This window comes from Ipomoea nil, unplaced genomic scaffold (assembly GCF_001879475.1).
Source record: "Ipomoea nil cultivar Tokyo-kokei standard unplaced genomic scaffold, Asagao_1.1 scaffold1286, whole genome shotgun sequence".
In the NCBI taxonomy this organism is placed as follows: Eukaryota; Viridiplantae; Streptophyta; class Magnoliopsida; order Solanales; family Convolvulaceae; genus Ipomoea; species Ipomoea nil.
The window spans coordinates 2,665,212-2,737,300 of NW_017617714.1; the positions used below are offsets into that span (position 1 = coordinate 2,665,212).

At 36.0% G+C, this 72,089-nt stretch overlaps 1 protein-coding gene and 1 long non-coding RNA gene across 2 annotated transcripts in view; one reads left to right on the top strand and one right to left on the bottom strand.

The window, feature by feature from the left end:
* LOC109184753 (protein FAR1-RELATED SEQUENCE 5-like) overlaps positions 1 to 765 on the bottom strand; it is a 2,277-nt gene extending 1,512 nt beyond the window's left edge. Inside the window, exons 1-3 of the mRNA XM_019334790.1 lie at positions 753 to 765; positions 289 to 360; positions 1 to 50 (exon numbers count right to left, since the gene is read on the bottom strand). The exon at positions 1 to 50 is cut by the window's left edge and continues 773 nt beyond it. Of these exons, the coding sequence (XP_019190335.1) occupies positions 1 to 50; positions 289 to 360; positions 753 to 765 (135 nt within the window). The remainder of the gene's footprint in view (positions 51 to 288; positions 361 to 752) is intronic.
* Positions 766 to 22,147: 21,382 nt separating this feature from the next.
* LOC109184765 lies at positions 22,148 to 37,464 on the top strand. The gene is made up of 3 exons (XR_002054862.1): positions 22,148 to 22,275; positions 23,468 to 23,470; positions 37,454 to 37,464. It is a non-coding gene; the product is annotated as an uncharacterized LOC109184765 (long non-coding RNA).
* Positions 37,465 to 72,089: the final 34,625 nt, after the last annotated feature.

Here is a 72,089-nt window from a genome sequence, read left to right on the forward strand (position 1 = left end):
CCCATCGGGGGACACGTCCATAACACACCCGTGCTGCGATTCCGACCGTGCTGCACAAACATCAAACAGAAATATACACACAAACACAAAACCGGTCAAAATAAAACGGCATGCATATCATTCCAATTAAAAATAAAAAAACAAGCTGCTTGCACATATCAAATAACACAAAATGCACTTTACGAAGAAAACCCCTACCCCCTACAAACCAAAACCCTTCAAAACCAATATAAAATGCAAATGCCATGTACACCGGAATGCACAGAACTAACAACATAATATACTAACAGCGAACCAAATCCAGAAACACACAAGCAATGTTGTCATCCCACCACCGAAATCCATAAATTAGCAGACAATCTATAACGAAATGCAACAACCATTTACACCGAAAAACACAAACTACCACGACAACATCCTACAATCGAACACAAACCCAGCACACATAAGCCATAATGTCAAACAAATACCGAAAAACATAATTTACCAAAACAAATTAAAACGAAAAACATAAGGCAATTGCAGTTATTAAAAAATGAAAATAACAAATACAACTACGACATAAAACCAGACCAACTACCCAATCAATAATCCAAGACCCCAGACTTATATATAAAAATTAAAACTCGATAACCAACATCAAACCACGGCACCTAGAACGCATGTCATACAAATAGACACATACTTATACACAAACCAACCACTACCCGATGCTCAGAAAAAATATACAAGAAACAAACGGAAAAACTAACCTGGAGAATCCATACGCCTTCACGCAGAGAAAGACAAAAAAATTGAAAAACTATGAAACGATGAAAGGAAAAATCACAATCACTACAAACTGTATAAAGTGGATTACTACATCAGAATATAAACGCTAAAAATCTTTATTTACCATGTATAACACTCCTAAAAATGAGAAACTCACCCGACAAAGACACCAAATAAATAGGAAATAAAAATACAAATACAAAAATGTCCTTACACACTCACGCGGAAACAGAAAAAAAAAATGACAAAATAAAAACCCAAATCAACAACAACCATAGATCACCACATAATCAACGGCCAGATTTTGACCTTAGACCTCATGTGGGAACATGACCTCATATGATCCTCTATATATATATATATATATATATATATATATATATATATATATATATATATATATTATGTGTTTGTATTTATTTTATTTATTTATATGTATGAATGTATATCAATGTTCAAATATTAAAAAACTAAATATATAAATATACACATGTATATTTTATAGTATAATAATAATAATAATAATAATAATAATAATAATAATAATAATAATAATAATAATAATAATAATAATAATAATAATAATAATAATAATATTATTATTATTATTATTATTATTATTATTATTATTATTATTATTATTATTATTATTATTATTATTATTATTATAAGGATAAGGATTAGTTAACAAGGGCAAAGTTGGAATAATTCAAGGTAATCTAAGATTACCTAAAAAAAAATGAGGGTAATCACATTACCTTGAAACATTACCGCCACATCAGCTTTCAGGTAATATAACATTACCAGGTAATCTCATAACTTAAACCAAACAAGGTAATATAACATTACCAGACTCAGATTACCTAGGTAATCAAAGATGACCTGAACCAAACGCCCCCTTAGGGCGTTTGGTTCAGGTTATATAACATAACCAAGGGAATGTAACATTCCAAAGCTCACATTCCGGTGTTTGGTTCATATTATCTTAGGGAATCTAACATTCCCAAGGAATGTCACATTCCCAAGGAATGTCACATTCCCTCTACATAGGATTTTGAAAGGAATGTGATTCCCTTCAAAATCTTAAGTAATGTAAGATAACCTTGGTTATGTTAGTTTATTATATATATATATATATATATATATATATATATATATATATATATATATATATATAATTATTTTTGTAATTATATATATTTTTTATTTTTTTTTATGTTATGTTAGCATATAAAATAATTTTGTTTCTCAAGTTCAAGATTTTAGTTAATATTTTAAAATCATGTAATTATATATGATACCGTTATCTTATTTATTTATTTTAATTTTTAAATTTATTAGAATATATGAAAATATGTTAAGGATATTATAGTGCGTATAAAAGATAACCTTAAACCAAACATGATTATATTACATACCCAATTTTAACCAAGCCCAGGAATCTAACATTCCCAGGAATCTAACATTCCCTAAGGTAATCTGATATTCCGTGAAGAGCATTTGGTTCAAGGTATATTACATAACCAAGGGAATATAACATTCCAAAGCTTATATTCCTATGTTTGGTTCATATTATCTGAGGGAATATAACATTCCCAGGGAATGAAACATTCCTAACTCCACATAGAATTTTGAAGGGAATGTGATTCCCTTCATTTTCTTAAGTTATGTAAGATAACCTTAGATATTTATAAATTTTGTCATTTTAATTTTAACTATTTAAAAGTATATATTTTATGTTAGCTTATTTTATATATATATATATATATATATATATATATATATATATATATATATATATATATATATATATATATATATATATAATCATTTTTGTAATTATATATTTTTTATTTTTATTACGTTATGCTAGCATATAAAATAATCTTGAACTTGAAAAATAAAATTATTTTATATGCTAGCATAACGTAATAAAAATAAAAAATATATAATTACAAAAATGATTATATATATATATATATATATATATATATATATATATATATATATATGTAAATAAACTGAAGACATAGTATGTTAACTGCAGATATACTATAATGGTATATTATGTACTTTCAATTTATTTATATACACATAATTTATTACCTGCAAATACATAATATATTAACTTCAAGTGTATAATCTAAATGTCATTTTGGACCGAGTTCGAAATGTGAAGTGAACTTGTCATTGTATAATTTGCCATTAGTAGCGGCATAATTTGAAATGTTTGGAACTAGAGTTCAATTAAGGATTGTATTCGATAGACTTTTTGAAACTTCCAAAGATATTTAAAGTAATATATTTTAAATTACTTTAATATAATCTTCTAAAATTTCATAAATATCCTGTGTGGTAAAATAGTTAGTTTATAGGTCAATTTAGACTTATTCGACCACTATTAACTTTTTGATTTGGTAAAAAATTCCTGTTTGGTAAAAAATTGGCCTATAGGCCAATTTTGGCTTATTTGATCACTATTAATTGTTTGGTTTAGTTAAAATATCAATAGAAATGTTTGGTTAATTAGCTTTTTGCAACTTCAAAAGGCTAAACTTCAAAAAGCTACTCCAAGCAACTTTTTCAATTAGCTTTTTGAGAAAAAAAATTATACCAAACAGCTATCAGCTAACATCTAATTTACCAAACACTTTTCTACAATCATCTAATGTTATCAACTATTTATACCCTTTAATTAACACAATCAGCTAACAGCAAACAACTATCAGCTAACAGCCATTTTACCAAACAGGGCCAATATAAGTGTTGGTTAATTAGCTTTTTGTAACTCCAAAATGCTAAAATTCAAAAAGTTGCTTAAAACAACTTTTTCAATTAGCTTTTTGAGAAAGAAAATTATACCAAACAGCTATCAGCTAACAGCTAATTTACCAAACACATTTCTACAATCAGCTAATGTTATCAACTAGTTATACCCTCTAATTTACCCAATCAACTAACAGCTAACGACTATCAGCTAGCAGTCATCTACCAAACAGGGCCAGAATCTTCAAGACTTTAATAAACTATGTACAAGCCTATAAAAGTTTGTGTGGACAAACATTTATAAACTTTAAAAAACTTTTTCAGATTAAAAAGTTTACAAAAGTCATTAAAACTCTAAATTGAATATACCCTCACAAGCATTTCATAACTTCTAATAGTACATTTTTATAATACAACTCATCCTTTCATAACTTCTAGTAATCAAGTCATTGTGGAACAAATCAAAGACTGCTAGAAGCAAAATTTGACAAAGTTCAGTCTGCGAGAGATCTAGTACTAAGTCTAGGATTCATTAGTGAAAAGTCTAGTTGGTGGAGGTCTAGTATAGAGTCTAGGAGTCGTTAGTCTGGTTGGTCTAGTACAGAATCAGTTATTAAAGTAGAATACTGGATGGTTATCGGAGTAATGGGTGATTAACGGAGTAATGGATGGTTAACAGAGTATTGAATGGTTAATCGGGTACTGGATAGCTAATGGAGTATCAAATGGCTAATGGAATATTGATGACTGATGGAGCACTGGATAGGTAATGGAGTATTGGATGGTTAAGGGAGTACTAGATAGCTAATGGAGTACTGGGTGGACGGTCAGGTAGACTGGTCGGACTGACTGGTTAGAGGGATTGGTCAGACAGACTAGTTAGGTGGATTGGTTAGCCGAACTGAAAGGATAGACCAAGAAAAATGAATGTGGATGAGACACCAAGGACTGGATGCTCTCAAAAATTTTTGGTGTGGAGTGAAGGCATATTGATCGGTCAAAGGTATTGAGAACTTGACGTTCTCAAAAATTGAACATAGTTTAAGAGAGGAGTAAACGGATGGAACAAAGATTGTGCATTAAGCATGAAGTTATAGAGATGAGTAAAATGATGAAAAATTGATTGACCTTCCTACTACTTGAGGGTCGACTGGTCTTCCCACCACTCGGTGGTCGGCTAACCCCCCATCTCGGTGGTCGACAGACCCCATCTGCTGGTTTATTGTTGGTTCATATGCTATTACTGCTTCTCGTGCGGTTATGCGGCTTTGCACCACTATGTATGTCCAAATACACTATCATCTGTTCACTAATGCATCAAGGTGTGGTGCATTTTGCAAACTGAGTGGCTTGATATCGCACTATATTACACTTAAACATATACAGTACAAGTGTTTTAGATAACGAAAGATACATAAAAGTTTTGTCGGTAAAAAATACAAAATATATTTATTACGGACCAAATAATCTTGCATAAGTTCATAATTAATCATTGGCAAATTTTTATGTGGACCATGGTCCATATAGTGTTATGTGGACCATAAAAAAACGTTTTTAATATACATAAAGTACATTATTTGTATACTGAATGTAAATTATACAAAATAATATATTTTCAGTAATAAAATTGATAGGGATATAGCCACCTGTACATGTAGGTCATACGATCGGGCGCCGATTGTCGTCTGAGCCCCAAACCACTCCAGACTCAGACCGACCGGCCCGACCGCCTGCCAGGCTCACGATCAGCTTTCCTGGAATGGTTGTGCCAAGAACCCAACCGTCAGCACTAAACGATCTCCCTGTGCATCTCTTTCAGGCCCTGGTCTGGTGACGTTGCGCCGCGTGTCGCAAAGTCCCCCGGCCCCAGCCGGAGCCGGTGCATGCCGCCCACGTGCCCTCCATGCCGGAGGCTCGGAATGTGTCCCCTCCGATTTTGACTTTGTTTACTATTTAAAATTTTGTTAATTATATATTGATATCTTACGTTTTAATTTTTGTACGATTAATTTTAAAATTTAAAACTATTATGGCTTTGTTTGGCATGCGAAATTGAAAAATTAGCTAAAAGTTAAAAATTAATTGAAAGTTGAATAATATTTATTTTGTTATGTTGTTAAACTAGCTTAATGAACGTAGAAGTGTGAATCTTCAATAGTGGGGATTTTAGTGTGATTTTTGAGAAGTTTTTGTAAGTGTGATTAGGAAAGAGAAAATGAGAGGAAATAAAAAATAAAGAAAACAAAACAAAATAAAGCTAAATTGGAAAAAAGAAAAAAAGAAAAAACAATGTAATTAACACGCCCAGCTGGCGCGTGCCGAGGCTGGGCGCGAATTGTGCTTCACACAAATGGCGTGCAACTGTTCTTTTCCTGAGTTGGGCTCCATAAGCGGACAAAATCTCCAAATTAACAGAACAACCCCAATTAAGCATTCTCTCACTTATTTCTCTTTCATCCATGTAGATCATTTTTCCTACAAAAACGTGAACAATCCCCTTATTGGGGATGCTCTAAGAATCAAATGAGAACACCTTCACAGGAGAACGTGAGAACTAATCTTGTGTGTTCATTATATTTATTTGAATGGCTTAGATTTGATTTTCTAAGATGACAAATATTGATTTTTTTAATATAGGGATAGTAGTATCTGCATCGAAAATATATTAAAGTAAAATTAGAATTAAAATTATTATTATTATTAAAATAAAATAAAATAAAAATATTAAAAGTGAGAGTCATTATTACTCTCTAGTCAACTTTTCCAGGCTCGTATCCTGGGAGTAGGAGGACTGGTGACGGGATATATATTCAATGAGTTGAGTTTGTACTTTTATTACCCCCAACTCCCAAGCTAACCTTGTTGCACTTGTAGTTAAGGAGTATGAGGGCCGGTGAGAGGATTATTGGACAAGGAACTAGACTCGACCCGACGCTCTTGGTCTAACATGAAGGAGTCAAGTAATTAACACAGTTAGTAACGGTTAAGTAGATAGGAGATAGAACAGTCACTCAACCCAAATTCCAATGCATTTATTAGAATCATCAAAGAACAGGAGTTATGGATGAGAGCACACAATTATTAAGGAGCTACGACACTTACTGATGGGAGCTGCATGTTGCACTTATTAGGAGGCCGTTGTGCACTTGTGCCATTACTATAACCGTTACCAATGTATAGTATAAAAGTCGAGCCCATGTAAAAATAAGGGGGACAGACTCACAATCTTGTACTAAACATTCCTGGCAATACTACTTGATATTATTTGCATAGAACACTCTCTGGTAACATTATTACCATTATTTTTCCATCTTCATTTTCCAACTCAAATTGATCTACTTTTAGAATCAATTACGGTATATGCTTAGATTTTCCTATTATCATGTACTCCATATTTTCCCATGATCATGTACTTCGTATTACGTATTTTATCTCTTTTTTTTTTAGTACTACTGACTCTGTTACAATGTATAGTAAATACTGCCTCCTGACGTTCGAACCCACAACCTCTCATATGGAGGAGCAACTTGGTGACAGTAAATACTGCCTCCACTGACGTTTGAATCCACAACCTCTCATATGGGGGAACAACTTGGTATCACTAAGTCCGTGACAGAAAATTACTCGTTATTCATTCCTATTTAAAAAACTTAATCCTTTTTAATTATTTTTATTTTCCCATATTATTACCTCTATATATATATATATATATATATATATATATATATATATATATATATATATATATATATATATTTCTGTACTTAGATTATTCGCTTCCATATTATTCTGATACATTTCTAACAATATCAATATCAATCGTTTTGAGGAGCACGGTTTGACGGTTTGAAATTGGAAGCATCGGCCCGCACATTCCTCAAATGAAGAAGAAAGCTTAACATAATTTCAATTCTTATTCCAAAAGGCTGAACCCCAACCCTAAGGGCCCCCCACACCTCGGCCCGACAGAACATAATTTCAATTCTTACCTAACAGAGCAGCAGTCATCCAACTTGAGATTATATATATTTAAGAATAAGGGTCGAATAGGCCATCGAAGTGCACCCAATAATGCAATTACACCACCGAATTTTTTTTAAAAAAACTACAATTGAGTTTCTAAACTAACCAATTCTATTCAATTAGTCCAATTTGTAGATTTTTCAAGCGATTAGCAGGTCACCCCTAATTTAAAATATTTTTAAAAGATTATTATTTAAAATTAAAAAAAAAAAAAAAAAAAAAAAAATCGTCTCCGCCGGAGACGAAGAAGCCTTCTTCGTCTCCGGCCGTGGAGACGGAGATAACTTCTTCGTCTCCAGCCAGAGACGAAGAAGGTTTCTTCGTCTCCGGCTGAGTCGATTTGTTTTTTGTTTTTTTTTTTTTTTTTGGTTTTTTGTTTTTAATTTTAAATAATAATTTAAAAAAAAAATATTTTAAAAGGGGTGACCTGCTAACAACTTGAAAAACCTACAAATAGGACTATTTTTATAAAGTTGATTAGTTCAGGGATCTAAATGTAAGTTTTTTAAGTTCAATGTCCTAATTGCATTATTGTCCTTATTCCTATATATTTTAAAAAAAAAAAAAAAAAACCACATGTTTATGATCATAAGAGGTCATTGTCGACCATATATATACCTAAAAGTTCCGAATAGGTTAGTTTTGCAAATGGCAGCATTTGGGGCTTCGACGTGGACGAAATTTATGACAAGGTTGACAATGTTGTTGGGATAGAACGAACAGACAAGTTGACTAATTGGGGTGTTCTTCTCTCGATTGCCTTCTCCCATAGTCAAAATTATTGCTTTGAAGTAAACATTCTTAACAAGCTTTCACATGTACACAAAATTATTGTAGTTTAGTATTAATTATGATAGAATGGTGGCAAAATTCCTATGATTATTTTATAGAGAATGATGACAAAATTGATTCAATCAAGTATATAGGTTTTCTTGAGAGAGTGTGTGGGGAGATCAGGTTCAATTGAGAACACATGACCTATGTAAAAAGTGCGGATTAATTTCATTTATCTATCTAGCTTGATCAAATGCTAGAAGTTAGCTAGAGAAAAAACACGCAGTTGTATTTCTATAATTACGATGGTGCATTGGAAAACACTTGACAATGCATTTGCAGATAACTAATAGTGCACACTTGAATGCAATACTATAGATCGTGAATGAACCGTCAGCTATTTGTGGATGCATTATCAAATATTTTCAAATACACCATTGTAAATACAAAAATGTAAGTATGTTTGTTCCTTAATTTCCATCCCTTACTCAATATAGATGGTGTAATGAAATAACCCTACGAAAAGATTATTTCTGGAAAAATACAAGCAATGAAAGATTAGGGGTTTAGTATAAGTCGAGAGAAACACTCTTTCCTTAAAATCTTATTTGGTACATTCCAAAGGTGCTAAGAGCGTTGTAGCCTAGGTTTCCCAAGATAAAACATACTACGTCTCAATAATGTTTGAGCACTTGAACAAGTGATCGAACCTGACGAACTAGAACACGGGTAGAACACAAAAATTTGTGAAGGAAGTTGAGCAGAGTTTTGTGAGAGCAAAAACGTAAGCAAAAGTTTATGTGTAAAATATGCTCCTCAACCATGGTGTAAATATGATAAAAGAGGATAAATAGCATTTATCATGTCATTAAAATTGATAATAAAATCAGTATGTGTAACCTTCATAACAGATACCATTACTCTGGAAATTAATTCTAAATTTAAAATTGGAATTAATTTGTAATTAATTCCATAACATCAGAATTAATACCCAGAAGAGTACTACGAAGAGTGGTTCAAATCGTGAGCAGTTCGAAAGGTAACTACTCCGAATGGTACCTTCGAAAGGTTACGAAACGAGGAGTCAAAATCTACCATTTGGTCAAAACTAGTTCCGGCCACTTTTCTGAATTAATTCCGTAACATCAGAATTAATACCCAGAACAGTACTGCGAAGAGTCGTTCGAAAGATAACTACTCCGAATGGTACCTTCGAAAGGTTATGAAATGAGGAACCTAGTTCTTCGAAACGAGGAGTCAAAATCTTTTCCGAATGGTACCTTCGAAAGGTTATGAAATGAGGAACCTAGTTCTTCGAAACGAGGAGTCAAAATCTTTTCTGACATAAGCTCCTTCTGGGATTTGATTTGCAATCACCCACCCCACGCGCGCGCGAGAGAGAGAACATCTATGCTATACAATTCAACCACCTTCTAATTGGCTCTTTTATATATAGTGGTGCAAATCCCCTTGCTTTTTCAATGTGAGACAAGTTCTTGTTTGAAGCATTTCCACATTTATTTTTCAACTTAAATGGGTCTAATTTGCAAATCAATTTCCTATTCATCCATTATCCGTTTTGAGCGTACAATATATCAATCTCTTCGTCTCAATACGAAGAACATGAATACACTTAGACCCGACCCAAATTAGAAGTGAACCGCACATATATTTGTACCACAAAATAACCACTTACAATGCCATTTTTACTATTTTTCCAACAGATGGATGGATGAGATTAATTCACATTTTTTACATGGGTATGTGCTCTCTCATATGATCCATCCTTCCTATATATAGTGCACTCAAGTTTGTTGAAATAATATATTGGCTTTGAATATGATAAAATCACCGGGAATACAATACGGTGTGTTTGATTGTGGACTTTTTCACCCTACTATCGATTTAGATACCTATTACTATGTTTGTTTGCATACTTTTGTTATCCCACAATTAGAATCCATCCTTTAGTAATTGCAAAATCCATTTGCCTTTTACCCTTTTCAAGAAAGAAATAAAAAATAAGGGAGAAAAAAAAAGTTATGCATTAAATATGAAATTTTTATATATATACACACATATGTATGTCTATATATATGTATTATTATATACTCTTGTATATTTATTTATTTATTTTTATTTATTTGTTTATTTTGATTCAAATTTCTATTTTTTATTAGATAAAGTAACTCTTTCTATTTAAATTCACTAGTAAAACAAATATATATATTTAAATATACTAAAATGATATTCAATTCAAAGATTCAAGTATTTATATAATAAATTTTTTTTTTTTCATTTTCATCTCAATCGCTCTGAAGAGCACGGATGACGGTTTGAAAATGATATTCAATTCAAAGATTCAAAATTTTGTTGCATGACACTGTTTCACGGATCTATGTTACTGGCTCTATTACAACGTAGTATCTGTTCATATATATTCTCAACCTACTGAAACACAAAGAACCAATAACGTCACCACTAAGGCTTGAACTCATAACATTCCAAATGAAAATCTAACCCGAATACCATTAGACCACATAGTCTTGGTAGGAAATGTAATACTTGAAAAATGTAATATTAATTAGGAATAAATTATTTATTACTTTTTTGAAAATGTATAATAATTAAGGTTGCAATAGGGGGCGCCTAGGCGCCGATTTATTTATTTATTTTTAATTTTTTAAAAAAAATTAAAATTAAAAATTGTGAAATTCACTAATAAAACATAAAAAGGTTCCTCTAGTTTTTTCTTACAAATTATTCACATAAGTGGTTGTAAAATCGTTTTGAATATTGTTAAAACCATCTAAATACATAAAAAATTAAAATTAAGAACAAAAAAAAGCATTTTTTGGAGAAATTAGAAGACCAAACCGCCTTTGGCGAAAAAATATGCTATTTGAAAAAAAAAATTGTCCAAAACGGACAATCGAGTCAAAAGTTATGCCTTACCGAACTTTCTACACTTTTCAACAAAAAAAAAAAAAAAAAAAAAAAAAAAAAAAACCGATTTGGCCGGGCGGTTAGGCGCCCGGTTCGGCCAATTAATCGCCACCTAGCCGCCCGGCCGCGGATGAGGCCGATTCCGGCCGAATCGTCGGCGGCCGGGCGGCGCCTAGGCGCGATTTTTGCAACATTGATAATAATTTTGAAAAAGAACGTAATACTTTTACATTTTAATTTAAAAGTATTACATTTTTTTATGAGTTAATTCCACCAGATGTCCATTGTCTTTGGTGGCAACTCCAAACTTAGTCCTAGACTATCATTTTTGCTATTTAACATTCCAGACTATTATTTTTTAGACACTTTTAGTCCTTCTCATGACTTTTCATATTTGTAGTAAGGGCATTTTTATCTTTTCACATTTTTCTTTCGTTATTTTTCGGGTTTTAACTAATTTAATTGATTTAGAACTTAGGTAACCTCTTATTTTTAGTAACTATATTTTCAATCGATTTTTAGTAAAGTTCTAAACAAATTAAACCGATTGAAACCGAAAAAAATAACAAATGAAAAATATGAAGAGACAAAAATACTCTTACTAAAAATAGAAAAAATCATGAGAAGCACTAAAAGTATCCAAAAATAATAGTCTAGGAATCTGGGATGTTAAATGACAAAACGATAGTCTGGGATTAAATTTGAAATTGTCACCAAAGACAAGGGACCTTTGGTGGAATTAACCCTCATAAGTATTCCATTTTCTTTTATAAATAACAAAACTTGTCAACATTGCTTATAAGGAAAAAAGTAATATTTTTGTTGAAAAATGTAAATACTTTTACATCAAAATGTAAAATTATTACTTTTTCCTAAAAAATATTACATTTTCTCTTATAAATATAACAAACACTTTATTCCTTATTAGTATTACATTTTTCATTATAAGTATTACATTTTTATTTTGACCCAACTCAATTTGTAAGACGGTCTCACACAAGTGTGACCCACATTCTTATGAGAAACTTTACTTAATTTCAATTCTTACCTAACAAAGGAGCAGTCATCCGACTTGAGACTTGGCCAAAACCACAAGTTTATGATCATAAGATGACATTGTCGACCATATCTAAAGTCGACATGGCAACATTTGGGGCTTCGACGTCGACGAAATTTATGATAAGGTTGACAATTTAATGTTGTTGGGATAGAATGAACAACCAACAAGCTAAGTTCACTAATTGGGGTGTTCTTTTCTCAATTACTTTCTCCCATAGTCGATATTTATAGATTTGTATTATACAATATATTACATACTTGACCGACTTTCAAAGATAAAACATAATAATTATAGTAGTTTAGTATTTTTTTTTTTATGGGTGATAAGAAAATCCCAACCATTACACAATGGTGGATTGGATAATCGCACAAGAAAGGTAAATCATACTAAAAAAATCATGTATAATAGACTTGACCAAGAAGGTATTAACAAGAATCGAACTAGCGATCTTCACGTATAAAAATCATGTTCTATCTAATTGACCAATCAAAATTATATATGGAGGCAAAATTGATTCAATCAAGCACTAATTAGTAGATGCATGTTTTCTAAATTTAGTTTTACGAAATTTAAGAATTCAATTAATTAAAAATCTGGTAAGGAAACAATTAGCCTTATAAGAAAGAGGTAGCAATGATGGTAAAATAGAGATTGAATTAAGTGATTGATTTAAAGTTGTCACTCTAATCCTTCAATTAACAGTTCAACTATTCTTCCAAAAGGCTGAACCCCAACCCTAAGGGTCCCCACACCCCGACCCGATAGAGCATTTGGGAGGATGTAAAATGATTGGAGTTAATACCTTCAATGGTCCTTCGAATATTGTGCTTTTACCGGCATACCTTCTGAGTATAAAATGATTAGCAAATGTCCTTCGAGTATAAAATGACTAGCAAACGTCTTTCGAGTATCAAAAAATGACCAACACTGTTGGAAATTATGGAATTTCCGACCACCTGAAAGTGATCTTAAATCAAGTCGAAAGTCTTGTTCCGACCACTTTTGGTATCCGAAAAAACCTTTATTGCTATTTCCGACCACTTTTTGCTTTCAAATTGATTTAAGATCACTTTCAGGTGGTCGAAAATTTTATAATTTCCAGTAGTGCAATAACGGGTTCTTAACAGATTTAACGAGTTGACATGTTAAGACACGAAACATAACGGGTCCTTAACGGGTCAACCCGTTAACAACCCGGGACACGTTAAAGCTAAACACTAATCTGTTATTTTTGTGTCGTGTTAACGGTTCGTGTCCATAATTACCAGGTCTAAATTTGTACTGATTTTGCATATTAGCTCGCACACAAAACAAGATAGGTAAAGTAGATTATAATTTTTTTATTTTTTTTTTTTGAAAACCTACTACCAATTAATTAATTGGTCGGTTTAAGTTGAAATGTGATCTTAATTAGGGTAGCTGCGTATCACCGCCTATAGCCACATGTAAATGATATAAATAGAGATTTTATAATGTGCAGTTGATGATTAAGTTAAATAGTCAATTAAAGCTTTTAAATGTCAATTTGTTAAACAATGAACCACTCTGATCTGGCACTTCACATGCATGTGATTCAGCAATTAGTCTTATTCGATACAATTTTGATCAGAGTACTAAAGTAATTGTTTTTAAATACATTGATTGATATCGAAGATATCACAATCAACTTAATATACTTGAGAAGTGATGAGCATATATTAATTATAATTTAAATATATAAGAAATGAGATATCACTATAGTGATTTTTTCGATTTAGTCTTCAATTATATGCAATTTAGTCATTGATTATAGTAATTTTTTTCGAGTTAGTCATAAACGACTTTTTGTGTTTAATTAAGTCATCAACTTTGATGGTTCTCTCAATTTTGTCATCTGTTAAAATAACTTGGTAATTTCATATCTATTAATACATAATTTAGTCCTCACCTATAGTAGTTATCCAAATTACTCTTCGACTATACATAGTAATTTTATTTAATTTAAACCTCGATTATACCCAAAAAAAAATTAATTTAGTTCTTGATTCTAACAGCTAAGGACTCAATTGGGTAAAATCATCAAATTTGAAGATCTAATTAAACACAAAAAAAAAGTCATTTAGAACTAAATCGAGAAAAATCAATATAGTCGAGGACTAAATTACAAATTGGGTATTAACTCTATATATATGTGTGTGTATAATTCTTTTAAAGAGAGCCACCACTAGATTTTAATCCTGTAATCTTCCCCAAAGAGAGTCATAAAAAATGTCAACTGAACATAAAGCGTCAATTGAACACAAATTGCTTGGGTTATCCTTTAATTACTCCGTACTTTGCTATTCTTCTTGGATTCATTTTCCTTCCTTTTCTCCTAATTTCTTTCACTATTTTTTTAAATAGTTGACCTCTAAAGAATCTAGATATGAGGATTTTGTCCCCTTTTATTTATTGTTCTTTGTTTGCTTTTTTTTTCTTTTTTTTTTTTTTTTGGTTTTTGTTTTTGTTTTTGTTTTTCTATTTGTAATATATATATATATATATATATATATATATATATATATATATGTATGTATGTATGTATATATTAAAAGTAGTAATTGTTAATTTTATAAGTACATAGATAATTCTAATTATAATGAGCAAAAATTTTTGTGAGACCATGAGACAGGTCGGATCAAGATGAAAATTTAATACTTATACTACAAAATGTAATACTAATAAGGAATAAAGTATATGTTATTTATAAGAGAAAGGGTAATATTTTTAAAAAAAAAATATAATACTTTTATATTTTGATTTAAGAGAATTTTATTTTTCTAAAAAATATTATTGCATTTTCCGTTGTAAGTAAGAAATATTTGTTTCCTTATTAGTATTACATGTTTTAGTATAAGTATTACTTGTCTATTTTGATCCGTCTCGTTTCATGAATCATGTCTCATAGTGACTCTCATTGTAATGTATTCTTCATTACTTAATATCATAATTAAACTATTTAGTCTACTTGTTATTTTTCAAAAGAAATAAAATTGATCAATTTCCCAAAGTCATGCTTGCATTGCTTTATTTGAAGAATAGCTAACTGTACAAGTGGTGTCAAAAAAAAAAAAAAACAAAAAAAAAAAAAAAAAAAAAAAAACAAAACTGTACAAGTCAATCAGCTAGCTTCTCCTTCATGTGAGAGGATGCTGACAAAATAAATTATAATATATATTTGAAAAAGCTTTCTTTGGATACGACAATTATAATAATATTATTTTTTACTAAAAGAACTAACAATATATAATTTCTTTATATCTATCAAAATATTTTGATAATTAAAAATCATACCCCAATTTAAATATTGGTTTTAGTGAGACTTAACTTTTTATCTTTATATGCGTTTACTAGCTAACTGGTATTTCTAAAAAAAATGTTTTTTAAGAAATGGATACTAGAAAAATGAAATTAGTTTATACATTTGGAGAACAAACAAAAAATTAAAGAAATAAAAAATTGAATAACGAGATTAGAAAATAATAAATAAAACATTAGGAAACGCAATCTAATTATATTTAAAGATAACATTCAATACACTTAATAGGGCAGCAGTTGCATGTTTCACACAGTCTTGATGACCTTTTATTTTATATTTTATATTTTTTATTTTTTAAAACTAAGATGATCACAATATCGCAGTACTATTCCTAAGCCCACGGGACCCTGCTCCTAAGTCACTGCGGAGGTAAATCGCGAGTTGCGCAATTAGCTGATCGATCAGTTCCTAGTTTTCATGTGCATACAAGGAATCCAATAGTTGTTATACCATGGGCGAGGGTCCACCTTGCAAGGTGGACCATGGTTCTAAATTATGTATTTTTAGTATTGGAATTGTGAATTTTTAGAATATAAATTGTTTTTCTAAGTTTTGAAAATTTGTTAATACAATACATAGTCTTCACAAATTGTGAATTTTTAAAAGGTAAATTGTGAACAAATTAGACCCGGATCCACAGAATAATTTGCTAGGATCCAATCCAAACTTTCTAACATAATTGGACATTTTTCTCATACATGCTTTAAGTAAAATTCGAACCACCACATTATCGTTTCTAGTCATAAGTCATAACTTTTAAATCAGACGATGAACCAACTTAGCTAAGTCGTTAGGGGGCTTGATGAGCTCTTTTGTATTAAGGGGTAAATGGATAAATTATGAAACTAGAGGGACTCATTTGTTGCCGACTAAAAATTGAGAGAGTTGGTGAAAGAAATTTTTTCTTTTATTTAAAGACCATTTTTCCACTGCGCTGTTGGATACAGAAAACTTCCAGCATGTCACAAAACAACATTGCTTTAGACCAACTTTTCGACATGGACATGGCTTTAACGTTGCTGTGGTCGCCGCCGCCGGAGAATTCGACTAGTGAGGTGGAAAAACCGGCGAAATCTTCGCCGGAGGTTTACTCCGGCCACCGGATTCAAGAGTCGTTGCCCACCGTCAACGCCGGAGACGGTGTTTGCACGGTTTGCATGGAGGGATTTGAGGTCGGAGTGGGCGGAAAGAAACTTCCATGTGATCATATTTTCCATCAGAATTGCCTCACAAAGTGGCTCTCTCTCCACAAATCTTGCCCTCTTTGCCGGTTCAAAGTCTCCGGCGTCTCTTCCGCCGCCGCCGGCCGGCCAGACCTTCCCGCTTCTCCGGCTAAAGATTAGGTGGTCCGTTGGAGGTTCACACCTTTTGTTTAATCCGCGTTTGTTTCATTCATTAGAAGTTTTTATCTTTTTTTTTTAATACTAAATCTTTATGTTACAAATTTTTATATTATTAGTTAGACGTTAATTGTATAATGACGTCACGAATTAATAGTACGATGCAATATTAAACAATCATACAAAATTGGTTATCTATGATCATCTTCAATTTTCTATTTTATTCTACCTCTTGTTTTTTTGTTTTCTTTTAATTTTCATTTTTCCGGGCGCATAGTATTTTTCGTTTGATTTCTCTCTCTATATGAATTTGCAGTCTCACTCGTAACCCCATTTTCTGTTTTGGACTTCAATTATACTACATTTTCAACTGCGAACATATAATTATTGCTTTGAACTTTTTTTTAATTTTAAGATTGCATGGATTCTTTATATGATAGCTCAATATTTAATTAACTTATAATTGAATTAACCAATTTATAAATAATCAACAACAAAAAAAATTCATAAACTTCACAGATAATGCCACATATGATGTGAACATAAAAGATAATTTTAGAAGATGAAAATAGTATTTTTCTTTAATTTGGTCTGCTATCACTTGGCATTATGTCATGATTCTCAGTCCAAAGGGAACACCCTCTCAAATTGAGGGGGAATCGTAATTGTGCGAAGTGAGTAAATGTCTAATTTCTGTGTTCAGCTGAGTTAAATTACCATAATTTGCATTATTCTAGATGTACTGTCGGACCGGGACGTAATGGGTCCATAAGGTTAGCCCGATTCAACCTTTTGGAAACAATGATTCTCACTCCAATTATATCATTAGCTTCTTGTATTAAAAATAAATAAATATATAATTGTTCTTATTAATTTTTTTATAATTAAGAGTTAATTACCGAAATGGTCCCTTGACTATAGCGAAATTACCAATTTGGTTCTTGACTATTTTTTTGACCAATTAAGTCCCTCAATTTTAAAAATCTTAACCAATTTGGTCTTCCGTTTGTTTGACCACTAGTCAACCGTTAACTTAGGACCAAATTGGTAATTTGTTATAGTCAAAGGACCATTTTGGTAAATAACTTTAAGGGTGGGCAATTCGGTTTAGTTTTCTCGATCCGAGCCGTACCAAACTAGTTAGATTCGGTAACATATCGAACAACCGAACGGTAATAGATTCTTGTATACCGAACCGTTCGGTAAAAACTCGAACCGAACTGAATTGTTCGAAAAAAAATCGAACCGAACCGAATACCGTTTGAACTTTGGATTGCTATTTTGTTATATATTAAACTTTGGATATGGACTATGTAAACACCATAACACATAATATAGAACTTTTGATAACAAACTATAAAGAAATCAAATAAAACATTTACGAGATATACCCGTGAGAATATGAGCTGAATAGCAGAGCAAGCACCAAGGGAATTGGATTTACTTTTTATTTATTTATTTATTTATTATTATTATTATATTTTTTAAAAAAATCAAACGGTATTCGGTTCAGTTCAATTTTTTACCGAACAATTCGGATCAATTTTTTATCGAACCGTTCAGTACACAAGAATCCAATACCGTTCGGTTGTTCGGTATATTACCGAATCAATTGGGTCGGTACGGTTCGATTCAAGAAAACTAAATCAAATTGCCCACCCCTAAAATTAATTACCAAAATGGTCCCTTGACTATAGCGAAATTACCAATTTGATCGCAAGTTAATAGTTGACTAACGGTCAAACAAACGGAGGACCAAATTGGTTAAAAATTTTAAAGTTGAGGGACTTAATTGGTTAAGAAAATAATCAAGGACCAAATTGATAATTTCGCTATAGTCAATGGACCATTTTGGTAATTAACTCTATAATTAATATTGTGTTGAATGATGTGACTTATAAATTTTTTTACAAATCTTTATGTTTGATAATTATGTCTATACATGTAAATTATACCATCGCACCACAAATTAATAAGATGATGGATATTAAATTGGGAAATCACCATTTAAGGCCTCTTAATTGTTTTCCAATTATTAATGTAGTTCCTAATTTTCAATTTAAACTAATTTGACCCTCGAATTGTTTAAAATTTCGTCAATTAAACCCTTCGATGATTAAATTGACAAAATTTTAAACTATTCGGAAATCAAATTAGTTGAAATTGAAAATTAAGGATTACACAATTGAGAATTAATTGACAGACTAAAATGATGATTTTCTCAAAATTTAATACAAAGATTAGGATGGTTTGAGGGGATAATATTTGTTTAGGGAAAGAAAGTTAGTTATCTATAACAGAATTTCACTATATGTCTATATATATATGGTTTGGTAGCCAAATCAAGTTTGCCAAATTCCTCTTCAATTCTGTTTGTGATGAGCTTGCGGCAGTCTCAAAGTCGCTGCCTCATTAAGTCATTTTCCTATTTTAGACTCTGCTCCCGTTTGGCATCATGCGATGGGTTAAATCAACCCAATTATATCTGAATTAGTTTCTGATGTGATATATTTCGTTTTCATAAATTAATTATTTCCTTTTGCCTTATTTTCTAATGTTTATGTATATATATTTATAGAGAAAATTTCAATTTTGGTCCACTGACTATTGGGGTTGTGTTAATTGCAACACTTGACTTTCAAAAATGTTAATTGAGTACCTTGACTATGCAATTTCTTTCAATTTTGGTCACTCCGACCAAATTACCGGTCAAATCTCACCGAAAATTTTTAATAGGTCAAATAATGAGGGCTTTTTTGGTCATTTTACTTTTTACCTTTCTTCTCCGGCGAGCAACTCCATTTCCGGCGAGTATGCCGGCTCAAAATCAGTCGCTCCGGCGAGGCTCAAACCCACACCCACTATTGTTCTTGACTGAGGCTCCGGCGAGGCTATTTTTAGATGGCAAAGCAATGAGAAACCAGACATGACACAACATTGAATTTCACCACCTTCGACACACTACTGTTGGTTTTTTCTATTACTGGAGCACCGAATATCGGAAAGAGTGGTGGGTTTATTTTGCTAGGGAGAATGGGTGAATCGCAGGCGAACGGCGGCGGAACGGAGTTCGGAGTTCAAGAAACAAAGCAGATGGAAGTAATCGAGGCGAAACAGGGGAAGAATAGGGAAACAAACAGCGCAGAACCGCCGCAGACGGCTGCGACGGCGTTGAGGTGGGAGAGCTTTCTGACGAAGATGGTGCTCAGAGTTTTGTTGGTGGAAGCTGACGATTCTACTTGCCAGATCATTGATGCTCTTAGTTACCTTACTCTGTTCAGCACTGCTTCGGTTGGTAGCTAGTGGTTGAGCATTTAATTCATCCGACGATTTTACTCTGCCGACTCCCATCCCCTCTCCTCTCCGCCGCATCTAAGAGAATCGGGAAACTCATCGAATTTCGCCGGAAATGGAGAAACTCACCGGGGAAGAAAGAAAAGACGATCAAATGACTAAAATACCCTCCTTATTTGACTTATTAAATTTTTCCGGTGAGATTTTGGCCGGTAATTTGGCCGGAGTGACCAAAATTGAAAGAAATTGCATAGTCAAGGTACTCAATTAACATTTTTGAAAGTCAAGTGTTGCAATTAACACAACCCCAATTGTCAGTGGACCAAAATTGAAATTTTCTCTATATTTATATATACTTTCCCAACCTAATGAAGCACAGTATCGTCTCTATTGAAGTTCGAACTCATAACTTCTGATTTGAGAGAGTCACATTATGTCACTCGACCACAAAATTATTGGCTGGTTATTTATAGTTTAGTTTTTTGAAATATTTATAACAGTACTTTAATCTACGAGCCTTAGCTCCCAAAGCATTCAGGATCGAAGTAGCGGCCTTCCAATTGTTCTTCGAAAAGAATGACTCAATACTACTATGTCACAAAACCTAACTTCAACATGACTTACCAAATTTTCTACACAATTTTGTAAAAATATTCTCTAAGAGTATAGATCTTAAAACCAATCTAACTTTCCGCCAATTCTTATATCGTAAATCATGAATGGTCCAACATGAATATTGTGGACCCTGATCCAAATATATATATATATATATATATATATATATATATATATATATATATATAAATTATGTGTACATAATCTCTAGTTCATGATATAATTTGTGACTTTCCATTTTCATTTTCTACAATCAAATAGTAAAAAAGGTTTTTTTTTTTTTTTTTTTTTTTAATTTTATATTATTTTATTTTATTATTTTTGGGTGGGTGGGTGGGGGTGGGTGGGGAAGCTTAACCAGACAAATAATTATTTATACAATTACTTTTAGTCAAACTCCACTACCAAATTTGACAACACCTCTCCTGCTAAGCTAATATTAAGCCAATATGTGTAGTAATATACTTTACTTGCACTTCAATCTTTAATAATTTATGAAAATATCATCGTATTTAAAAATAATAATAAATTAGTGTTTCTGATCTGTTAGACCTGAACACATGGACAGACGATGGCATGAATTCTCATTCTTTTTCTGGGCGAGTCATTCGCACCCGAACGCACTCTTCTCTCTCTCTCTCTCTCTATATATATATATATATATATATATATATATATAGAGAGAGAGAGAGAGAGAGTTCAGTCACGGCCGGAAATTTCGCTATTTCCGTCTAAAATTTCCGTCCAACAAAATGTTGGTCGGTAATTTGTAAAAAGTCACAACTTTTCGTCGAAAATGAGAATGAATGAAGGATGGAAATTTCCGTCCAACTCACGATAGTTGGACGGAAATTCTGTCCAACATGTGAGTGTTGGACGAAACTTATGATCTACACTAAATATTTGACAGAAAATCAAATTGACCATAGATGAAATGTAAAATCGAATTGACTAAATACCGTCCAATATTATTATTGGACAAAAATTAGAATATTTAAGCATTGTCAAAACTCATTTTCTTCAAATTTCGCTCAAAACACCAAAGTCTTTGGCGGTACCTCCTCCTCCTCAAAACCCTATTCTCTAAACACTTAAGCAGCAGCGGACACAGCAAAATTGCCTTCCCCTACGACGACGACGCTTCCCCTGACCTCACTTGCGATGAAGACGAAGATGACGCCTTCCCTGACCTCTAGGCTGCGACGGCGCTGTAGACTCGAATGTCGCCGCTCGCCCGCCGTCCTCTGCGACAGATCTAGAAGGAAAACCTCGACTTCTGGATTTGCAGTTCGAAGACTCGACTGAGTGTGAGGCGAAGGGTTTGGTCGCGGCGGAGTGAGTCCACCAAGGTTGACGCGGGGGAGGAGGGAAGAATAATGCGGAGGAGACTAAGTTTTAGCAGGGAACAATTAGGGCTTAGAGCTCGCGGAGAAATGAAGACGATGAAGGGAGGCAGAGTCATGAACCCTATCGATGCCGGAAGGAGCTTCGCAAGTGCGAATTGAAACGAGTAAGTTTTGCTCAATCTCCATTTACTCACAGGCCTTTACATACTCAAGCATTGGTCTAGAAATTGTTGGTTTGAATTTTAATTTTATCCCCTAACTGAAGAAAATTAGATATTAAAAGTTGGTGTATGTGTGTGTGAGATATAGCTTGCTGTTCTGGCAAAAAAAAGAAGTGTATTGCTTATAATGATAATATTCTAATTCTCATTGTGTAGTGTAGATTGCCAGTTCCTAGCGTGGTTGTATTGCTATAATTTAATGCTTATAATGATAATATTCTAATTCGAACTGTGTAGAGTAGATTGACAGTTCCTGGTGTGGTTGTATTGCTATAATTTAATGCATATAATGATAATATTCTAATTTCCGTTGTGTAGTGTAGATTGGCAACTGCTGGTGTGGCTGTAGCTTGCTACATTAATTTCTATGCAATTTTGTCAGTTAGATAACAAGAAGCTCAAAACTTTGCCAAAGAGTAAAGATAGGAGTCCTCTGATGCATGTCAGTCACTGCAATCTTTTTATTGGAGTTTAGAGCATTTGTTAGAAACATAGAATGTAAATTTATGTAATTAGTTTAGAAATTAAAAAGAGTTAGCAATTTAGCATCTTTTCTCTCATACTATTAATGAAGTTTCAATACACTTAGGATTTTGATCAGTATACACGGAAATTTTGGACGAATGTCCTGCATAAAAGAATTGAATACATTTTGTTAAAAGATGACCCAAGAATAGGATTGTGATGACAACTTTTTGGATTTGCATTTATCATTTTCATATCTGTGGATAAGGTTGGTTGTTAATGTTATTCAGCATTGTATTTTATCACTTTTTATATTGCTTTTAATTAATTTATATCCTCTGCTGAGTGGGCATATATTTGACTGTATTGAGATGCTTCCCTTTAATTTCTTAAAAGATATGAGCCCCTCAGATAGATCTTACATGGTATTTTCCAGTAAGGAGGAATAGGAGATAGTGAAGGAAGATGTCACATTGGCTAAAGTTCAGTCACTGGTATGAAGGACTGAGTTAGTTTTTGTCTTCTAAAGTTGGGGCTGTTATCAGGGTATAATATTGCTGGCTTGAAGATGCTCAACAATTAGGAGCAATTAAGGGAGATAGTATTGTTACTCAGTATCTACAAGAACAATCATTGAATTCATATGTGTGTATGTTAAGGTGATAGGGTGAAATTCATGTGCATTCATATCTACATTGGTACATTGAAGCTGCAATTAAATGCATATTTGTTAAGGTGATAGGGTGAAATTCAGGAGGATGATAGTCTTGGGAGGAAAGATGTTTTCCAAGTAAAAGTAAACTGAGCTTTTATGCTTTGCTTTTATTGTGAACAGGAGTATTTTCTAATGTTGCCTCGATTTCTTACTTGAGCTCAATCTTCAGTTTATCTTATAATTCTGAATATGCATACAGTTTCCAGATGTTAGTTCAGAGGCTTTACTTAAGTTGGTGTTTTGCATATGCACTTTTGCAAGTCCATTATAATGTCAGTCTGATGAGTTATTTATTTATTTTCACCTTTTTCTATGTTCTAGGATACCATGGTAGTTTGCCACTTTCCTGTTTAACAAAGGTTGAAGAATATCATGATAGTTTGCCACTTTCCTGTTTTCTTAAATCATGGAGCGTGATCTTCAAATGCAACTTCAAATGCAGCATTGATGGTAGAAATTCAACAAATGTGGGAAGAAAACAAAATGATGAAACACAAGTCCTTCCTGATGAAGATTAAGTATTTTATGTTTTTATGACTTCTTGTGTATGGCAATAGTCCATTGCTTAAATGTTTATGAACACAATACTATCTTTTTGTTGTAAATAATTTTGATATTTAAATATATTTTCATTTTGAATTTAGATTGTGTACATTACTTTGTTGATGATGTAGAATTTACCGACAACAAGTAAAACAAAATTATAGCAATATCAAAATAATAAAAATAATTTATATAAATATAGATTTTCCTACCAACCATTGGTCACAATTTCTGACCAACCGTTGGAAGGAATTTCAATATTAAAGCGTATGAGTTTTCCGACCAACGAGTAAAAGTTGGACGGAAATTTCCATCCTAAAAATGGTGGGTTAACATCCGGAATTTCCGTCCAACTTTGACCCGTTGGACGGAATTTCTGTCCAACATTTGATGTTAGACGGTATTACCGGTGTTCATTTTTCCGGGGTCTCGTTGTGGTAGGAATGTTGGACGGAAACCCGTTTTCCGACCAATAACTCCCGTTTTCCGTCCAACTTCCGTTAGACGGAAATAGTGAAATTTCCAGCAGTGAGTGCTAACTCAAATGAGGATTCATCCTTACAAAGAGAGGGAGAGATAGGGCTAATTTTTTGTAGAAAGTCTATTCAATCCCCCCCTCCCCCTCTTCTAGACCTTCAATTCTCTACTTTCGTGATTAACAATGATTAGTCAAGAGGACTAATTTCTTTGGAAATAATCGCAATGACTCTTGAAGTGTTTTTACATTTGAATGGCTTGAGAGTTTTGAATTGCTTGTTCGTTACTTTTATATGTGTCTTATTTTCACGCTTCAAGATTGCTCTATTTATAGAGCTTCGAGATCATAACATTTGAAGTGTTTCCATTGGCGCCATCTAAGATGGTAGGTGTCTAAAAATTTCATTTCCTCCTTTTACAACTACACGCTTTTGACCTTTAAGTAATTCTCTTTCCGTTTGAGAATGGCATTACCCACCACTTTTCAAAGGACAAAAAGCATGCATGTTTGCTCCTTGTTAGAACTTATCTTGAGGGCAGATGACTTTAATGAATGCATGCAACAGCTCTTATCATGAATCAACAAAAGACTTTCCTCGTACACTCTATACTTCTCTACTGGTTTTTACGGTTGAAAATGTGTCGGTCTTCGCTTAGAGATTTCTGACAAGTTAGGTCAGATGGTAAAACATTTTATAGAGAATCTAACAACAAATATCTGAGATATGATGTTTAACCTTATAACCAACTCAGAAAATATCAGCCGGATAAGATTTGCCAGAAGTTATCACAGTCAGTTTCCCTTAGACAACCTTCAACTAAAATCCAGGCCTACAAACAAAACCTAAGGTTTGTTGTAGCCAAGACCTTAGCCGGAAGGCTTTGAACAAAGCTTAAAAAGAATTGGATAGTCTAAGTTCCTAATTTACAAATATAATACCATCAAAATCTATACAAAGATTATTTCTAGCATCCTTCCATTGGAATTCTTTAAAATTAAATAGTAATTAAGTAATATAACACCAAAATTCTACTAAACTTATTGAAATATATATAATCGTAATAAAATAAATATGAGATTAATAATAAGTTCAATTAAGCACTAATTAAATTGATAGCTTAATTGTGTTGAATTACCTTGAGTCCAAATAAAAATAACCATCAATTGTGCTCTAGGTGAAGTGTTTAAATGAATTCGATCAATTGACTTTTAAACTACTTAATTGCCTAGTTAATGAGCTTGATAAATAATTCTCCACTGGATAATTAAAATGACAATATTGCATGTGCAATTGTTGTCGTGGGCAAATTATACTGTACACTGCGGCCCACAATGTATTGTGATTCAGGCATCAAATATGCACTCACTACTGGAAATTCTGAAATTTCCGACCACCTGAAAATGATCTTAAATTAAGTTGATACCAAAAAGTCCAAAAAGTGGTCGGAAATAGCAACAAAGGTTTTTCCGGATACCAAAAGTGGTCGGAACAAGACTTTCAACTTGATTTAAGATCACTTTCAGGTGGTCGGAAATTTCAGAATTTCCAGTAGTGACTGTAGTTCCATTTCAATACAGCTACAGTGTCATTTTGATATAACTACAGTTTCGCTCGATAATATACATTCAAATATGTGAAATTGTTATTCAATTTCATTTTGTATACACTACAGTTTATTTCAACACAACTACAATTTCATTTCAATTCAATTACAGTTTTATTTGATAATATAATAAAAATAATACGTGAAATGGTATTAGTTTAAATACACTATAGTGTCTGTGATTTTGGATTATGGTTCAGAAAACTTTGTGAACTGCCGTATAATTGCTGGTTATCGTGCTATGTCGGTATTTTCTGCTGAATTTGAAGATAATTAGAAAGCAAGATAAATGATTGATTTTACAGAGAAGAATTGTAAGATTGAATATTTAATATTTTTTTTTGGGAGAAGAATATTTAATTCTAAGTAGTGATATTTTTGGATAATGTTGATATTATATATTTAATTATTAAATGAATAGATAATATCAGAAGACTTAAAAAAAGTCTTGTCGGCCGGTCGAATACTTCATATCACACCGTTATAAATATTGATTTTTTTTTTTCTAAAAGCAAAAATCTCAAAAATCATACTGAATGAACCCCTATATTAACTTTTCTAGATACATCTCAAGAATATATATCGAAAATTTAATGAAATTTTGTTAGAATATTTAATTTATTTTAAATATCATATTCCTTCAATGAAAATTAAGTTATCCATTAGAGATTAAAATACATATAAATCTTTCATTTATGGACGACCAACCACTTTAATTAGTTTTGGAGTCCATCATTATCAATAAGGAAGAATTCAAGTGAAGAATTAAAATGGAGTTAATACCGTACCTCGACTATTAAAATTTTATTATTTTGGTCCACAATTTTTATGCTTGTTCAATTGCATCCCTAATTATGTAATTGTTAACTAAAATGGTCCTAATCAATACTATTTTGGTTTGGACAATAGACTATTTTAGGTAAAAATTGCATAGTTAAAATAAAATTGAGTAGGTTTAAAAATCGAGAGGCAAAGTAGTAAAATGTTAATAGTTGAAGGACCAAATCGAGTATTAACTCAATTAAAATGTTATCTAGAGATACTATACTCACATAATTACATATATTGATTGTATCTCAATTTAGAGTTGAATATAGGTACTAATTAATATTCTATTTTTGTATTGACACTATTATATATTTATATCACCTAATAACTGATTACATACTAGTTGATAAGGAATTGAAGGACTTCTTATCTTTCTGTCTTCTACTTAATCAATAAAAATAGTGCAGGACAAAAGTATATATACCTATCAAGCTTTTCAGCATGATAGAAATTCCACACAATTTTTTCCCAATAGATAAAACCAATTATTTGAATTCCACACAATTTTTTCCCAATAGATAAAACCAATTATTTGAATTCCACACAAATTGCCAAGTGTCCGTTAGTTGTTTCCATGTGACATTCGTAATCACAGTGTGAAGACATCTAAGCTCGAAAGAATAATTAATTTGGAAGTGTTTGGTTAAATTGAATAACCAATATACAATTTCTGCTAGAAGAAGGGCTTGAACCTTCATTGAATCAACCAATAAGATCTCTCAAATTTTATTGAAGTTTTGAGAACTTGAGTAGAAGTTTTGAGACGATTAAAATTTGATGCTCACATGTCATAATGAAAAGCATTCGAGGAATAAAAATGTAATTTTTAAGGAACAAATTTCACTTTTTTGGGGGAAAAGAGAGGGCTAGTGACTAATGTTGGCGGACACAAAAGTCTCAATGTTCGCACACAGATCGTCACGAACTTCCTTCGGTGGGTGGTGAAGATCCATCCAATCGCAAAGCCGTCGAGGGGCCTCTCCGGCTAGTCAATCCGCCGCAACATTTTTTTCCCGGGGGATATGTTCCACGATAACTGACCAATCCTTCACAAGCCAATCCTTGCACCATTTGATTAAGGTACCGCAGTCTCCAAGAATGACATGTTGCTCATTGAGTTCTATTCTTTTAATTTTGTCATATTATATCCTTAACTTTGAGCAAACTCTACTTTTAGTCCTAGACTATTGTGACATTGCCACATTTAGTCCCATTCTTTTAATTTTGTCATATTATTTCGTTGACTTTTAATCCTCGACTATTGTGGCATTGCAACATTAGTCTTATTCTTTTAATTTTACCATATTACTTCCTTGACTTTGAGTAAATTTCACTTTTAGTCCTCAATTATTGTCACATTGTCAGATATAGTCTTATTCTTTTAATTTTGCCATATTACATCTGGTAGGATATATCTCGACCGATATGAGTTGGGCTCTTCTTGTTGTTTGTGCAGGATCTTTAGGTCGGGTGTCGTTTAGCCAGAGCGGTCGGACCCGACCGGTGGATTTTCCGACCAGTGTTATTTCCCAGTTATTGTGCTTTTACCTTATGAAGAGATAGAGATGTTGAAGAGAGGCACGTGGCAATGTTGTACGTCGACAGAGAGGGCTCGCCGGGTGAAGACGCGTGGACGCTACGTGGGTTACATGCCGGTAGGCCGGAAGTTTGTCTCCGGCCAAAGGCTATAAGTACCCACAGTGGCTACAGTGAGGGGGACTTTTGGACGATCAATAGGTTATTTGCAGAGCTACCCGACCGCAGTCAGTCGGCCCTCGAAATAGCCATTTAGATTGTATTAGGTCTCCATTTGATCAATAGAATCCCCTTTACTATTATTACTTGTTCTCATTCAGTACTTTGACCGCATACACGTGAATATTAGTACTATCAACATCCCTGATTTTAATTTGAACAAATTCCACTTTTAATTCCTGACTATTGTGGCATTGTCACATTTAGTCCTTTTTTTTTTTTTTTTTTTGTCATATTACATCACTGACTTTCATTTGATTTTCGCCATTAGTTCTCCGTTAAAATTTTCGTTAATTTACCATTAAAATTGACACAAATAACAAAGGAAAAAATCATTACACATATCGTAACTAACGAAATTTTTAACGAAGAACTAATTTTGGCAATCAAATGAAACGAAGAACTAATTTTGGCAATCAAATGAAACTCAGGGATGTAATATGTCAAAATTAAAATAATAGGACTAAGTGTGTGTTTGTTTCATGGGTTTAACTAACAGGAATAGGAATCAAAGTCATTGTTATTGTTTGGTTGACAGGTTTCTAGAAGACTACTATGGGATTTGATTACTCCTTTAATTAGAAAACGCATTCCCTAATAAGATAAGGGTTTCATTCCATTATTCCTTCTCCTAATTAGCAATTTTATTTTTAAGTTTGGATTAGTGCTTTTAGATCTTTGTTTTTGTTTTTGTTTTTGTTTTTGTTTTTGTTTTTTTTTTTTTTTTTTTTTGGGTTCATATTGATGCTTTGGATGTCTTTATATTAGAATAAATTGTCTTGATTTGTTGTTCTTGTATTTTTTAAACCTTTATTCCCATTATAGGATCATACATAACCAAATAACAAAATTGGTAATCATTCCAATTTCACCCTACTAACAACATACAAAATACTTTCACCAAATTAAATCACATTACCATTACCAAGTATTTTATTCTCATTTCGATTCTAATTCCCATGTGCGAACCAAACGCACTCTAAATGTGACAATGCCACAATAGTTGTTGACTAAAAGTGAAATTTGCTTAAAGTCAAGGAAGTAATATGACAAAATTAAAAGAATAAGACTAAATATGACAATGACACAATAGTCGATGACTAAAAGTGAAATTTGTTAAAAATCAGGGATGTAATATATACGTCAAAATTAAAAGAATATAACTTATAAATATAATAATGCCACAATAGTCGAGGACTAAAAGTGGAATTTGCTTTTTATTTATTTATTTATTTATTTATAATTGAACTTATTTCCAAGTATAAATTAAGCACGTACCCTTAAAACTGATTCACTTACTTATTTCCGAACACTCAAAATATACGTGTGCACAACTGCACATATGACATTCATGTGAAGACATTTCTACTCGGAAGAAAAAGTAAACTCCGAAGAGTTTGTTCAAATGGAAAAAAAATAAAATAAATTATGACATTAATGATGCAATTAGAAGGAGATTTGTATAATTTTGAATCTAACTAGAATAAAAATTAAATTAATTATTTCCGTACTACTTTTTTTTTTTTCTGTTTGAAAGGGTTTTTGTACTTGTTATGGCTCATCGAAAAAAACAACTATAGTCGAAGACTAAATTATGTATTAACTCGTTCTATTATTATGTATAGGATATCTTGTATAGTTTTTAATATGAAGATATTTAAAAAATTAAAAAACTCACAATTTATAAAGTTTATAGTAAAAATAAAAATTTAAAAAGACTTATTTATATATATATATATACACAAGTATACAACGTTTATTTTCTAACTATTTTACAGTTAACAAATTTTACATATTTTACATATTATGTATTTGCAATTAATATATTATGTACCTTCCACATGTATATAATTTGTTAGTTGAAAATGCATAATTTGAACGATGGGACAACGCGCATGATGAATCTTGTTCTATAATATAATTTGCGAGTTATACATACCAAGGCATTAATTAATTAATGATAATAATTGAATTAATACGTTTTGAAACTGCTCAATCAAAATAAACAGTTTTAAATATTTTCCAAGTCGCCAAGACCTTGTGGTCTAATGGCTCTAAGATTATTGGATTATCATATGTGAAGTTGTGGGTTCGAGACGAGTCAGAAGGGCTTTGAACAACTACATTGTAATACAGTCAGAATGTTAGAAAGTAGCTATGAACAACTACATTGTAATAGTCAGTAGCACTGCTTCAGTAGGTTGAGAAAGTAGCTATGAACAATTACATTGTAATAGAGTCAGTAGCATTCAAAAAAAAAAAAAAAAAATCAATCCCCATAGATGAGATAAAATTAGATGTTAAAAAAAGCACAACCAAAAAAAATATTCAGTCCCCAGAGATGATATAATTTTTTTTTTTGAAAGCAAAATGACGATTTCATCTATTGCAGAAGTATAGAAACAAAGTCAGGAGGGACAGAGTCCCAATACATAGTGCTAGTCTGAGTAGTCGCTTTAGAAGCTAAAGCATGAGCAATAAAATTTAGCTGTCTAGGAATAAAAAACAATGAACAATTAACTAAAGAAGCCAGAATGGCTTTGCAGTCCTCCGTGACTATTCCAACATACGATTTGGGAGTGTTCCCTGAGCTAGTGACATATCGATGTAGGGTCGAGCAATCCGTGTGAAAAGCAACCGAATCAACCGCACGATCCCGAACCCAAGCTAGCGCCTGTTTGCAAGCGAGACCCTCAGCTGTGAGTGCATTTATCGTATCCGGCAGTGGGCCGCATACTGTTGCAACAAAACCTCCGTCTACCGAGAGAAAGGTTGCTCCAAAGTCTGCTATTCCCGATTCCACGGAGTGGGCCGCGTCGACGAAACAGCGGAGGCCATCCGACGGTAACGGCGTCAAGGAGTACTGCTGGGCAGGCTGGTGAACCCGTGGTGGTGCTGCATCCTCCCATGCGTTTGCAGCTGTAATCGAGCGGCTCCAAATGCATGACGGTCGCGGTAGTTTTGCTTCCGAAACCGCACCGCTTCTTGCACTCCATATATGACACAAAACTGCAGCCACTTTAACAAGAATATCCGGTGTTAATAAGCTCATCGCACTCTGAAACCATTGGGGAAAATCCCCACCATTTACACAAGCAATAGGGAGATGAGACTCATGCCAAACACGCTTAGCAAAATCACAATCAACTAGTGAGTGCATAACATCCTCATTGTATAAGTCACACATAGGGCATGTCGGGCTAACAGCTACTCTCTTTAAAAGGAGGGTAGTAGTGGTGGGAAGAATTCCACTAATAGCTCTCCACAAAAAAGTCTTCCAACGGGGAGAGATTTTTAGTTTCCATAATGCTTGCCATTTATTAAAAGCCTGTTGTGGGGGATTACAATCTCCCATAACTGTTTTATAACCACTCTTCACAGAATATATACCACTGGATTCCCTGTTCAAATACCACGAGTCCTCATAAGATGGGTACACATGCACCCTCAATATACGATTCACATCTCCTGCATCAAAAATATCACAAAGAATAGATAAGTCCCACGTCTGAGTTTCCTGATCAATCAAACCTGATACCCTAGATCCACTGAGCTGTTGCGACATAGGGGTATGGATTAATGGGTCAGAGTCCAAAAGCCACGAGTGTCCCCAGATTAAGGTGGAGTCACCATTACCAATTCTCTTTTTTACCCCATCACAAACAAGACCATGGGTTGCCATAATACTTCTCCAACAATAACTGGGGTTATTTCCTATGGTAGCATAAAAAAAAATAATAATAATAAAAAAGTTTTAGGGAAGTATCTTGCCCTATACACACTAGCAACTAGCGAATCTGGCTTTGTGAGGAATCTCCAAACCTGCTTGCTTAGCATAACCAGATTAAAAGCTTTTAGGTCCTTGAAACCCAAACCACCAGCAGCCTTTGATTTACATAATTTATCCTATGCCATCCAATGAATAGAACCAAAATCTGTTCATGCATCTTTCAATAGCCACACATAAAGAGTCAGTAAGCAAAAAAACACTCATAGTAAAAGTAGGCATTGATTGTGCCACACTCTTCAAAAGAATTTCTTTGCCTGCCTGAGAAATCAACTTCTTATTTCAAGACCCAATCCTTTGTTTTATCTTCTCCTCAATATAGGCGAAAACCAGCTTCTTATTTCTCCCAACAAAGGACGGTAAACCCAGATACTTCTCAAAATCTGTGGCCTGTGCAACCCCCAAAATTTCCACCACTATATTATATATGTGTTTGTGTGTGCGCGCGCGTGCGTGCGTGGTGTGTGTGTGTGTGTGTGTGTGTGTGCGCGCGCGCATGCGTGCGTGCGTGGTGTGTGTGTGTGTGTTCAATCAAGTACGGAGTATTTATTAACGCATTTATTTATAGTTGTAGAATTCATATAATATTAAAATTATAGTTGATAATTTAAGTAATAATTATGGTATGATTAATATTACTAAAGTAAGAATTTTATATATGATAAATTTCTAAATATAATATGGTAACGTTTAATTAAAATATAATGAAATCAAACTTATTTCTTATAATAGCTTGTCTATATATATTAAGATATTGTGTATGCATGTGCATGGTATATAATAATAATAATAATAATAATAATAATAATAATAATAATAATAATAATAATAATAATAATAATAATAATAACAATAATAACAATAATAACAATAATAACAGTAATAACAATAATAACAATAATAATAATAATAACAATAATAATAATAATAATAATAATGATGATGAAGAAGAAGAAGAAGAAGAAGTTAACACAACTTATAATAGTATGAATTTTTTTGTCCAAAAAATTGTATAGTACATATAGCATAAAGTATAAAAAAAAAATTAACAAAAAAAAAAAACATAAATCAGGAATATAACCTGGATAGAGACTTATTATGGTTTTATATTAAATATAGTGTAGGTGAGGTTTCAGGTAAGAATAGGCTCACACTTAAAAAGGAATATTTAATCTAATCCATTAATCGAGATACATCAACAATTGAGGGTTGCTGAAAAATAATAGGAAAAATGCGAGTTTCTTTTTATAAATATTAAAAAATTGAAACTTTTTAATAGTTATAAAACTTACCTAGTAATTTTTTACTAAAACATTCAATCATTAATTAACTCTGATAAACAGTTGAGATAAATCATCACTTTTACCTGAGGATCTTATTCTTATTTCATCCTACCCTATATAACATATTTTGTATAAAATACTGGATTAAGATTCATACCATGCAATTTTGGGCGCTGTTGTCTTTTTTTTTAAATGTAGTATTTGTTCATACATACTTTCTTAACCTACTGAACAACAAAGAGTCAATGAACCATAGAGGTACCATTGAGTTACAAACTACTTGGCAAGTTGTTGTGGTTGTTGTTTGTACAAGTTACAATTTACAAACATCAAACTAACATTGAAGAAAATGCTACTTTCTCATTCTAAATTTGCCTCCTAATAATTTTCATTTCTTGATATAATAACATTTGATTATTAAGTTTTTTTTTTTTTCTTTTTAACAATGAAAAGGGTTTGTTGATTCACAATAGCCAATAAACAAAAATATTTTTATTAGAGTTAATTACCGAAATAGTCCATTGACTATAGCAAAATTACCAATTTGGTCATTGACTATTTTTTTTTTGACCAATTAAGTCTCTCAACTTTAAAAATCTTAACCAATTTGGTCCTCCGTTTGTTTTGCCGTTGATGGATTTAATTAACCCGGGGTAGACCCGAATTACTAAACCCGATAAGTAAGGGATAGGAAAAGGCGTTGAATGTGTGTCGCGGGGACAACTTTAGAATTAGCCGTAGTGGTTTTCGCCCTAAAGATTTGGAGACATTATTTGTATGGGGGTAAAATGCAGGATTTACACCGATCATAAAAGCTTAAAATACATCTTCACCCAGAGAGAGTTGAACATGAGACAGCGACGGTGGTTAGAATTGATTAAGGACTACGACTTGGAAATCCAGTATCATGAAGGGAAAGCTAATGCGGTAGCCGATGCTTTGAGTAGGAAATCTAGTCACTCCTTGGGAGGTATTTGGGTTGTGCCAGACGAGTTGTGTAGAGAGTTTTAGCGACTAAATTTGGAAATAAGAAATAGTGGAGAAGTTAGCCAAGAAGTGGCATTGTACACCTTGAGGATCACATCGATCAACTTTGATGAGATAAGAGAAAATCAACCGGGGGATGTCAAGTTGGAAAGAATTAAGGCCAAGATGGTCGATGGGAAATGTGGGCCTTTCGAGGTGTATTCAGACGGGAGCATCAGGCACAAGGGACGTTGGTGCGTACCCATGAAATGCGAGGGGATTAAGAAACAAATCATGGAAGAGGGGCATTGTACTCCCTATTCGGTACACCCCAGTGGGGACAAGTTGTATGGAGATCTTAAGAAGCATTTCTGGTGGCCAAAGATGAAGAGAGAGATAGCCGAGTTCGTACAACGATGTTTAAATTGTCAAAAAGTTAAAGCCAAACGGAACAGACCTAAAGGTTTAGTGCAATCCCTAGATATACCAGAAAGGAAGTGGGACTCTATCTCCATGGACTTCGTGGGAGGTTTACCGTTGACAAAGACCGGGAAGGATAAGATATGGGTAATTGTTGATCGGCTAACCAAAACAGCCCGATTTATACCCATGAAAGAGACGTGGACGATGGAATAATTGGCCAGAGCATATATTGAGAAAGTGGTTAAATACCATGGGATACCCCGAGACATAGTATCCGACAGGGACTCTCGTTTCTTATCCCAGTTTTGGAGGACATTGCAAGCTACTTTGGGTACTAAGCTTAAGTTGAGTACAACCTTCCATCCTGAGACTGAGGGGCAGACTAAGAGGACTATACAGACTTTGGAAGACATGCTTAGAGCCTGCATGATAGATTTCCATGGTTCGTGGGACAAACACCTGGACTTAATCGAGTTTTCCTATAACAACAGTCACCATTCGAGCATCAAAATGGCACCGTATGAAGCTCTATATGGATATAAGTGCAGGAGTCCTTTGTGTTGGGAAGACGCGGTCGAAGGAGTAGTATTTGGACCCCAGTACTTACAGTAAACTTGGGAGAAGGTCAAGTTGATACGAGAAAGATTGAAAGCGGCCAAAGATAGACAGAAGTCGTATGCTGATCAAGGGAGAAGGCCAGCCGAGTTCCAAGTGGGCGATAAGGTAACCCCGAATTTATGAACCAATAGTTGAGTTGCGCTAAGTATTGGAAGCTTAAATCGTGCGTGAATTGCAGGTGTTACTAAAGGTGTTTCCCACTAAGGGAGTGATGAGATTTGGAAGAAAGGGAAAGCTAAGCCCTCGATTCATAGGGTCATACGACATAGTCGTGAGGATTGGGACGGTGGCATATCGTTTAGCCCTACCCATGGAATTGGAAAAGGTACAATGTTTCCCTTTGAATTAGATTTAATCCTATGGTTTTGTTCTTAGATGTGTTTTGGGACTGAGCGTAGGTGCACGACGTGTTCCATGTCTCGCAGCTGAAGAAGTATATCCCGGACATCACCCATGTAATCCAACCCGAGGAAGTAGAGATAGATGAGTCCCTCACTTACGAAGAAAGGCCAATTTGGATCCTCGATCATAAAACTAGGGATACGAGAAGGAAGAAGGTGAAGCTAGTTAAGGTTTTGTGGTCTAATCAGTTGTCTGAGGAGGCCACTTGGGAGACCGAGGAGGAGAAAAGGAGCCATTATCCGGCCCTCTTTGATCAAGGTAACTAGTTAAGTTTTTAAGTTCAGTTAATAGATTCGTTTGTGTAGTTCTTTAGACCTTAGTTAAGTTAGATAAGAACTCAGAGATTCCTAAACCTTCCAAAGTATTCCAACCGAAAATTCCCAATCTTTTGGTTATATCTTCCTTTACTCATCGAGAACTTGATCCATTCGTTTCTTCTAAGTTTCGGGACGAAACTTCTTTTAAGGGGGATAGAGTGTAACAACCCAAAATTTTATTTTATAAATCTAATTTTAAGAAATTCCAAAATAGTCATTTTCACTCCATTAAAAATTTTTGCGATCAATTGGTGCTTGAATAAATTATTTTGTCACATTTTAAATTAATTCGACACCAAAACTTATTTTATTCGAAATTCCTAAATTTTCGGGTACTTCGCGTACCAAGTTTTAAATCGAGAAATCAATCTGAGTGAAACCGGGAGAATTTAAAAAGGGCTTTAAACAAGGATTCATCTAGATAACTTTTTGAGAAAATTTATTTTGAACCCCAAAGTATTTAAAATAGCATTTCTAGCCCTTGGTTCATGATGCTAGGTGAACCACTTCATTCCAAGAAAACTTTGCCTGAGAACACTTTCTAGCCAAATTCTTACCATTTTGCCCTCACCCAATCATTTGCTTTCTACCTAGGGTTTTGCACCCTATATATACATCACTATTCATTTGTTAAACTTTGATCTCCAACCTTGCCTCTCCCAAACTTGTGTCTGATAGAAGCAAAAGAAGAATCGCAGTAAGTTTTCCTTCATCCATTTTCCATCTTAGCTCAAGGTTTCCTTTCCTTTTAGCTTTCAATCTCTGAAGTTTCTTAGTCTTGGCTTGTGTTTGAGGTGTTTAGGTGGCGAAGGAGGTGGTGTTTGAGTAGAGAAGAGGTAGAGATCCATACAAGAAGAAGAAGCTACAAGAGGTATAACGCCGCCGCCTAGTCCCGGCATTGTAACGGGGCACATGGGGTGGCTCATGAGGAGTCCCGCCCCAGGCCCCTGAGTATTGATCTGGGAGAATTTGTGCAGTGGCCGGGCCCTTGTGGCTCAGCTACGTGGCGTTTCAGGCCAGGTGTCACGGGCCCTTGTGGCTCGGTACCTCGGGATCGTCTCGACGCACATTTTGGCTTTGATTTCGTGTAGTTTGGATAAAAAATGAGTATGTTTTGAAGGATTTGCTACACAGCACATATGTTGGCTAAGTTCACCGTGTATAAGAAATGCTTGATTATGTGATCTGTTGATATTTTTGTATTGAGTAGAGAAGCATGATCCTTTGAGAATATGATTTATTATGAAAGCATGACTAGAATGTGATATTTGATTAATGAGAATTGAAGCATATTTGTTAATAGAAATGTATAGAATTTGCTATGTTGCAAACCGAGCATGATATTATATCCTTGAGTACTTTATGGTTTATATATATGGTTTAGTAGCATGTTATAGAGTATTTTGGCATCCCACATATTTCATATTTCAAAAAAATGCATAAGGGGCCAACGTGAGCCCAAGTATTACTTTCAAAAATCTATAAAGCATGTGGTACATCATTATTTGATGCATTGAAAAGTTGAGAAGTTGTTGCATGCATGAGAGATATATCTATGTATTATCTATTGGTGAGGTTTTGGAGGATACCGTTTGGACTATGTCCTCTCGGGAGATATTTATGGACATTGCGGTCCCAGTATATGTAACGCGGCGTATTCCCATGTTACGAGGTTGGAAACTGCCCGCCAGGCTTGGAATCCTGGGCAGGGGGTGTGCACACTGATAGTTCGATACCTGATTCCACAGCGCGTGAACCACGAGATTGGTTCCGTAGACGGTAGGAGATATTGGGTCGGATTTACGCCGCTCCTGATGGGGCAATTCACGCTACGGTGAAACCCTGAGTTGTCTACGAGCGAGAAGAGAAAAGAAAGTGAGTCGAGAGAGACTCAAGAGAAAAGAAAGTGAGTCAAGAGAGACTCAAGAGAAAAGAAAGCAAGTCATTTATGACTTAAAGAGACCTCCACAGAACATACTCTATTTTTACAACGAGTGTTCATGAGTATATATATTTATAGTATTGCACGAGATTGCATATGAGTATGTTTATAGTATTGCACGAGATTGCGTATGAGTATGTTTATAGTATTGCACGAGATTGCATATGAGTATGTTTATAGTATTGCACGAGATTGCATATGAGTATGTTTATAGTATTGCACGTAGGGGTGTGCAAACTTCGGATAATTTTCGGTTAACCGACCGAACCGATAAAGTTCGGTTAACCGTTTCCGAACCGAACTTTTTTGGTTCGGTTAATGGTTAAAGGAATTTTAAAACTTTGGTTAACGGTGAATTCGGTTCGAAAGGTCGGTTAACCGAATTAACCGAACGGTTAACCGAAGTTTTTAATATATATATATATATATATATATATATATATATATATATATATATATATATATATATATATATATGTATATAAATAATAATATAAATATAAATACTAATTTGAAGTTATGGATGTTTGGAGTTTATAATTAAATTTTTTGTATATTTTGTTATGAATTTATTATGATATTTATTTTATTTTAATTGGATTTATTATTTTAGGTGTTATTTTTAAAATTTTAAATTTTAGCTTTAAAAAGTTCAGTTAATCAGTTAACGGATCGATTAACCGAAAAAAATTTCGGTTCGGTTAACTGTTAAAAGAAAAAAAAAATCGGTTAATTCGGTTCGGTTAAAACGGTTCGGTTAACCGATTGAACACCCCTAATTGCACGAGATTGCATATGAGTATGAATATAGTATTGTACGAGATTGCATGTGACTATAGTATTGCACAAGATTGCATTTGAGTAGAATATCGTATGTGTTTGTATAATGAAAATGTTGATTTAAGATTGTTATTCAAGCATGATCATATAGTTATATTTGAAGCCTTGTATGTTCAGTTTATGTGATAATAATTTGAGAGCATGAGAATACCTATTGTATAGTTTATTAGCATGTTATTACTTGTAAGCATGAGTTGCTTGTTAAGTTTATTGTGAAGTTTATATGTTGAAGTATCTAGGTTGTTAAGTCTTATATTTTGAAGCACGTTTGTTGATATTATACGTTGCAAGCATTTAGAAAGTATTTGATAACCCTAAAGATGTATATGAGATGAGTTTGTTGTTTATAAGAGAAATCAAATGTTTTCAAAATATATTCTATAGTACTTTAGTGTGGTTATACTTAGTTTCGTGCTAACGGGTGTTTTCCTATTTGTCTATGTGTTGCTTGCAAAACCCCTTTCAGGTGGGCCCAGCAGTGAGAAGTGATCGAGTTAGATTAGTCTCGTAGTTTGAGATGTCTAAACTCTTATGCTTTGTTGATGATATTATTATCCGGATTTTAGACTTGTGATGATTTGTAGACGTTTGATGATGTAGACCTTTGGGGTGACTTTTTCCCCCTTATGATTTTCAGTATTTATTATGGATGTTAGATATTTATTTTATTTCTAGTTCTACCCCTTAGCCTGTTCAATCACCACGGAGTGGTGGTTGTGGCGGTGACATTCCCACTAGTTATCTTTTAGTTATTAATTTCGCTGCTTAGTTTATGATAATTGTGGTTTAGATCTATGATTAAGAGTTAGAAAAGTGGGGTGTTACATCCACGTTCTCTCTCTTGCCTCGGGCTTACGGTTTCCTCTCCACCCCTTTGTGGTCGAGTTGTTGAACCTCCATGAGGTCCCCCCAGGGCAACTAGTCCCCCACTCCCACTCCATACCGATAGCCTTCCTCATCCGTTGCGAGGACGTCGGGGTCACGCCCTCCCTCGATCTTTTCCACTATATCTTCCAAGCCGGCAACTCCTCGGGAATTAAGAGCAAGGGGTTCATGGCCTTCCCGGCCCGAGCCGGTATGAAAATCTTCAAAGATCCCAAGACCATTGAATGGAAATCCAAGTTTGTTTACCTCTCCATGGGCCCTGAGCTCCCTTTCATTTCCTTAAATACTCCACTCCCCCGGGCTCCCCCTCCTTAGTTGCTAGCGCCAAAAATTCCTAGGAGACAAGGAGGAGCTCATGATGGAGGCCTTGATGACCCCGAAGAGGTTGGCCGCCTTGGGCTTCGTAGGTGGGGCCTCGCCGTCCCGGGCTCTGCCGCCCTCCCGGCGCCAAGCCGGATCCGTGGGTGCCACCTCGGGGCACGTTGAGGCCTTCTTGGACGAGGCCGTGGCCGAGGGGCACTCCGGGGTCCCCTCGGGTGAGGCCTTGGCCAAGGGGCCGGAGGACTATGAGTCCGTCTTCTCCGCCACCGAGTCCGAGATTGAGGTCGCCCCGTCCGAGTTCGAGGTTGTCTTGCTCGAGGCCGAGGTTGACGTTGAGCCCCGCCCCGCCGTTCCTGGAGGTTGCTCTTATCCCCGCTTTCTCGTTCTTGTATATATATGTCCATATGTCTCTTGTTTTCCTTTATACATACGTCTTCAAGATTGCAGCATTTAATAAACGTGTTCTGCTTGTAGGTGGATCCTCCACGATGGTTTCTTGTGGGGAGCTGATACGTCGTGCTGCCGCCGCTCGCGCCCCTGCATCCAAGAGACAAAGTGTCGCCCCCGAGGGCGCCGGCCATGCCCCCCGGGCGCCGCCTGCCGACACGCGAGCCGGGACTCGTGGTTCCGTTCCTACTGGCGTCGTGGTTACTTCTGCGCCTCCCCCCCCCCCCCTCCCCCGCTCCTGCCGGCAGGCTGGGCTCCCTCTCCCTTGGCGAGGCGGCCCGCCTTCGGTACACGGTCTTAGGTATGCTTGGGCCTAGCGCGATGGAGTCCTTTCGGGCAGATGGGTTGCCCCCATACTTCGTGACAGTCTCGCGGTACTCCCCAACTCTTGATTTCTGTGTGTTTACTTGAAGTGTTTGCACGTCCTTTACCCTGGACACCAAGCATGAGGAATGCCGCAGGATGGCACAGGACTTCGAGACTGCCAAGAAGAAACACTCGGAGTAGATTATTCGTGCCGTTTGCAGCTATAAGAGATCTGAGAGCTTTCGTCGAGATGTGGAGGCCTATGCCGACGAGCATTCGGAGGCCTTGGTGATTGCGTGGTTGGCTACGGTGCCGGGCCAGGCGAGGCTAGCGGAGGCTGGCGTGTTCTCCTACAACTTGGGATGCTACTCCACGCAGCCCGACATCTATGCCATTCTTCGTCAGCGAGATAAGAGCTTTGCCCCCAAGACGTGGGGCCTACCAGCTGAGTTGGCAGACCCGGAGGCCGAAGTGCGGGGACCGGACCCTCCGGGGAGGCGCGGGCAGAGATCGACGTCAACTTAGACCCATCTCACGCGCAGACATCCTCCTTGGCGGTCGGTTCTTCCCGTAACGGGGTTGCCTCTGAGGCCCTGGAAGGGGAACACTCAGCAGCGGCCCGCCATGAGGGCGCCCCCTAGAGAGTCTTAGACGCAGACCCTTAGCTTTATATTTTTGCCATGTATTCCGGATTTCTAGACTTTATGTATGGAACCGTTATTTTATGATTTGCCTTGCTTCTAATATCTTTTCCCTTTTTTTTTTCTTTAATGTGCCCCCAGGCCGAATGGTGCCCCTCCGGCTCGGACACTTCCCGTCGGGGGCCAACGAGGCCAGGCCTCGTGCCCCCCTAGGGCAGCCGTCCGCCCCAAGTCATCGGACTTGACCGCTAAGCTCTTCCGTCGGAGTTGGTACGCGAGATCGGGGCCTCGTGCCTCCTTAGGGCAGCCCGTCGGCCCCAAGTCATCGGACTTGGGCCGCTAAGCTCTTCCGTCAGAGTTGGTACGCGAGGTCTGGCCTCATGCCTCCTTAGGGAAGCCCGTCGGCCCTAAGTCATCGGACTTGGGCCGCTAAGCTCTTCCGTCGGAGTTGGTACGCGAGGTCGGGCCTCGTGCCTCCTTAGGGCAGCCGTCGGCCCCAAGTCACCGGACTTGGGCCGCTACGCTCTTCCGTCGGAGTTGGTACGCGAGGTCGGGCCTTGTGCCTCCTTAGGGCAGTCGGAGAGGTCGGACGGGTACCGCCACCCTTCCCCGAAGAGTGAAATGAGTCCTTGGCGAAGTGTTATTGCGTTTATTGAAATCGGAATGGGGGCGGATCACCTTACAAAAAACGAAAATTATTATTGAAAGTACTTGAGCAGATGCTCAGAGTTCCACACCCTATCTATCGTCTTGCCTTTCTGCATCTTGAGTTTGTAGCTCTCGAGACGGACCACGGCTGTGACTACGTACGGGCCTTCCCATCTCTTGATGAACTTCCCCCCTCCAAGGGCTGACTTGCTTCGCGCCTCCCCAGAACGTAGTCGCCGACCTGGAAGTAACGAGGTCGGACTCGCATGTCATGGTAGGCTTTGGCCTGGCGCTGGTAATTTTCAGCGCGGGTAGTCGCGACTTCTCTCTTCTCGTCAATGAGGTGGAGCTCGGTCCTGTGGTTGTCCTCGTTTAGGTCGGGGTCGTACACCTGGGCCCGATAGGGAGGTATGGCTACCTCAGCTGGGGCCCGGGCTTCAAAGCAATAGGATAATGAGAATGGTGTCTCCCCGTTGGGCCTCCTCGGGGTGGTGCGGTAAGTCCACAGGACGACGTCCAATTCTTCCACCCACGCACCCTTGGCTGATTTTAGATTCTTTTGAAGGCCGTCCACGATAGTGCAGTTAACATTTTCGACTTGGCCGTTGGCCTGGGGGTACGAGATAGCCACGCGGGTGTGCGTTATATGCCATTGGGCACAAAACTCACCGAATTCTTTGCTCTCGAACTGGCGCCCGTTGTCCGTGATGATCTGCATTGGGACCCCAAAGCAACACAAGATGTTCTTGTAGATGAACTGATTGCACATGGCGCTTGTGATGCTGGCCAGGGGTTCAGCTTCCAACCACTTAGTGAAGTAGTCCACTGCTACTATCAGGTACTTCCTCTTGCCCGACCCCATCGGGAGGGCCTCGACCAGGTCGCCCCCCCACCGGGAGAACGGGATGACCGAACTGATCGGGGTGTATTTAGTGGTTGGACGACCTGGGCCAACCTGGAATTGCTGGCAAGTTGGGCAACTCCTTGCATAGTCCGTGCACTCCTTGGCCATCCTAGGCCAAAAGTAACCTTGTAAGATGGCCCTCCTGGTCATGGTGTAGGCCCCTTGGTGGGCTAAACAGGTACCCTCGTGAATTTCCTCCATGACCGCCCCGGCTTCCTCGGGGTACAAGCAGCGCAGCAAGGTGCCGTTGTAGGACCGCTTGTAGAGTGTGTCCCCGATGAGTAGGTAGGTTGGGGCCCGCCTCTGCACGAGCTTGGCGTCTGCTTCGTCGGAGGGGGGGGGGGGGAGGGAGGGCGCCCATCTCCTTGTACACCTTAAGATGGTCTAGCCAACAAGCGGGTCGAACTTGCACGGGCAGGACCGGGTAGGTCTCGATGCTGGACCTCGCGAGGTCCTCCACCCAGGCGATCTTGGAGACATGTTCGGGGACCCATTGTCCGAGTTTGGAGAGCATGTCTGCATCTGCGTTCTGTTCCCTTGGCACCTGTAGGACCTCGTGGTGGATCAGCTGTCCCAAGAGTCATAGCACCACATCACGGTACCTCCTCATCCTGTCCTCGTTGGCCTCAAACTCCCCCGTAACTTGCCCCACCACGAGCCTAGAATCACATCTTATCTTCAGCTTCTCGGCCCTCATACTCAACGCGAGCCGGAGGCCCCCGAGGAGGGCCTCGTACTCGGCCTCGTTGTTTGACAATTTGAAGTGGAAACGGAGCGCGTAGTAGACCCTGAAACCCTCGGGGGTTATGAGGACGACTCCGCCTTCGCATCCCTTGACACTCGAGGACCCGTCTATTGATAGGGTCCACCACTCTTCCTCATCGCTTCGGGCCTGCTCGGTGGCCTCCCGGGCGGTGCACTCGACTATGAAATCGGCAAGTGCTTGCCCTTTTATAGAAGGCATTGGCTTGAACTGGATGTTGTACTGGCTTAATTGCATGGACCACCTGACCAATCTGCTGGCCGACCCCGAGGCCCTTAACACCGACTCTAGAGGCTGATTTGTTGAGTTTCTTTACGGTCACGTCCATTGCGCATATGGCTTTCTCGGTGGGGGAATACCTGAGCTCGGCTCCCCGGAGGGCTCAACTCGCATAGTAAACGGGGCGTTGTATGCCCGCGTCATCCCGGACCAGCACGGAGCTGATCGTGGCTTGTGATATACCTAAGTACAGATACAAGGCCTCCCCTCTCACGGGCTTGGCGAGCGGGGGCAACGACATCAGGTAGGCCTTGAGGTCGTCAAAGGCCTTCTGGCACTCGGGGGACCACTCGAACCCCGTACTCTTCTTGAGGACCGTGAAGAAGGGCAAGGACCTTTCGGCCGACCTTGAGAGGAACCGGCTGAGGGCCGCTAGCCTACCGTTTAGGCGTTGGACCTCCCGGAGGGACCTCGAAGGCTCCATGTCCAGGATGGCCCTGACCTTGTCGGGGTTGGGCTCAATGCCCCTCTTTGAGACCATGTAACCCAGGAACATCCCCCCTGTGCACCCCGAAAGTGCACTTCTTGGGATTTAACCTTAATTCATAACGCTACATAATGGAAAATACCTCGTCTAAGTCGCCGACATGGGCGTCGGCCTCTGCGCACTTGACTATCATGTCGTCCACATAGGCCTCCATGTTGCAGGCGAGGACCTGCTTGAAGACCTTGGCCACTATCCGGGTGTAGGTGGCCCCGAAGATTTTGAGCCCAAAGTCCATGACTCGATTGCGGAAGACTCCTTCGGGGGTTGTGAAGGCCGTCTTCTCCTCATCGTCCTCATGCATGAAGATCTGGTGGTAACCCCGGAAGGCGTCTAGGAAACTCATGAGGGCACAGCCTGCTGTCTCGTCCACCAGCTGATCGATATTTGGTAATGGAAATGGGTCCATGGGGCAAGCCTTGTTGAGGTCGGTGTAGTCCACGCACATCCTCCAGGTGGGGGGTTTGGGAGCGAGGACTACGTTGGCTAGCCATCTGGGTACAGGACCTCCCGGACGTGCCCTATCTCGAGGAGGGTATTGACCTCCTTTCTCACGAACTCCCTCCTCTCTGTGGAGAGGCACCTCTTGCACCGTTGCACCGGCTTGACTGTGGGGTCGACGACGAGCCTATGGGTGATGACGTCCCTACTGAGGCCTGGCATAGTGGCATGTCATCGGGTCCCCACGCGAATACCCCTTTGTAAGTCCTGATAACGTCAATGATGCGAGCCCGGAGCTCGGGGGTAGCCCGGTTCCCACCTTCACCATGCGATCGAGGCGGCTGAGGTCGAGGACGACCTCCTCAGTCTCCACGACGGGCTCAGCTTGCGAGCGGCCTTCCTCCTCCTTCAGCGCCTTTTTCGCTATGGTGTGTACCTGGAGGTCCCGCTTGCCTATCTGTCGGCACGCCCGAAGGTAGCAACTCCGGCTGATCCTTTGGTCCCCCAGGCGACCCCGACCCCGGTTGGCGTGGGGAACTTGAGGCATAGGTGTTTCATAGAAATCACACACCTAAGGTCCTCTAGGGCGGGTCGGCCTAAGATCACATTGTGGGCGCAGCTGATTTTGACCACCACGAACTCTATCTCCCACCTTTTGGTGTGAGGCGGGGCGCCTATCTCGACCGTGAGGTTGATTGACCCTTCTGCCTCTTTGGATGAGCTCCTTGATCTGGCGTTTGAGGAGGATGCACTCATCCGTATCATGCCCTGACTGCCGGTGGAATTTGCAGTACTTGTTGTGGTCTACCTTCGGGGATATCTTCATGCATTCCCCCGGGTACTCCACGATCCCCTGGCCTTCCACATGCTCCAGGATTGTGCTGACGGGATGCGTCAACGGGGTGAGAAAACGCGTGGGGGTCAACCTGGGCCCCTCGGTGTACTCACGGCGGGGAGGCCTAGGCGCCCGGCGGTTCTCTTGAAGGATCTCGCGTCGGGGCGGCCGCGGTGCCTGGCACTCTTCTCGGGGTTCCTTGCCTTTATGATTCTTCCCATCCCCCTCCTCCTTCTTCCTCTTCTCGGCTACCTCCGCGTCCGCAAACCTAGATGCGCGGTCCATCAATTCGGTGTAGGTCTTGAGGGGTATCGGATGAGGTCCTAGTGGAAAGAGCTGGATCTAAGGTTGCTTCTGAAGATGGGTATGGCCGCCTTGTCGTCGAAATTGGAGATCCCTATCCACTCCTTCTTCCACTTGCTGAGGAAGTCGACCAGGGACTCCGAACTCCTCTGTTTCAAAAAACATAGGTCAGCGAACTGCTTCTTTTTCCGCATATGGCTAGCGAAGTAAGACATGAAGCGTCTGGTGAGGGTGGCGAAGGTCGAGATGGACCCTTCTGGCAGGGACCCACACCAGTCCTGTGCATGGTCGTCTAAGGTCGAGAGGAAGCCTCGGCACATGATAGCGTCGCTGGCTCCGGTCATTAGCATGGCAGCCCGGTACCAGTTCAGGTGCACACGTGGGTCGGTCGTCCTTGAGTATACCTGGATGGCGGGGAAAAGAAAGTTCGCGAGGAGGGGTTCCTCCATGATGGCCCTCGTGAACGGGGCAGTTAGGACATCCAGAGGCTCCGGGGACCCGTCCCTGCCATTGATTTGCTTCTGAAGCTCGTCCATCCGCTGACGGAGTTGCTCGACCTCTTCACGATAGGAGCTCGGAGCTCAACCATTCGACTCCCCCAACCGCTCGACCCGAGAGTTTTGCTCTCACCGCACCGGGACACGGGGCCCCTGGCTTGGCGATCGTCCCGCATGCGACTCCTGCCGTGGCGGGGATCGGGGCCTCTTGCTAGGCGACCTCCGCGAACACGACCTTGCTGCGGGCAATTCGTTGGGGGTAGGCCTTGGGCCCAACCTCTCCCGGGCAGACACGCAGGTGACCAACCTCTGCAGGGCGGGTCTGGCTGGGGCCGACCTCCCTCGACATCTCTCACCATCTCGATGTTGATCCAAGCGAATGCTATCTCCCCCCCCCCCCCCCCCCCGCCTATCCGAGGGGCGGGGCGAGTTGACCTCCCCCTTCGTCTAGGCGGCGTGGGCGCGGGGTGGCCGGCTCAGGCCTCTACGCCCCCTCGAGTGGGCCGAAGGCGGGGTCAGGGCCCTTTGGGCAGCCTCTGGGCCGACCGGAATACTTCCCTAGAGCCCCCACGCGAGGCGGTCCAATGTCACCGAGGCCTGTTGGAGGGCGGCCGCCCCTTCCCAGAAGAGGGCAGGATCCGGAGGAGGACTGGCGGCCACCGTGTCGTTGCAGTGGTTGTTGAGGCGGTCTCTGAGGTCACCCGCCGACCTCAAAGATGGGACTTGTGGCTGACTAGTGGTCCCATTGAGGCCACCCTCAGTTGGGGAGGCACGGGTGTTACGGGAGCCGCGAGAGTTGGATCTTGACCTTGCCATAGTCCGTGGAATATGGAGCACGCTAGAGCTTGTACGTCAACTCTCAACAAGAGCACCAATGATGGATTTAATTAACCGAGGGTAGACCCGAATTACTAAACCCGATAAGTAAGGGATAGGAAAAGGCGTTGAACGTGTGTCGCGGGGACAACTTTGTATTGATAATGTTTGTAGAAGGATTACAAGGTGAAATGTAATAGTAAGACCAAGAAGTAGATGTCCTAAGGAAGACAATAATCATCCTTTTTATACTAGTTAACCTCCGAACCAACCCCCCTATTCTCGCGGGGTGGTTGGATCGTGCCTTGACCGAGTCCACGCGGGCACCCGAGGCCGTCTCGTGCTCCTGGGCCGACATAGGCCCTGACCGAGGCCACCCCTAACCAGGCCACGGTTGGCCCGTAAGCCGAGGCCTTGGTCGGCCCCAGCTGGGGCCGCCCTTGGCCCTTCGTACCGGCCCTCCCGGGTCGGTTTGCCTCGAGCCCATGTCTAATATACCCATCAGCCGTTAAACATCCATTAACTCGGGACCGAATTGGTAATTTCACTAGTCAATGGACCATTTCGGTAAATAACTTTTCGGATGAAATGGTACATGTAATGGCCGAGATGGTCCCTTGACTATTTTAAAATTTCCAATTTGGTTCCGAGTTAAACAAACGGAGGACCAAATTGGTTAACATTTTTAAAGTTGAAAGACTTAACTGGTCAAAAAAAAAAATAGTCAAGGACCAAAGCAGTAATTTTACTATAGTTAAGGGAGCATTTCAGTAATTAACTCTTTTTATTATGGAATTAAATCAATAAGGAAATTAGCATTATTTCTAGTGTAATAAGGAAATTTTACTTAATATTTAATTAAATATTAAAAATAATCAAACATATAGTGTAATATTAGAAGGTAAATATATTTTATTTTTTGAGTTTTGAGGTAATAATGTAATATGCTCTGAAGGAACTATGTACTCAACAAATTATATTGTGGATCAATGTTTACCTTACACGGTGAATTTTAGTCTAAAACGAAACTGTTTTATATTAAACGTCAACTAATGAATCATTTTTAACAAAAAAAAGGTCAAATCAACCACTTAAGTCGATCTGATACTGACATAAGCCCTCTATGTGAAAAAAGCTTCGTCTAACTGTCTAAGTACTTTAAATCAAGGGCGGAGCCAAAAAGTCTGGGTTAGGGGGCACAAATTTATTAAAGAAATTTATCATGTTAGTCGACATTAGTAACAATCATACAATATCAGTATATATACCATACATGATTGTGCCGATTATTATTGATAATTATTTTTATTTATACTATGTGCAATAATATATTAAATATATAATTATATGAGTACGATTATTAAGGTTGTCAAACATTAATTTCGATTTGTTCACATAACACAAAATATATAAAATAGTAAAAAAATAAGGAAAATTATAATTTTTATCATTAAGTTATAGGGTGATTGTAGAACTCGTCTCTAATTGTTGGTCGTTCTCACTTTTTGTCCATAAGATATACTCCGTAATTGATGTTGCAAATTTTGTTCCTTTACTAACAAAATATTAGCAACAAAATTTGAAATGTTGCTTAGGGACGAAGATTGAGCACAACCTATATTATTAAAAGGATGAAATTTGCGATGTCAATTATAGCTTAGAGACAAAAAGTGAGCATGACCAATAATTATAGACCAATTCTGCAATTACTTTATAACTTAGGGACGGAAATTGTAATTTTCCTTAAAAAATATTTACATTTATTTAAATATACATTGTCACTCTTTTATCAAATGAAAAGTTGTCAATTGTTTAGTCAACAACAAGTTTTTTGACAATAAATTGATATTCACTTTACTAATTAATTGAACAAAATTTAAGGGATGAAGATGAAAACCAATATCGCGAAATAAAGAATCATTATTAATTTTTGTAAATTTCAAAACTAATCGTTTAATCTGATGAGAACTGATTGTATTGTATTAACTAAACATGATTACAATGAGATCAGATGATGTGAATATATACAATAGAGAGTCGCAGTGTGACAAGGATAAGAAATAGAGAGTCACAGTGTGACAAGGATAAAAAGTTCTAAACAGACTCAAATACAGAGTCTTAATACTCCCCCTCAAGCACAGTGTATACTAGTAACCTGTAGCTTGTCCCTTAGGGAAGAAAATCTAGGTCCAGATAGAGCTTTGGTGAAGATATCAGCAAGTTGATCCTTTGTTGAGATGAAGTTGACTTGGATATCGCCCGAAGCTACTCGATCACGAACAAAATGATAATCAATCTCCACATGCTTGGTGCGCGCATGAAAGATTGGATTGGCACTCATATATATAGCTCCTAGATTATCACACCATAATTTTGGAATGGAAATACCCGGAATCTGTATCTCACGCAGTAATGACATAATCCATAGAACCTCAGCACAAACATCTGCAAGCGCTTTGTATTTAGCCTCAGTGGATGACCTGGCAACAGTTTTCTGTTTCTTGCAAACCCAGGATATAAGATTACTCCCCAAGAAAACAGCAAAATCACTCGTGGATTTTCGATCCTCAGGACAACCAGCCCAATCAGAATTAGAGAAGGCATGAATGTCTCTAGATGAGCACCGCCGTATGCGTAAACCATGACCAACTGTTCCCTTAACATACCTGAGTACCCGTTTGAGCTGCTCCCAGTGTGACATGGTGGGGGCATGCATATGCTGGCATAACTGATTAACTGCAAAGGATAGGTCAGGTCGTGTGACATTGAGATATTGCAGTGCTCCAGCTAGACTCCTGTACTTTGTGGGATCATCATATAAATCTGAATTGGAGGGGACAGTTTTCGAGACAGAGATAGGGGTAGAAAGGGGTTTGCATTCAGACATTCCAGCCTGTTTAAAAATATCATTCATATACCGTTGTTGAGATAAAATAATCCCATTGTCACTCTTAACTGTTTCAATACCCAGAAAGAAATTTGGTTCACCAAGATCTCTGATTTTGAATGTAGCAAACAGTTTGGACAAGAGCTGAGACATAATACCCTGATCACTTCCCATTACAAGAATGCCATCCACGTACACTAATAGATAAACCAAAGCAGAGTCTTTAGAGTAATAAAACAGAGAGACATCTGTCTTGGATGCTTGAAAGCCAACTGATAGTAATAACGTATGTAGTCGATTAAACCAAGCTCTGGGAGCTTGTTTTAACCCATACAGAGATCTTTTTAACAAACAAACATGATTCGAGAAGTTAGCATCAATATAACCAGGGGGTTGCTTCATATAAACTGTTTCAGCCAAATTACCATTCAGAAAAGCATTATGAACATCTAGCTGTTTGATAGACCACCCAGATGATAAAGCTAGAGATAGAAGGAGTCTTACAGTCGTAGGCTTTACCACTGGACTAAATGTGTCGAAGAAGTCCTGGCCTGGAACCTGATTAAAACCTTTCGCAACCAGCCTGGCTTTATGCCTTTCAATAGTACCATCAGTCTTTCTTTTCGTACGAAACACCCATTTACAGCCAATAATATTCATACCTGCAGTTGGTGGAACTAGAGACCATGTGTTGTTATGCAGGAGAGCATTGAATTCTTGGTCCATAGCTTCACGCCACTCAGGATATTTGACAGCTTGAGAGTGACATGTGGGTTCCGTGGGAAGCACCTGAGCTGCTAGAGCAAAAAGAGGAGCATTTGCGTTGCTGCGTGGTGGATAATTTTAATACTATATCCTCGCAAGTGCACGAGCCAGTGTAGTGATAGTGTGCAAAAGGCAAGGGTCGATCCCATAGGAAATTGTACGATGCAATTTAATAACTTGAAATTAATGAAATAATGGACTTGACAATTTAAAGTACTAGAATAAAATGTCAAAGATAATGATCAATTTACATGAAAAATAATTAAATCAAAGCAAAGGTAAGTAAACAGAGAAATTAGCTAGAACCGGAATATCAAATAACAACCATGATGGAAAAGCTTAAGAACATGTATCTAATACCGCTATTAAATTTGTACCTTAGTCTACTACTACCCATCATTAAAATATCAACCCTTAAAAGCAAATAAAATGAAACTTATAATAAATCAAATAACATTGAGCTTAGCAAATTAAAAGCAAATATACTAAATCAATTATCATAAAGCAAGCTTAGCATTTGACAATAACTCAAAGGTGAAAACAAACAATACTCAAAGGCTTTAATGTAATAGAGTTTAGAATTTTGGCACTTTACTCTAGGCTCCACGTGCAGCACTTTACAATTAGGAAATTGAATGATTAAACCAAAGAATTGCTATGAAAGGAAAGGAAAGCCAAAAACCAGGAAGATAGTCTGCCACGTTTTGCTGTTGCCTCCAAGATTCTTCCCCGCCGCTGAGATGAAATTGCCACCGTCGAACAGGCCTTCTGTCCGCCGGAACAGAATCAGAACAGAGCGCACCACCGGAAATCTCCGGGGTGAATCGATGATCAAGCCTCCTTCCATTGCCCTCTATTTATATTGCCTCAGACTCAACCTCTGTTCCGCACTTCCGCTACTCATTCGGATCGCCGGAGAAATTGATAAGCGAAATATGGTTCTGGTCTTCTGCGCCTTTTATCTCGTAGGAATTTGACTAGCTAACAAAATCTATTAAATAATAATAATAATAATAATAATAATAATAATAATAATAATAATAATAATAATAATAATAATAATAATAATAATAATAATAAAAACTAAGATCAAAGAATTAAAGGACTAACAGAATTCAAATACTAAACAAATTTAATAATAAATATTCTAAAATTGAACAAAATTAAAAAAGCTATTAAAAATAATAATAAATAAAAATATATATAAATTAATTAATTAATTATTAATTATTGCAAATAAACTATAAAAGATTATATAAAAATAACCATAAAAATAATGTTTATCAAATTTCCCAACACTTATTTATTTGCTTGTCCTCAAGCAAAGGTATTATTAAAAAGGAAAAGATAAAGAAGTTCGAAATAAAACCAAAAATAAAACCAACATTAAACTGAGCTTTACCCAAATAGTCTTTCAAATTTATTGCCACCAATGCAAAGTTAGTGCCAACTCAAAGAATGTATAAAACATTTGACTTGAAATTAAAAACTTTAACAACTAACATAAATATAAAACTTGTGCTCTTGTGCTGACACACCTTATATGAAATATACAAAAACTCAATAGAGTAAATATGAAAATTTCACCAAATTCAACGTAAACCAAATTCAAAAATATTCTATCACAGTGCAGGTGCAAAACATGAAGGAAATAAGGATCAAGGCATTTATTAAAATTGAAATGCAATTGCTCATTTCTTTCAAAGTTCACTCATTAGTTTTCTATTTTGACTTTTTTTCAAAGAGAACTTCCCCAAAAACCTCGCCATTTTACGCCAGACTTGTTTGGGTTTTCATTTTTGTATGTACTCATAAACCAGACCACGACGCTTATTTATTTATTTATGGTACATGTGTATAGGTGGCTGATTCAGCGGAGTAGAATCTCTGAAATTATTGCAAACAAAATAAATAAAACACTCATTTTTATTTTTTAAAAATATTCTTTTTATAATCTTTTCTTTTCACCTCACTTATGCCATACAGATGATCCTTGAATCAACACACTACACCACAATTTATAGCACTCAAAAATTGTTTAAGAATTTGAAAAAGGTAATATAAAGTGAAAGATACATATAAACTACTAAAGAAATTGTATAAAACACATAAAGGTATTTGTGATTTTCAAATTCTACTTATTTTTTTGTTTTTTTGATTTTTTTTTTTTTTGATTTTTTTGTTTTTTGATTTGACAAAGATATAAAATTAAAGAAATTAACAACTAGTCAAAAGCAATATACACACTAAGAGATGACAAAAACATGCATTATTTCTATCACCGATTATTTAAAAGGCACATAGGGGTAATGCTCAACTAATGCTAGAATTTTAAAATAAAAAGTTTTAAGAAAATATACATAAGAAGATTAAAAATTTTGAAATTTTGAAATTTTTTGAGATTTTTAGGCCAACTCCCTTCCCCACACTTATTTTCAACATTGTCCCCAATGTTGTGAGAGGAAAGAAAAGAAGATAAAGAGAGCCCTCCCTGACTAATTTTTACTTTTGTGAAAATTTCATTTAGCCCTGCAGTTTGAGAACAACAAGAAGAAATTGATTTATCAATGTCATTCAAAAGATTCTCCTTTTGGAGTTTATCGAACTCCAACTTACCATCTTCTGCAAAATTCAACCCCTTAACTGCAAAAACTTGATTAGATCTATCAAGTAAATGCATAGATGTAACAATTGAAAACTCAACAGTTTCATCAAACACATTTTTGGTCAATTTGCCATTTTGAACATCAAAAGGGGTTGGGAGCACATATGGATTACCAGATTTATGCAATTTAAGCTCACCCTTATTAATAATAATATCATCATCAATTTTCATTTTTCGGTTATGTTAGTTTGTGCAGAAGTGATATTTTCTTTCAAATTATTTTCAATGACTTTACCACTTCTTAAAACAGTCATAACTTTAGCATCTTCAAGTTGACTGGGTAACTTACCTGGCCCACGCCCTTGCAAAGCTTTAGCAATTTCCCCTATTTGTACTTCCAGTTTTCTCATAGAAGCCTCATTTCTTGCAAGTGATGCGTTTGTTCGTTGGAACTGTTGTTCAATTGCTTCTTGTTGCATCTGAAATCGTTGATCATCTGCTTCTTGTTGTCTAGTGCAGGCCTATATAAAAGTATACGAGGAATCCTCCAAAGGTGGTTTTTCAGGTTGGGGTGGTGTTGGTTGAAATTTATTTTGATTACTATCCCAATAAAAATTAGGATGACTTGGTTGAGAATTATTTTGATTATTACCCAAAGAAAAATTAGGGTGATTTTCCCAACCCGAGTTATAAGAATTATAAAATGGTTCATGCACAGGCCTTTGATTAAAAGAATTCATTGCATTAGCATGTACAAAACCATTATTATTTCTCTCATTTACAAATGAGTTATTTTGATTCATACTCATCATAGAACACATGCTTGTCATTTGTTTTGCTAACTCAGACATATAAACTATCAAATCAGGATTTGAGTTAACTTCATACATACCTTGTGTCCGTCCCCTTATGTTTTTTTGTTGGGAGTTTTCTCCTAGCATTTCATACAATGCTAAAGCCTCCTCCGCTGTTTTTTCTCCCATGGAACCTACAGCGGCTGTTTTTTCTCCCATGGAACCTCCAGCTGCATTGTCAACTATTGATTGGCTGGTTTGTGTCAAACTATCATAGAAAGTTTGAATTTGCAGCTCCAATGGGTAGCCATGGTGAGGGCATTGAATGAGCAACATTTTGAACCTTTCCCATGCCTCATGGAACGGTTCGCCTTCAACTTGCGAGAAATTTGTAATTTTTCTTCTTAATTCAACAGTTTTTGTATAGGAATAAAATTTATCTATGAACTTATTGTACACCTCCGGCCATGTCCGAAGGGATCCAGGTGTAAGAAACATGAACCATGTCTTTGCTGCATCTTTCAAGGTATACGGGAAACACTTCATTCTCAATTCATCCTCCGTCAAGTCATTCAACGGAAAGTTTTGAACTACCCCGTAGAAATCTCGGATGAAGGTAAGAGCATCCTCGGTTGCCGAACCGTGAAAAGACGGTAATTGGTGGTAGTGGAATGCCTTTAGCACATAGTTCCTGCTTGCATTGGTAAGCACTATGCAAGAAGGTGAAGTTCCTACTTGTGGCCTACCAAAGTCTTTCATTAGCCTAGGGTTGGTTTGAGGGAGTGCAACCATGGTTGTGGTTGTTTCTTGTGGTTCAAGAATTAGATTTTCAAAAGTTTTTTCCTTTTTTCTATCAATGTGGTCATCTAAAGGCAACGGTTTAAGATTTAAAGAACGACGACCATGCATAAAGTAAGATAACAATGAATTAAACAAGTAAACAAATAAATAAGCAAAACTAGCAAACGAATCAAAAGCAAATTGGAAACAACTAAACCAATATAACATTTTTTTGTGACTAAGAATGAAAAAAAAATTTCAAAAAGTAGTATGGACTAATGAATTAAATAAATGAGCAAGATTAAATTGAAGGAAAAAAATGGCAATAATAATAAAGAGATTGGAAAAAAAAAAATAAAAATCAGACAGTATAAAAAAATGGAGAAAATAAATAAAGGAAAGGGAAAGCAAACACTAGTATAAAATATAAAGATAACTTAAATACAAAATGATTGAAATTTAGGAGCAAATTATGGAGAAAATATCCAAGAGCACATTCAACTCAAATGCAAATTAATTAGAATTCAGGAAGCGCAATAAATGAATTAACAAAAACAAAGCAGATAGAAAACAAGAACAAATATAAAGCAGCTTTTCGAATTAAAAATGAACAACTATTAAAAAAATGAAATCAAATTGCACAGTAAACAAATTCCCCGGCAACGGCGCCAAAAATTGATGGATAATTTTAATACTATATCCTCGCAAGTGCACGAGTCAGTGTAGTGATAGTGTGCAAAAGGCAAGGGTCGATCCCATAGGAAATTGTACGATGCAATTTAATAACTTGAAATTAATGAAATAATGGACTTGACAATTTAAAGTACTAGAATAAAATGTCAAAGATAATGATCAATTTACATGAAAAATAATTAAATCAAAGCAAAGGTAAGTAAACAGAGAAATTAGCTAGAACCGGAATATCAAATAACAACCATGATGGAAAAGCTTAAGAACATGTATCTAATACCGCTATTAAATTTGTACCTTAGTCTACTACTACCCATCATTAAAATATCAACCCTTAAAAGCAAATAAAATGAAACTTATAATAAATCAAATAACATTGAGCTTAGCAAATTAAAAGCAAATATACTAAATCAATTATCATAAAGCAAGCTTAGCATTTGACAATAACTCAAAGGTGAAAACAAACAATACTCAAAGGCTTTAATGTAATAGAGTTTAGAATTTTGGCACTTTACTCTAGGCTCCACGTGCAGCACTTTACAATTAGGAAATTGAATGATTAAACCAAAGAATTGCTATGAAAGGAAAGGAAAGCCAAAAACCAGGAAGATAGTCTGCCACGTTTTGCTGTTGCCTCCAAGATTCTTCCCCGCCGCTGAGATGAAATTGCCACCGTCGAACAGGCCTTCTGTCCGCCGGAACGGAATCAGAACAGAGCGCACCACCGGAAATCTCCGGGGTGAATCGATGATCAAGCCTCCTTCCATTGCCCTCTATTTATATTGCCTCAGACTCAACATCTGTTCCGCACTTCCGCTACTCATTCGGATCGCCGGAGAAATTGATAAGCGAAATATGGTTCTGGTCTTCTGCGCCTTTTATCTCGTAGGAATTTGACTAGCTAACAAAATCTATTAAATAATAATAATAATAATAATAATAATAATAATAATAATAATAATAATAATAATAATAAACTAAGATCAAAGAATTAAAGGACTAACAGAATTCAAATACTAAACAAATTTAATAATAACTATTCTAAAATTGAACAAAATTAAAAAAACTATTAAAAATAATAATAAATAAAAATATATATAAATTAATTAATTAATTATTAATTATTGCAAATAAACTATAAAAGATTATATAAAAATAACCATAAAAATAATGTTTATCACTGCGAGTGGCCATAGAGTGAGTACGGACATTGGGCCTGATGGACCGCCCACGTGGACGGTCTCGCCGGCGAGCAACGGGCTCCACAGGATCACCTGACGAGGCAGCCTATCTGGGATCCACGGCTGGTTCGAATGAAGCTGGTAACGGCGGTTCTGGCGGCTCATCATTGGACACGGCAGGAATTTGTGTGCTATGACTGAGAACAGATTCCGCCCGAGGTCCAGAAAACGGAGTAGATAGATCCTGCAAAGAAGTTTTAGTAGCAAAGGAGAAAACTTCTTCATCAAATCTGACATGCCTGCATGTGTAAATCTTATTAGTATGTAAGTCCATGCATCTGTACCCCCTAAAGGACTTAGGATAACCTAGGAAGACACATGGAGAAGACCTGTATGACATCTTATGACGATTATATGGTCGAAGATGAGGATAGCATAAACACCCAAAGACACGAAGAAAAAGATAGGAAGGAGGAGATTTATGTAACAGGAGATGAGGACTGTTGTTATTTAATACAGAGGATGGCATTTTGTTAATTAAATAGACAGCAGTCTCAAAGGCAAAATCCCAAAATTTCAAAGGAACAGAGGCATGAGCTAGAAGAGCCAGACCAGTTTCAACAATGTGACGATGTTTTCGTTCAACACGACCATTCTGTTCATGTGTATAGGCACAGGATTGTCTATGTTGAATTCCTAATTGAACAAACGAAGAATGTAACTTTTTGTACTCAGCACCTAAATCAGACTGAATGACCTTTATTTTGCAATTAAAGGACCGTTCAACAAGAGTACGAAATTTATCAAAGATGACATAAAGATCAGACTTTAATTTCATAGGGAAGAACCATGTATAACGGGAATAGTCATCCACAAAAATCACAAAATAACAGAAGCCAGAAGTAGATAAAGTGGACGCAGGACCCCAAATGTCTGTGTAAATAAGATCTAGGACTTGAGAACTAGAGGAAGCAACACGAGGGAGGGGAAAACAGGCAGATTTGCCTAATTGACACGCATTGCATAAAGAATTATGACAACGAATATTATCACGAGACCCACTAACCAAACAAGAACGAAGTAGGCTAAGAACACGGTTATGAGGGTAACCCAGACGATTGTGCCAAGTGGAAGCCGAGGCACGAGCGGAAAGAAACGCTGACGGAGACGAACTAGGTAATGAAAGTGTGTATAGTCCCCCCGAACTATTGCCCCGAAGAAGTATTTCCTTGGTATTGATATCCTTCACAACAAAAAAGGAGGGGTGAAACTCAAAAAAAGACTTTATTATCGGATGCAAACTTCTTAACAGATAATAAAGAATTAGACAAACGTGGAACGTGAAGTATATCAGACAATGTAAATGATCTAGAAGGGGTATTAAAAGAGGCATGGCCAACATGACTAATAGATAAACCCATACCGTCACCGACACGTAAAGTGTCATTACCAGTGTACTTCTCCGATGTAGAAAGGGCAGCGATGTTTGGAGTTGCATGATTTGTGGCTCCAGTGTCCAGAACCCAAGTATGAGAACTTGACGAGATTTTAGCAACTAAACCATTCTGAAACACCAAATTAGCCTGAGAACCCGGAGCCCCTGAATATCGCCGAAAACAGTTGATTCTCATGTAACCGAAACTTTTACAAATTTGACACGGATCATTATAGCGCCAAAAACAATTGGCTCCCGTGTGACCAAAACGTTTACAAATTTGACATGGATCATCATAGCGCCAAAAACAATTGACTCCCGTGTGACCAAAACGTTTACAAATTTGACAAGGATCATCATAGCGCCAAAAACAATTAACCCCCGTGTGACCAAAACGTTTACAAATTTGACATGGATCATCATAACCACGTCTGCCATGCTGCTGAGCTTGATGCGGATTACCACAGCCCATGAATCCTAAGCTGGACGGCGGCGAAGACGACTTCTTTGAAGAGATCATGGACGAAGTTTCGGAGATCAGAGGGATGAACTGTTGTGGGGATCACCGAATTGTGTTTTTTTTTTTTTTGGAACCCTAGCTAACTGATACCAGATGAGAACTGATTGTATTGTATTAACTGAACATGATTACAATGAGATCAGATGATGTGAATATATACAAAAGAGAGTCACAGTGTGACAAGGATAAGAAGTTCTAAACAGACTCAAATACAGAGTCCTAATAAATCTAGCAAATTTATATCCTAACAGTGTAAATAAATAATAAAAACACACCATAAGTTATCAATTTACTAATCAACTAATAAAACTAAAACATATATGCCTCAAATTTAGAGAGTAATAAAATTAAATTAGATATACAATGCCCTTCATTATTAAAATCGTGACAAAAGAAATAAGCTAATTAATAAAGAAAAATTGTGAATTTACTTTCACTTAATGAATTTGAACTTTAATATATATATTTGGAATTCATTTAATATATACATAATAGATTTTATTTATTTAAAAAAAAAAACTAAGAGAGGCCAAAATTGTAATTTATCCATATTATAATAATATATACATATATATCTATTCAGAAATGGGGTGAGGGTGTGGGGGAAGGGGGCAGGGGGCCCTACGGCCTACCCAAGGTGTAGCTCTGCCCCTGCTTTAAACTGACTAAATAATTTAATTGAGTTCAATTTAATTTTTATCACTCTAACTAATAAGTGCTGACATGTTGACCACGTAATATTTATTTTCTCCATCTATCCTATGTGTAGCTTAAAAGAAAAATAAAAAACAAAAACTATGAGAAGTTGTGTCACTGTGTGGCTTCCACCAAGGATACTCCAACCCTACTCAGGCAATTTCCACAATTCGACAATCAACTTTGAGACCAAATTTCAACCCTATTCAAGCAATTCACCAGAAACTCCAACCCTACTCAATGACATGAAGGAAATTCCAAACAAAAAACTAATAGCCAACAAAAATTAGCAAACCAAACAACAATAACTTAAATATTAGCAAACCAAAATTCTATTGATGCACGACATTGTAAAAAAGATTCTTACTTGTTTTCACTCAAAGCCTGGACACCTTCTTCCTAATCGCCATCCGGAATACCATCAATTCGGAGTAAATAGGGTTGGAGTACGTCAACAGTTTGAAATTTGGACTAGACTGGAGTTTCCTCCGATCCAATTCATTGAGTAGGATGGGAGTTTATGGTACAATGAATTGCTTGAATATGGTTGAAATTTGGCGTCACAATTGATTGTCGAATTCTCGAAATTGCCTGAGTAGCGTTGGAGTATCCTTGGTGGGAGTGGAAGCCACACAACTTCTCATAGTTTGTGTGTTTTTTAAGCTCCATGTAGGATAGATGGGAAAAGAAATACCACGTTGTCAACATATCATCACTTACCAACTATGGTAGGAAAAATTGGACTCAATTGAATTATTTAGTGAGTTTAGAGTGGCAAATTATACCATGGACCAGGGTCTACCTTGTATTGTAGACTCTGGTCTAAAAATAACCTTCAAATTCTGTATTTATAGTTGATATATTCTGTATTTGCATGTGATAGTTTCTGCACCTAAAGCTATCATATTATGTGTCAGCAATTATCAAGTTAAATTCTGTATCTATAGTTGACACATTATGTACCTCTGCAGTTCATAGTTTCTATACATATAGCATTCATATCAGAAATTGTTAACTGTAGGTACAAAATGTGTTAATTAAAGGTACAGTATTTTTGTATCAAGTTTCACAATGCAATATGAACCCTGGCTCATGGTATAACAATTGGTTTAGAGCACCTAAACAAAGTTTTTTTTCTTTTTTTTTTTTACTTAGGGGATCGATTTGGTCATTTTTCCTTTTTAATAATATTATCATATACTATGTTCATAAACTTAAAGCTTAATGTACATAAACATACACTAAAATAAATGTACACCATCATGGACGGAGCCAGGGGAGGGGGGGGGGGGGGCAGGGGGGTCAGCTGCCCCCCAAACCCCACCCCTACCCCATATATAATATGTGTATGTATATATGTATATATAGTACATGTTTGAGTATTAGAATAAAAAAACTGTTGATTGGCTATAAAAAAAAATGATTTAGATTAGTTGGTAGAGCATGTGTTTAGTTATATCAATAATTTTACAATTTTTTTGGCTCCTTCCCAATGATTTTAACAGTTTTAATAGCTTTTTTAATATTTAATACACACACATACATATATATTCAAATTATTTTATCAAATTAATTATGTTTTATATTTTGTTATGAATATTTTTATAAAGTTTTGATATGTTTTATTTTTCGTCCATATCCAATAATATTTACACATATATTTCTTCGGTAATTTATTTATTTATTTATTTAAATGTCTTTTTGATTTTAATATTTTGCCTATACTGGAAAAATTTTCTGAATCCGTCCCTATTTCACCCCCCCCCCCCCCCCCCCCCAACAGAATTCCTGGCTCCGTCCCTGTACACCATATGTATTTTCAATCACTCTATTGTCATAGGTTAGGTTCGTAACATTCATTCTATATGTTCATAAAAACAAAGTTTAATGTTCATAGACATTACACTACAGATGCAAGCATCATGTTTAATAACATTTATGATGCAATATCTCCATAATATATGTTCTATATGATCATAAATCTAAAACTTAATGTACATAAACAGTAAACTATAGGTAAATCACATCTATTTCCATTCACTCTATAGTAGGTTCATAATATTATATTCCTTCTATATGTTCACGAAAATAAAGCTTAATATACATGAAGTTATATTACATGTACATCACGTTTAATAATACTCACAATGTAATATGTTTATATATAATATTTGTTCTCCAGGCCCGTTGTCCCACCCAAAAGAGGTGTCTATAATTCTTCGAGGGGATCACTATGTACGACGGTGGGAACCCTGGATATACCTAATATATATATATATATATATATATATATATATATATATATATATATATATATATATATATATATATATATATATATATATATAGGCGAGTTCAGGTGCGGCAGTGTCTTACGGTGCGGCGATTTCTTACGGTGCGACAACACCAATAGTTCAACAAATATGCACCATCAACGTTAGGAAAATACACCACACAAAACAGAGTAAACAGAGCCCTGCATCACCAAACACACACCATTGGGTGTGAGTAAAAACATCATACACTATTCGGAAATACACCATTGGGGGTGGTGAGTTATAGGTGTATTTTTTGAGTCTGTTGTGTATTTTGTGATGTTTTATTGCATTTCATTGTGGTGTGCTTTTATTACACTGTTGGTGCATATTGTTAACACTGTTGGTGTATTCTGGAATTCCGCCGCACGGGAAGACCCCACCGCATTTGAACTTTATTCTATATATATATATATATATATATATATATATATATATATATATATATATATATATATATATATATATATATATAATATTTTTTCTATATAATCATAAAATTAAACATTAATATACATAAACACTAGACTGCGATTTCATCAAATCTATTTTCATTCATTATGTAATATGTTACAATGTCATTTTTATATGTTCATAAAAATAACGTTTAATATACATGAAATTACACTAAAAAATGAATTTATGTACCTATAAATTTATTTTTTTACTTTTTTAGATACTATAGTGTAATAGAGTCAATATCATTTAAAAATAAATAAATTTACTTTATAAATAAAATATTTTAATATAAGTGCACTTTAAAATATCTTAATTATATCTTTTCAATGACATAATCACATAATTTTTATACATTAATTTAATTTGTAGTAAACAAAAAAGGGAAAAAAAATTAAAAGAAACAATTAAGAATGTATTGAATGGGCATGTACATGCATCCTGGTGAACGAAATAACTATTGTATGTATTCTGCTATATGTTTCCCTGCACGCTACACAAGGTAAGGTTTCCTTGGACACTGTACTAAACAATTATTAATTAACACTTCTGCATTCATAAGTATTCACCTAAAATATCATATCTATTATGTTTAGTTAAATGGAAAAAAAGAAAATATTTGATACACTAACTGTTTAAATATTGAATTTTTTTTAATGAGGTGGTGAATTTTTATTCATCATTAATATATAACACTTATATCACTAATAATATATCAAATATTTTCCTTAGTTGAACTATTATGCGAAAAAGAATATTTAATTTATTAGTAATTTAATTCTAAATTAATTGAAACCTAATATAATTATTGAAAAATAAGATGGTGATCAATGCTATCAGCAAAATATATACTCCATATATATACCAATGACTTTGTCAAGGTGATTTACCCACCTCTAAAAAAACAACTATACTCAAACCTAATTTACCATTTACTATGCCAAAAAGTATAAGAAAATAAGTATAATTATTCTAAATAAATTGTTTCTCTTTTTAGAGTATGTCATGGTCAAAACCTCTAATATACAATGAGTAATGTTTCTCTTTCTGATCCCCTAATTTTTGTATTATTTCATTTTTTTAAACTTAAGTGATCTCAACTTAACCGGACTAATCTCTAAGTTCATAGGAACCCAAATCGTCCAATCAGCCCTTTGATCGGATGCCTGTCTTAATGTGAGCATTAGAAATCCAATTCAGAGACCTTTCCAACATTTTTTAGACTATTTTTTGATACATGTTTTTAGTAAGATTCAAACCCTTACAAGTCACAATGTTACTTCCTGTCACGACTTTTAAATCGCGTATTCTTTTATAGTGAGGTGGGAGTCAATTCACGAAGAAAAATAGCAATATTCATTTCTAAACGTAATAGCTAATATATATTCCAAATAATAAATTGAAAGTATGTGAGCAATCGATTCAACAGAAATATAAACAAAAATTTGTCATCTGCAATTGAAACTAGAAAGGAGAACGGAACAAAACAGAACGGCACCGTATCACATTTTTGACGGGAAGAATCCGTCACAATTACCGACGGAAAGAAACGACGAATTTGCGAACAAATTTTATTACAGAATCTCCCAACTTTGACGAAACTGGATCATAAAGAATTTACAGAGGGAGTTTTCCGGTGATCGGAAACGGAGACCGGAGAGCGGCAAAGAGGGCAAGAATTATGGAGGGAGAGCCATTTGAGAATGCAATTCGCATGGAACATGTGGCCACACGGGACTTGCTTTCCACCGACGCCTGACCGGAAACCCTCCATGCACACCGTACAAACACCGTCGCACGCCATCACGGAAACCAATTCCGCCGCCGCCACCTTAACGCCGCCTGAATTTTCCGGTCCCAGCGCCGCTAACGCCGTGTCGTGGTCGAAGAGGTGATCCAGCGTTAAGGCCATGATGAGACCAGACATTTTGACTTCTATTTCCTACACAATTCTCTAACCTAACAAATGGCTACTTAATGCTTTCAAAAAAAAAAAAATGGCTACTTAATCCCATCAATAATTGTTCTGTTATGTATATATATATAATATATTGTGTGTGTGCATTAAGTTAATGTGACGTGGGGAAAGGTGGGTTGTTGAATATTGGATAAGAAACTAAAATCTAATCCAATATCTAATAATAATGTAATTATTTTCATGATATTTAATATCTACTCCGATCCTTTAAATATATGATGACTAACTAATTCTTAGTAATTAAAATACAAATTGAACTTAATTAATAAAAAATACTTATTTAGTCACAGCATCTATTGTACTTATAATAAAATATTATGGTTTGTTGAAAAATTAGTGGTTGAGAATTTTTTTTTTTTTTTTAGATTTTGAATTTACATTTTAATCAATTATTGCTTCTTACTTTAATTTAAATCCAATTTTTAAATTTATATTTATTTTTCTATTTTTCATTTTGCATGTACAGACAAAATTAACATATAAAAAATATCATTAAAAAACTCTAATTGAGATTTTTATATGATACTCATATAACTACAATATAATAATATTAACTTCAATTTGTTACAGATTAAGGATTTCTTCTTTTTGTTAATCTTCGGTGATGGTCAAACGCAAAAGTAATCAAATAAAGAGGGAAAAAGAAAAGTAAAACAATAACTGATAGTGCTCAGGGGAATGTACGAGAAGATTCTCATTAATTCAGCCAACATAATAACATTGTACAATGTATATGCTTCCCTATAAACTAGGAAAGATAACTAACTACTAAAGCATAATGGCCACAAAATAAAACTTCATAATACTCCTTTAGACATTATCTTTCTGTGATCATGCCTCATAAAAAACAGTACGTGTCGGCCCTAGGCATGTCTGCCCAGGGCCTTTGCACAGGGCCCCCAATTTTTTGGGGGCCCCATGTTAAAAAAAAAAAAAAAAATTATGTATATAGGCAGTGCGCTAAGTAGTAAGTAATGGTATTAAGGTTCCCTATTTCAATAGAATTAGCATTGTTAATATATATTACCTAATCCCTTTCGCGATTCCCAATTCCTAATTGAATTAGCATTGTTTTGTTCTTTAGAAAATTGAATTAACATTGTTAACTAAGCTTTTCTTTCGACGGATTTGCGCAAGTGTGCAACGCGGCAACCCTATTACCTCTATTAGTATAAATATAATATAATAGTATAGGTTAATAGGTGGCTTGAGTTGAGTAATCTTACACAAACTGCAAATTTCACAATTCACAAACACTCAAAGGGCAACATACAACAATTCCACAACAGGTAATTACTACTAAATATTTTATGATTCTTGTTTATTGTATTATTTTATTTACATGACTTAGCTTAAAAATTCTAATTTTAGAATAATATATTTAGAATTTGTTTCTTGATTAATTATTTATTCATAGAGTTTTGAAATAGATTTTTATTTTTTCTTTACAATTTTATAATTATGTCTTTTAAAAAAATTTATCTGGGTTTGAAAAGCATAAAAAGAAAAGAAGAATTGATCAACTAACTCAATCTCAAAAGGAAACTCTTGAAAAATTCATTACAGAAAAAAAAAAAAAAAAAAAAAAAAAAAAAAAAAAAAAAAAACTCAAATAGATGCGCAAAAAGATAATATCAAAGAAAATTGTTAGATGTTAATCTTCAATTCATAAAGAAGATCAAGATGATTGTTAGATTGAGAAAAATTTAAATGATAGTTTGTACAACGATGATAGGTATCATTGTGACAATGAAAATAATAAAAATGTTAGAATAAAAATCCTGATATTTGTTTAAATGATGTTGGTCACAATGATAAATCAAATTAACTTTAATCTCTATTGAAAATGGGATTTTGAAAGAAGTTGATATCAAAAGTTTGGTGGATAATTTTGTGTCTAAATGTGCATGGCGCATGTCACTTTTTAAATAAAACTTTAGATATATATTTTTTATACAATATTTATATTTTGAATTTGTAAATAATTTTTTAAACAAATATTATTTATACATAGAAATTACTTGAAAAAGGGGCCCAAATTAAGATGCACAGGACCCCAATTTTTATTGGAACGGTCCTGGTTAAAAACCTTGCTAGAAAAACCTGTGGGAGAAAACCTAGTCAAGGTAAAGAGTACATGATGTATGTAGAGTCCCGTGTTACACTGGTTGCCTTGTTAAAAATCTTAGATTAAGAAAACCTAGTGGGAAAAACTTAACTAAGGGAAAAAAGAGTACAACCAAATGCCTTCAAGGCTTAATCTTCAGGATTATGATGGCCTTCTGGACCAATTGCTCAAGAACATCTAGAGGTTGTTGCTCCCCTTGAAGATAACAACCGCCCAAGTCTACGCATCCCAATTCTATGAACATATTTTTCAAAAGTGGATGTAGGTAGGGACTTGGTGAACAAATCTGCCAGATTATCACATGAGTGAACCTTCTGAACAAGGATTTTGCCGCTCTTTTGGAGTTCATGCGGATAAAAGAACTTAGGTGCAATGTGTTTTGTAAGGTTTCCTTTAACATATCCATTGCTCATCTATGTAACACATGCCGCATTGTCCTCATATAGGACAGTGGGAATATCATCTTTGCTTCCTATAACGCATGAGCTATTGATATGATATATCAGGGACCTCAACCATACGCACTCTCGTGAAGCCTCATATAGGGCAATAATCTCTGAGTGATTAGATGAGGTAGTAACTAGTGTCTATTTGACATATCTCCACGAAATAGATGTACCTCCACCAGTATGAGATTTGGTATTATGGGGATCTGACATGTAGCTAACATCCGAATAACCCACGTACTAATGTAGTATCCTGGTTTTTCTCAAAATAGAGACCCAAATCTTTTGTACCTTGGAAATATATGAGGATATGCTTTATCCCCTTGCAATGTCTCTAGGTTGGGGATCGGAGGCACTAAATCTAGCAAGTAAATTTATTGCAAAAGCAATATATGGTCTAGTGTAGTTAGCTAGATAGAGTAAAACACCAATAACACTTAAATATGGGACTTCAGGTCCTAGCACATCCTCATCATCCCCTTTAGGCCTGAATGGGTTTTTGTCCACTTCAAGAGAACGAACCACCATCGGATTACTGAGGGGATGTGACTTATCTATATAAAATTTATCCAAGAGTTTATTTGTATAATTTGACTGGTGTATAAAAGTTCCATCAAGGAGATGCTCGATCTGCAGGCCGAGACAAAACTTGGTTTTCCCCAAGTCTTTCATTTCAAATTCCAATTTTAAGCATGAACATGCATGCTTCCACACGATCTTTGTGTGTCCCAACAATGTTTACGTCATTTACATAGATGGAGATAATTCAAAAAAAACATCAGATAACTTCTTAATAAAGATACAATGACAAATATCATTAATTGTTTACATATCCCTTCTTCAAGAGGAATTCACTTAATCGGTTATACCACATTCTACCCGATTGCTTCAAACTGTACAGTGATTGTTTAAGTTTGATACTATAAATTTTACGGTCCTTTTTCTCCCTCACAATGTGGGTTTCAATGCCTTCAGGTATTCTCATGTATATATTAGCATCTAGTGACCCATATAGATACGCGGTCACTACATCCATCAACTACATATCTAAATTTAGTTTTATTGTCAGTGAGATTAAATAGCGGAACAATGTGTCATCAATAACAGGAGAATATGTATGTTCAAAATCAATTTTGGGCCTCTACGTAAACCCTTGAGCAACTAATATTGCTTTATATCTAACCACCTCATTATTTTTATTCCTCCTCCGTACGAACACCCACTTGGATCTTACTGGGAACACATCTTTCGGGGTAAGTATGGTGGGACTAAACACTTTCCTTTTATTCAGCGAGTTAAGCTTTGCCTTAATTGCCTCTTTCCATTTTAACTAGTCAGATCACTTCCGACACTCTATTATTGATTTCAGTTCTGGATCCAGATTATCACGTGATACTTTAGAGGCAATCGCGTAGGCAAAAGTGTCGTCGACGACTGTTGAATCTCTATTATAAGTTTCTCATGTATCAACATAGTGTATGACAATTTCTATATTTATATCAACCAGATCATTGTCATTTCCCACAATATTTTGATCTAGATGTTCCGCATCCCTAGTGTTCCAATCGGTTGATAATGACTTTGTGGAGTGACTGAGAACTTATACTGATCCGAGTTTTACACGGATTTATATCTTTTGCACTTACTGGTCTCCCACACTTCTGGCGATGGGGGGAGTCAGTATGTATATTTTGTTCCTTGGGGACTTACACTCTTGCTGGAGCATTTTCAACAGGAGTGTGCAATGTAGTTACTTTTCTTAAATCATTAAATACATCTGGCAGGTTATTTGCTAAATTTTGCAAATTAATTATCTTCTGAACTTCCAGTTCAGCTTGGCTAGTGCGAGGGTCTAAGTATTGAAGATCTTTTTCGTCCCATGCAATTTCTCGGTATTTCATTAACCGTGGGCTCTTATCTCTCCCCTAATACCGGGAAATGATTTTAATCAAAGATGCATTATGCGTACCTCGCACTAAATTGGTCCTCGGTCATGGGCTCTAGGTATTTAATAATAGAGGGATATTAATAACCAATATAAATACCTAGCTTTCGTTGTGGGCCCATAGAGGTACGATGTGTAGGTGGTATGGGGATATAGACTGTAGAACCAAATATACGTTGGTGGGAAATGTCTGGTTCTGTCATTCATACTAGTTGTAAAGGGGAATAATCATGATATGCAGTGGGCCGGAATTGTATTAGATTTACAGCATGTAATACTGTGTGTCCCCAACAAGTAGCTGGTAAACAGGACTTTTGAAGCAATAGTCTAGCAATCAATTTAATACGCTTAATCAAAGATTCTGCTAGACCGTTCTAAGTGTGGACATGAGGTATCGGATGCTCCACTTTGATGCCCAGTGCAGAGCCATACAATAATCATCGAATTTGTCGATGTGAATTCTCCAGCATTATCCATTCTAACAAATTTAATTGGATAATCAGAAAATTGGGCATTCAATTCGATGATTTTCACAACAAATTTGACGAATGCTTTATTTGTAATGGATAATAGACTAACGCTGAGTGGAAGCATAAATAAGGACCATATTCTATTTTTTTTGGTCCAGATTCAAACATTGCACCCTTTAAAAAAAAACCAAAAAACAAAACAAAACAAAATCAAAATCAAAAATAAAAAATCAAATGACAAAAACAAACAAACCAACCATCTAACCAAAAATATATGAAAAATATATAATAATTTTACCTCAAATTTAAAAAATATGATCAAAATATCTTCAAGTATTGAAAGTTGTGAATGAATCGTTTACTTCACAAAATATCTTCAATTAGTTTTAAAGTTGTGAATGTACTCCTTTACTTCACAAATTAAAATCTATTAACAACTAAGAAATCTTTCAATCATAATACAATGATTATTTGTCGGCAGCAACTGCCTAATAGAATGATATTTTGGCACTTAATGAATCATACTATAAAATTACAATATTATTAGTATACATACATTTATGTCCTCTTAAATGAATATTTTGGTACTTCTTCTCCCAAATATTTTTGTACTTGATTATAGTAATTGAACCTATTATATTATTTCAGGAAACCTTTGTTGTTTAAGAGAATCGGAATACACCAACATTCTTTTTTAATTATTATGTCGTTGAAAAGATACTACAAATATATTAGATGGTAGTTTTAAAAAATTATTATTTAAAGTTTTTAAAAGTTACTGACTCTATTACATTGTAGTATCTGTTCATCTATCTATACTTTCTCAATCTGTTGAAGCACAAAGAGTCAACACCGCTCCACTGAGGCTCAATCTCATGACCTTCCATATGAGAGAGTTACTAATGTCATTTAAACATAAGGTGCTTGACATTTAGAGTTAAAATCAGTAAATTTAAAATCTAACCATTTTTAAAGATGGAAGATTAAAGAGTGTTTCCCTAACTACATAAAATACTTTTATGCATGCCTTGTTAAGTCATTATTATCGCATGAAAATAATATCACTTTTAGTCCTATAATTAATGAGGTATTTTTAATTTTGCTCCACGAGTTTAAAAGTTATCCATTTTAATTCACATCTATTTAATTTTTGTCAATTTCAGACTATCTGACCAAATTATCAGTGAGAAGTGGAATTGAAGTATGTGCTCCATCTCAACTAAAAGCCTAAGCTGATACTTAGATTGCACATTAATAACTATATGCGATACCAAATTGAAGCATGTACTCCATCTCAACTAGGCCAATATTTTTGGCTGACTTATGCCCATTATTATTTTTGTTCAATCAAGGGTTCGTCATTTCAGGTTGGGTGGAATATTTTTGAGTATTATTATATGTTCTGGCTTGTGCATTACCCTGTTTGAAGGGGCAATGTCTTTCCATCTTCTTTCTTCCTTCATAAAGTTAGGGTTAGCAATTGTGAAATTGAAATTCCCCTTTTGCATTAATTTGAAAGACATATTTTCACTTATGATTTCAACACTAATAACATAATTAAAATTTTCTAGCAATTTCTCTCTAGCAAATTAACTGGATGGACTAAAATTTACAAAAATTGAATAATTTTGGATTGAAATTGATAATTTTTAGACTCATGGATCGAAATTAAAAATAATCAATAGTCATATGATCAAAAGTGACATTTTCTCTTATTACATCATACACCCAACTCAATTGTTATAATATAGTGGATCATGGTCCACACAGTAGTGCTGTATGAACCATAATTATACTTATTTGCGAGAATTGTTCTTGACGCAAAAATAATTATCAATGGCAAAAAAATTTGGTTACAAATAAATTATTTTGTTATAACAACAAACATGGTAACAAATGTTGTAATTATTTATGACATAATATTATATTTATTTGCCCAAAACATCTTTAATACTTAAATTTTTTTAAA